Source organism: Chlorocebus sabaeus, chromosome 14 (assembly GCF_047675955.1).
Source record: "Chlorocebus sabaeus isolate Y175 chromosome 14, mChlSab1.0.hap1, whole genome shotgun sequence".
Lineage (NCBI taxonomy): Eukaryota > Metazoa > Chordata > Mammalia > Primates > Cercopithecidae > Chlorocebus > Chlorocebus sabaeus.
The window spans coordinates 9,638,860-9,710,303 of NC_132917.1; the positions used below are offsets into that span (position 1 = coordinate 9,638,860).

The 71,444-nt window shown below is 49.6% G+C and overlaps 1 long non-coding RNA gene and 1 other non-coding gene across 2 annotated transcripts; one reads left to right on the plus strand and one right to left on the minus strand.

Annotated features, from left to right (window-relative positions):
• Positions 1-2,467: 2,467 nt before the first annotated feature.
• LOC119627178 (uncharacterized) lies at positions 2,468-14,328 on the plus strand. Its single transcript, XR_005243236.2, has 3 exons — positions 2,468-4,661; positions 7,153-7,308; positions 13,699-14,328. It is a non-coding gene; the product is annotated as an uncharacterized lncRNA (long non-coding RNA).
• Positions 14,329-41,481: 27,153 nt separating this feature from the next.
• Positions 41,482-41,622, minus strand: LOC119627483 (U4 spliceosomal RNA). Its single transcript, XR_005243669.1, has one exon. It is a non-coding gene; the product is annotated as a U4 spliceosomal RNA (small nuclear RNA).
• Positions 41,623-71,444: the final 29,822 nt, after the last annotated feature.

The following is a 71,444-nucleotide window of genomic DNA, read 5'->3' on the forward strand; positions in this document are numbered from 1 at the left end:
TGCCTAAGGAAAAAACATGAAATATTGCAACCATAGAGCAATACTTCTGTCCTTGCATGCACTAATTTATTCGTTAAACCTTTATTAGTGCCCACTGGATGTCAGGCTTGGGGAAAACAGAAAATGTGATACAGCCTCCACTTTGCAAGCTTTGGCCAGGTGTGACTCAAGCCCACGGGGGAGCCTCAGCCTGGGTGGTTTCACAGCCACCTCCCATGGAGCCCATCCACAAGGGCCCTTCAGGGTCTGTCATCCAACCATGTGTTGGTCCTTCCATCACTAGGCCCTCCTGGTCCTGTTCCTTCTCCATGAGTGAGACGGGCAGCCGTTATTGCAGAGTCTGAGCTTTAAAAGGGTCATTCTGTCTATGATGGGGATAGTCTGGAAGACGGAGGGGAGGGCAGAGTTAGGAGGTGGTGATCCCAGGGAGGAAGTTGGAGGGAGTGGCATGGAGGTGGAGATGAGGTTGAATTCTAGACACCTGCTGAAGGTACAGCCAGCAGGGTTACACATCTGTCTTCGAGCTCCCCAGATCTGCAGACAAAGACTCGTTCCCGCCACAAAAGGCAGCACTGATGAGGGCGGGGGCATTGCCAGGTCCTGAGCCTCCAGTTTCCCCATCATAACAGCCCGCTGGGTGGCCGGGGTAACCCCTTTCATTTGGACTTTGATTTATTGCTGCCTGGAGATAACATCTTCTGCTTAAAAAGGAGATTAATTGGAAATGCTTATGTTTAGAGTACAAATCTTTTTTTTTTTTTTTTTTTTTCAGATAGAGTCTTGCTCTATCACCTAGGCTGGAGTGCAGTGGCACAATCTGGGCTCACTGCAACCTCCGTCTCCCGGGTTCAAGCAATTCTCCTGTCTCAGCCTCCCGAGTACCTGGGACTACAGGTGTCTGCCACCACACCTGGCTAATTTTTGTATTTTTAGTAGAGACAGGATTTTACCTTGTTGGTCAGGCTGGTCTCGAACTCCTGACCTCAGGTGATCCACCCGCCTTGGCCTCCGAAAGTGCTGGGATTACAAGCATGAACCACTGCACCTGGCCAAGGGCAAATCATTTTATTTAAAGACATTCCAGACGAAAGCCAGCACAGACAACAGTGGTGTTCTTGCCTCAGCTGAGCAGCCTCTGTTCTTGCAAACAGACCTAGTTCCGATTTCTCTGGATGTGTTTGGTTTTGCCTGTGCTGACACTTCAGGCGGGGTCCCCTGTGAATCCTGCAGGGCTGCTCCTGAGCCAGTCACCTCCATTTACACAACAGTTCCATGGAAAACCTGAGAGGAGGCTGCAAATACACACACACACAAACACACACACACACAGAGTGCAGAATGTTTTCCCTGACTGAACGTGAGCTTATTTCTGTGCGTGTGTGCACTGTTAGAAAAAGCATTTGACTTGATATAACAACATCTGCTTTTGAATTTTGTCATTACCATGACCTTTAATGTCTCTGGCAAGACATTAAACTCTCAGAGCCTCAGTTTTTGCAGTTGTCAAGTGGGGCCAGGTGGGCTGCTGTACGCATTAAACTGGAAGAGATCATGCATGTGAGGCCTGGCCCAGATGGCAGTGAGTGAATATCTGGTATGTTTCTACCTCCTTTGGGAAATTGATCAGCTATTCATCTTTCGGTTTGGGAATACATTTTGGAAAATGCTGGCCTAAATGTATAGGTCATTCCTCCATCATGTATGCATTCAGGACAGGAAGCACTGATCCATCACCCACTGGGTGATTGGTCACGACCATGGAAGGTCATGACCAACATGACCTTTCCATGTTGAGGAAACAAGAAAGGCAACTCTCTTACTTTTTGGGGCTTCAAGGTGTAGTGGGGGCAGAAGATAAATGACCAGCCTTTGCCCAGCCCCCTCAGTTAGCCTCACACTGCTCCTGTGCAAAGTCCTGAAATGCAAAGCTCATCCACCAGCTTGGCTTACACTCTGCGTGGCTCCCTAGGACCTCACAGTCAAGGCTTTACTGACCTCAGGCCCTCAGGGCTTTGGCCCCCATTGGCCCTCCAGATCCAAATCCTCCTTGCCCTTCGCCCTCCTGCAGAACCATGCCTCTAGGACACACCCTCCGTGTCCTTTCGTGTAAATCCCCTTGAACTGCCTGTGGGCTCTCTGACCACCCAGCTTGGATTCCTCCTCCCTTCCTGCGCAATCTCACCCTTTCCCACGTGTTCCTTAGACCCATCACAGGCCCTGATGTTTGTTAGGGACACGTCTCTTGCTGGGGGCCCCTTGAGGGCAGGGCCTATGTTTTGTTCATTTTGATTCCCCAGGGCTTGGCACAGGTGCTCAATCAGTTCATTTGAATTGTATCTTTGCTTTAAGAAACAGCCTTCTTATTTAATTTAATTTAATTTTACTTTATTTTGTTTTATTTATTTTTCTGAGACAGAGTCTCACTTTGTCGCCCAGGCTGGAGTGCAGTGGCACAATCTTGGCTCACTGCAACCTCCACCTCCCAGGTTCAAGTGATTCTCTTGCCTTAGCTTCCTGAGTAGCTGGGATTACAGGTGCCCGCCACCACACCCAGCTAATTTCTGTATTTTTAGTAGAGACGGGGTTTCACCATGTTGGCTAGACTGGTCTTGAACTCCTGACCTCAAGTGATTCTCCCGCCTCGGCCTCCCAGAGTGCTGGGATTATAGGAGTGAGCCACAGCACCCGGCCCAGGCTGCTGCTTTTAATGCCCCGTATTAGTCAGCAGTTTTGGAAAGAGAAACAACCTCCCACAAACCTGTGACCCTCTCACAGAGCCTGAGCCAGGAGGCAGCCCCTGGGAGGCTGGGATGCTGCTGGGACCCACGGAGCCATGGTGCCTGGTGCCTGCTGAAGCTGAGTGACCCTGTGTGGCTCCTCCTGCCCCCTCCCCTGGCCCCGAGTTTTCCATTTCCATTTCTGTTTTATACATCTTGCTGCCTGGGCCCTTTTTGGCAAGTCATTTCAGAAAGAGGGAGGGGACTTGTTTTTGAGAGTTACCGATACTCCCAGAGGGCTAAGGGAAGAGACTGAGGCAGGTTGAGTGCGATGGGACCGTTTCTAATGCATGGCTCTGCTCATGCCTGTCCACTGCCTGAGAGCCTTCAATATACGATAATGACAATGACATCACCATCGACAACAATAATAAAAACAGTCAGTGATTGAGAGCTTCATGTGTGCTTGGCATAGAAATAAACTCACAGATATGATCTCAAACGCCTACACTGTGAGTTAGAAATTACTACCCCCACTTTATAGTTGAGGAAATAGGAGGCTTAAAAATGAAGCAGCTTGGCCCAGGTTCCTCAGTGCAGGGGCCGTGAGCAAGGCCTCTCAGAACTCTGACTGTGGGAGCGTTGGTGACCAGCAGCCCTGCTGCTGCCCTTGGAAACCCATTTCCATGAGGCTATGCTTCCCCTGGGCTGCTCCTAGTCCATGGCTGGGCCTGGCAGGGACACGGAGGAAAGGTGGGAGATGCTGGCTTCCTGTGCTGGACGACTTTGGCTGGAGGATCCCTGGCTGTCTTACTGAGCTCAGAACTGAGATCCTTGCACACAAACTTCCTTCTTTCCCTCTTTCTTTCAACCCGGGCAGTGAGGGGCTCAGTGAGGGGCTTAGCACCCGGGCCAGCAGCTGCAGAGGGTGCGCCAGGTCCCCCACCACTGCCGGCCCACCTGCGCCAAGCTCGAGTTCTCGCAGGGCCTCAGCTGCCTACCTGCGGGGCAGGGCTCGGGACCTGCAGCCCACCATGCCCAAGCCGCCCCACCGGTGGGCTTCTGCGCGGACCAAGCCTCCCTGACGGGCACCGCCCCCTGCTCTGCGGCCCCTGGTCCCATCGACCACGCAAGGACTGAGGAGTGCAGGTGCAGGGCGTGGGACTTGTGGGCAGCTCTGCCTGGGGCCCTGGCACAGGATCCACTAGGTGAAGCCAGCTGGGCTCCTAAGTTGGGTGGGGACTTGGAGAACTTTTATGTCTAGCTAGAGGATTGTAAATGCACCAATCAGCACTCTATGTCTAGCTCAAGGTTTGTAAATACACCAATCAGTACTCTGTATCTAGCTAACCTAGTGGGGACTTGGAGAACTTTTCTGTCTAGCACTCTGTGTCTAGCTAAACGATTGTAAACGCACCAATCAGCACTCTGTGTCTAGCTCAGGGATTGTAAATGCACCAATCAGCACTCTGTCAAAACGGACCAATCAGATCTCTGTAAAATAGACCAGTCAGCAGGATGTGGGTGGGGTCAGATAAGGGAATAAAAGCAGGCTGCCTGAGCCAGCAGTGGCAACCCACTGGGGTGCTCTTCCACAGTGTGGAAGCTTTGTTCTTTTGCTCTTTATGATAAATCTTTGCTGTTCCTTACTCTTTGGGTCCATGACGTCTTCATGAACTGTAACACTCATGGCAAGGGTCTGCACCTTCACTCCTGAAGCCAGCAAAACCATGAACCCATGGGGAGGAACGAACAATTCCAGATGCGTGCTGCTTTTAAGAGCTGTAACACTCACTGCGACAGTCCGCAGCTTCATCCTTGAAGTCAGCGAGACCAAGAACTCACCAATTCTGGACACATTTTGGCAACCACGAAGGGCCTATCGTCTATTGCCAAGCAGTGAGACTGTCGTCAAGTGGTGAGACCATCACCTATCGCCAAGCGGTGAGTATCAACGGACCCCTTTTGCTCGCTATTCTGTCCTATTTTTCCTTAGAATTTGGGGGCTAAATACCAGGCATCTGTCGGCCAGTTAAAAGTGACTAGCACAGCCACTGGACTAAAGACACGGGTGTCAGGCTTTCTGGGAAAGGGCTCTCTAACAACCCCCAACTCTTCGGAGTTGGGAGTGTTGGTTTACCTGGAACCAGCTTCCACTTTTCCTGTACTTCTGGGCTGAACCAAGGGTCAACAGAGAGGAAAGCCATGCAGCTCAGGGGTCCCGACAACAAGTTGGTTGACCCTGCGGCCATGAGCAGAACTCTCAAAAGGCATGTCCCCCAAGTGAGACTCGCCCATCTATTCTATCTATCCTGACCCTTTTCCTCCTGGGTCCTAATGCCTGCCAGACAAACTTCCTCTCACCTCTCTTCTGTGAGACTAGTCCCGCTTCTAAAAACCACTCCCTGTCTCTGGTGCTTTAGTTTCTCCTGTAAGAATGACTTCTAGCATAAACTCCAGGACTCTGCTGCCTTCTTTAGGCACCAGGGCTCCCAATCAGAAAGACATAATTTTTGCCTAAAGACCTGTCATAGTCTGGAATTTTAGGATCGCTCCTCAGTCAAGCAGGCCTAACAAAAGCTATTCCTGAAGCTAGGATGTGAGGAGCCTCAGAAATTGTATCTTTCCTATTCATATAAGTGACGGCAAAAGTTGTCACTCTTCCAACTCTGGAAGATCCCTTCCCTCCCTCAGGGTATGGCCCTCTGCTTCATTTTTGGGGCATAACATCTCTATAGGACGGGGGTAAAGTCCCAATACTAACAGGAGAATGCTTAGGACTCTAACAGGTTTTAGAGAGTGCATCAGTAAAGGCCACTAAATCCGATTTTTCTTGGTCCTCTTTGTGGTCTAGGAGGACAGAAAAGGGTGCAGGTTTTCGAGAATGCATTGGTAAGGACCACTAAATCCAACATTCCTCAGTCCTCTTTGTGATGTAAGAGGAAAACTAGTGTTTCTGCTGCTGCATCGATGAGCGTAACTATTCTGATCAGCAGGGTCCAGGGCCTGTTGCAGGTTCTTGGGCAGGGGGAGAAACAAAAACCAAAACTGCGGGTGGTTTTGTCTTTCAGATGGGAAACACTCAGGCATCTACAGGCTCACCCTTGAAATGCCTCCTAAGCCATTGGGACCAATTTGACCCACAAACTCTGAAAAAGAGGTGGCTTATTTTTTTCTGCACTACAGCTTGGCCCCAATATTCTCTCTCTGATGGGGAAAAATGGCCACCTGAGGGAAGTACAAATTACAGTACTATCCTGCAGCTTGACCTTTTCTGTAAGAGGGAAGGCAAATGGAGTGAAATACCTTATGTCCAAGCTTTCTTTTCATTGAGGGAGAATACACAACTATGCAAAGCTTGCAATTTACATCCCACAGGAGGACCTCTCAGCTTACTCCCATATCCTAGCCCTCCCTATAGCTCCCCTTCCTATTAATGATAATCCTTCTCTAATCGCCCCTGCCCAGAAGGAAATAAGCAAGGAAATCTCCAAAGGACCACAAAAACCCCCAGGCTATCGGTTATGCCCCCTTCAAGCTGAAGGGGGAGGGGAATTTGGCCCAACCCGGGTACATGTCCACTTCTCCCTCTGATTTAAAGCAGATCAAGGCAGACCTTGGGAAGTTTTCAGATGATCCTGATAGGTACATAGATGTCCTATAGGGTCTAGGGCAAACCTTCGACCTCGCTTGGAGAGATGTCATGCTACTGTTAGATCAAACCCTGGCCTTTAATGAAAAGAATGTGGCTTTAGCTATAGCCCAAGAGTTTGGAGATACCTGGTATCTTAGTCAAGTAAATGATAGAATGACAGCTGAAGAAAGGGACAAATTCCCTACCGGTCAGCAAGCCATCCCCAGTATGGATCCCCACTGGGACATTGACTCAGGTCATGGGGACTGGAGTCGTAAACATCTATTGACCTGTGTTCTAGAAGGACTAAGGAGAATTAGAAAACCCATGAATTATTCAATGATGCCCACCATAACTCAGGGAAAGGAAGCAAATCCTTCTGCCTTCCTTGAGCGGCTACGGGAGGCCTTACGAAAATATACTCCCCTGTCACCTGAATCACTTGAGGATCCATTGATTCTAAAAGATAAGTTTATTACCCAGTCAGTCGCAGATATCAGGAGAAAGCTCCAAAAGCAAGCCCTGGGCCCTGAACAAAATTTGAAGGCATTATTAAACCTGGCAACCTTGGTGTTCTATAATAGGGACCAAGAGGAACAGGTCCAAAAGGAAAAGTGAGATAAGAGGCTGCAGCCTTAGTCATGGCCATCAGACAAACCAACCTTGGTGGTTCAGAGAGGACAGAAAATGGAGCAGGCCAATCACCTGGTAGGGCTTGTTATCAGTGTGGTTTATTAGGACACTTTAAAAAAGATTGTCCAATGAGAAACAAGCTGCCCCTTGTCCATGTCCACTATGCAGAGGCAATCACTGGAAGGTGCACTGCCCCAGAGGACGAAGGGCCAGGAAATTGACTTCCTCCTGGATACTGGCGCGGCCTTCACAGTGTTAATCTCCTGGATGACTGTCCTCAAGGTCCGTTACCATCCGAAGAATCCTGGGACAGCCTGTAACCAGGTATTTCTCCCACCTCCTCAGTTGTAATTGGGAGACTTTGCTCTTTTCACATGCCTTTCTTGTTATGCCTGAAAATTCCACACCTTTATTAGGGAGGGATATATTAGCCCAGGCTGGAGCTATTATATACATAAATATGGGGAACAAGTTACCCATTTGTTGTCCGCTACTTGAAGAGGGAATCAACCCTGAAGTCTGGGCATTGGAAGAACAATTTGGAAGGGTAAAAAATGCCCGCCCAGTCCAAATCAGGTTAAAAGATCCCACCACTTTTCCTTATCAAAGGCAGTATCCCTCAAGGCCTCAAGCTCATAAAGGATTACAGGATATTGTTAAACATTTAAAAGCTCAAGGTTTAGCAAAGAAATGCAGCAGTCCTTGCAACACCCCAAATTCTGGGAGTAGAAAAACTGAATGGTCAGTGGAGACTAGTGCAAGATCTTAGACTCATCAATGAGGAGTAATTCCTCTATAACCAGTTGTACCCAACCCCTACACCTTGCTCTCTCAAATACCAGAGGAAGCAGAATGGTTCACGGTTCTGGACCTCAAGGATGCCTTCTTCTGTATTCCCCTGCACTCTGACTCACAGTTTTTCTTTGCCTTTGAGGATTCCACAGACCAAATGTCCCAACACATGGACAGTCTTGCCCCGAGGGTTTAGGGATAGCCCTCACCTGTTTGGTCAGGCACTGGCCCAAGATCTAGGCCACTTCTCAAGTTCAGGCACTCTGGTCCTTCAATATGTGGAGGATTTACTTTTAGCTACCAGTTCAGAAGCCTCATGCCAGCAGGCTACTCTAGATCTCTTGAACTTTCTAGCTAATCAAGGGTACAATGCATCTAGGTCGAAGGCCCAGCTTTGCCTACAGCAGGTCAAATATCTAGGCCTAATCTTAGCCAGAGGGATGAGGGCCCTCAGTAAGGAACGAATATAGCCTATACTGGCTTATCCTTACCCTAAGACATTGAAACAGTTGTGGGGGTTCCTTGGAATTGCCGACTTTTGCCAACTATGGATCCCCGGACACAGCAAGATAGTCAGGCCCCTCTATACTCTAATCAAGGAAACCCAGAGGGCAAATAGTCATCTAGTAGAATGGGAACCAGAGGCAGAAACAGCCTTCAAAACCTTAAAGCAGGCCCTGGTACAAGCTCCAGCCTTAAGCCTTCCGACAGTACAAAACTTCTCTTTATAGTCACAGAGAGAGCAGTGGTAGCTCTTGGAGTCCTTACTCAGACTCGTGGGACAACCCCACAACCAGTGGCATACCTAAGTAAGGAAACTGATGTAGTAGCAAAAGGCTGACCTCACTGTTTAAGGGTAGTTGCAGCAGTGGCCGTCTTAGTGTCAGAGGCTACCAAGATAATACAAGGAAAGGATCTCACTATCTGGACTACTCATAGTGTAAATGGCATACTAGGTGGGAAAGGAAGTTTATGGCTATCAGACAACTGCCTACTTAGATACCAGGTGCTACTCCTTGAGGGACCAGTGCTTCAAATACGCACGTGTGTGGCCCTCAACCCTGCCACTTTTCTCCCAGAGGATGGGGAACCAATTGAGCATGACTGCCACCAAATTATAGTCCAGATTTATGCTGCCCAAGATGATCTCTTGAAGTCCCCTTAGCTAATCCTGACCTTAACCTATATACTGATGGAAGTTCATTTGTGGAGAATGGGATACGAAAGGCAGGTTACACCATGGTTAGTGATGTAACCATACTTGAAAGTAAGCCTCTTCCCCCAGGCACCAGTGCCCAGTTAGCAGAACTAGTAGCACTTACCCGAACTTTAGAACTGGGAAAGGGAAAAAGAATAAATGTGTATACAGACAGCAAGTATGCTTATCTAATCCTACATGCCCATGCTGCAATATGGAAAGAAAGGGAGTTCCTAACCTCGGGGAACCCCCATTAAATACCACAAGGAAATCACAGAGTTACCGCACACAGTGCAAAAACCGAAGAAGGTAGCAGTCTTACACTGCCAAAGCCATCAAAAAGGGGAAGGAGAAGGGAGAACAGCAGCATAAGCAGCTGGCAGAAGCAGCAAAAAGGAAAGAGAGAAAGAGACAGTCAGAGAGAGTGAGCGGAAGAGTCAGAGAGAAAAAGAGGGAGTCAGAGAGAAAGAGAGAGACAATGAAGAAGTCAAAAAGAGAGATAGAAATAGTAAAGAAAAAACAGTGTACCCTATTCCTCTAAAAGCCAAGGTAAATTTCTGTCTACCCAGCCAAGGTATATTCTTCTTATGTGGAATGTCGACCTATATCTACCTCCCCACTAACTGGACGGGCACCTGCACCTTAGTCTTTCTAAGTCCCAACATTAACATTTCCCCAGGAAATCAGACCTTTTCAGTACCCCTCAAAGCTCAAGTCTGTCAGCACAGAGCCATACAACTAATACCCCTACTTATAGGGTTAGGAATGGCTACTGCTACAGGAACCAGAATAGCCGGTTTATCTACTTCATTATCCTACTACCACACACTCTCAAAGGATTTCTCAGACAGTTTGCAAGAAATAACAAAATCTATCCTTACTTTACAATCCCAAATAGACTCTTTAGCAGCAGTGACTCTCCAAAACTGTCGAGGCCTAGACCTCCTCACTGCTGAGCAAGGAGGACTCTACACCTTCTTAGGGGAAGAGTGTTGTTTTTATACTAACCAGTAAGGGATAGTACGAGATGCCACCCAGCATTTATAGGAAAAGACTTCTGAAATCAGACACCTTTCAAACTCTTATACCAACCTCTGGAGTTGGGCAACATGGCTTCTCCCCTTTCTAGGTCCTGTGGCAGCCATCTTGCTGTTACTCGCCTTTGGACCCTGTATTTTTAACCTTCTTGTCAAATTTATTTCCTCTGGAATCGAGGCCATCAAGCTACGGATGGTCTTACAAATGGAACCCCAATGAGCTCAACTAACAACTTCTGCTGAGGACCCCTGGACCGACCCGCTGGCACTTTTACTGGCCTAGAGAGCTTCCCTCTGGAGGACACTACAACTGCAGGGCCCCCTCATCGCCCCTATCCAGCAGGAAGTAGCTAGAGTGTCATCAACGAAATTCCCAACAGCAATTGGGGTGTCCTGTTTAGAGGGGGGATTGAGAGGTGACAGTGTGTTGGCAGCCCTTGCAGCCCTCGCTCGCTCTTGGCACCTCCTTGCCCTCAACACCCACTCTGGCTGTGCTTGAGGAGACCTTCAGCCTGCCACTGCACTGTGGGAGCCCTTCTCTGGGCTGGCCAAGGCCGGAACCGGCTCCCTCTGCTTGCGGGGAGGTGTGGAGGGAGAGGTATGGGCAGGAACTGGGGCTGCGCGCAGCGTTTGTGGGCCAGCGCGAGTTCCAGGTGGGCATGGGCTTGGCGGGCCCTGCACTCAGAGCAGCCGGCCGGCGCCACTGGCCCTGGGCAGTGAGGAGCTTAGCACCCAGGCCAGCAGCTGCAGAGGGTGCACTGGGTCCCCCAGCACTGCTGGCTCACCTGCACCATGCTTGAGTTCTCACCAGGCCTCAGCTGCCTCCCTGGGGGGCAGGGCTTGGGACCTGCAGCCCACAAAGCCCAAGCCCCCCCACCGGTGGACTCCTGTGCAGCCCGAGCCTTCCCGATGGGTGCCTCCCCCTGCTCTACAGTGCCCGGTCCCATTGACCACCCAAGGGCTGAGGAGTGCAGGTGCACAGTGCAGGATTGGCGGGCAGCTCCACCTGCGGCCCTGGCATGGGATCCACTAGACGAAGCTAGCTGGGCTCCTGAGTCGGGTAGGGACTTGGAGAACTTTTATGTCTAGCTAGAGGATTGTAAATGCACCACTCAGCACTCTGTCTAGCTCAAGGTTTGTAAATACACCAATCAGTACTCTGTATCTAGCTAATCTAGTGGGGACTTGGAGAACTTTTCTGTCTAGCACTCTGTGTCTAGCTAAAGGATTGTAAATGCACCAGTCAGCCCTCTGTGTCTAGCTAAAGGATTGTAAATGCACCAGTCAGCACTCTGTGTCTAGCTCAGGGATTGTAAACACACCAATCAGCACACTGTGCCTAGCTCAAGGTTTGTAAATACACCAATCAATACTCTGTATCTAGCTAATCTAGTGGGGACTTGGAGAACTTTTCTGTCTAGCACTCTGTGTCTAGCTAAAGGATTGTAAATGCACCAGTCAGCCCTCTGTGTCTAGCTAAAGGATTGTAAACGCACCAATCAGCACTCTGTGTCTAGCTCAGGGACTGTAAACACACCAATCAGCACTCTGTCAAAACGGACCAATCAGCAGGATGTGGGTGGGGTCAGATAAGGGAATAAAAAGAGGCTGCCCGAGCCAGCAGTGGAAACCGGCGTGGGTGCCCTTCCACACCGTGGAAGCTTTGTTCTTTCGCTCTTCACAATAAATCTTGCTGCTGCTTACTCTTTGGGTCCATGCCACCTTCATGAGCTGTAACACTCATGGCAAAGGTCTACACAGCCAAACTCAATATCTCAACTGATTCAGAATTGAATTTTGGCTTGGTTGACAAAGCACTAGATTGTACAGGGCCTCAAAACGCACATCATTGGTAGAAGGAAGGTTAATTGCAGAAGCAGTCCCATTTGGCTCAACTTTATCAGTGACAAAATGATGAGTTGTTTTTCTGTTGAAACAGCCCCAGGTTGCAAGGCAGGTAACCTGAGCATGTCCAGATGAGCTAAGTGTGCCCGACTCATGACCCCAGAGCTGGATGGAATGGAAAACAGATGGAAACTAAGTACTAGAATCCAGGAATGGGGACCAAATGAGGAAGCCAGCGGTGCCCTGTTTTGTTGCAGCACAGACTTAAAAGCCAAGAACTTTTTTTCTTTTTTCTTTTTTTTTTTTTTTTTTTGAGATGACGAGTCTCACTTTGTTGCTGGAGTGCAGTGGGTCAAGCTTGGCTCACTTCAGCCTCCGCCTCCCAAGTTCAAGGGATTCTCCTGCCTCAGCCTCCCACATAGCTGGGATTACAGGCACTTGCCACCATGCCTGGATAATCTTTGTATTTTTAGTGGAGACTGGGTTTCACCATGTTGGCCAGGTTGGTTTCAAACTCTTGACCTCAAGTGATCTGCCTGCCTTGGCCTCCCAAAGTGCTGGGATTACAGACGTGAGCCACTGCACCTGGCCAAGAGCCAAGGACCTATCATGGCCTCTTTGCATGAACCTATCAGATCATGCTTCTTTGCACCTTCTTGTCTCTTTCACTGTTACTCTCTGCCTATAAAACCCATCCCCAGACCCCAGCTCAGGGAGACAGATTCGGGTGTTGGCTCCTGACTCCTTGTAAGCCAGCTTACAATAAAGCTTTTGCTGTTCTCAAAAGCGAGTGCCATAATATTGGCCTCTGCGTACTTCAGGCAGCAAGCCCATTGCTGGGTAACAGTAGCCCAGGATGGAGGGAAAACGAGCAGGAGGCAGGGGAGCACAGTGGCCACGAGCACGGTGAGCCGTTCTAGTGTGGTGCTTGGCACAGAGGAAGCCCTTAGGAAAGGCAGGGGTTACCCTTATGGCTATTACTATTGTGATTATGGAAGCCAGTCATGCAGGGGTGTAGCAAGATTAGGATCAGCACTGAGTGTGGAGCAATGTCTGCCGTGGTCTGAAAGTGAGGCAAGAGCCTGACCTAGGGCTGAGAAATAGTTTGAATCAGTTGTGGAGCAGCAAGTTGATTAGACAGCAGGGAAAAAATCAACCCCAAGGCAGCAGAGATGGTTTTCTAGCCCCACAGGGGAAGACTTCCGGCCTGCGAGGTAGACACCATCCTGCTCAAGCCTTGAAGGCCCAGGGAAAACGGGAATCGGCCACCATGTTGGGTGGTTTGGGCCACTGCATCAGCACCCCTGAGCCCTGGCACTGCCCGCTATGACTGCAGGAGCAGGGGGATTTCTCAGCCAGAGTGACCCATTTTGGATGCCAGTACCATGGGAGGACTCCAGTGGTCAGCTCTTTCCTTCCCTTGTCCTATGTGTGCCTTGAGGTTGGCAGCTAAGTCACACCTGACCTGCCCCCCATGCAGGAGTCACTGGGAGGACAGGATAAAAGCAGCTCCCCAGCCTGGCACCTGGGGCTCTTCACAACCTGCAGCCGCCAGTCTAGCTCCTGCTTCACCCTCAGCCGGATGCTCCTCCCACCATCACACCAAGCCCCACCCTTGAAACTGTGCTTTTGCCTGGGCCATTCCTTTGAGCCTTTCCCTCTTCTCCCTCTGGCCAGCTCCTATTCATTCTGCAGTGCTCAGTCCAACATCAGCCCTGGGAAGCTCAGCTTTCTTGATTGCTCCCTCCTCTCCTGGGACCCCGCTCATAGGTGTCTTTTACTAGACAGAAGGCTCCCAAAGAGCCAGGATTCTCATCTATTTTTTTTCTCCATCCCCATCAGGCTGCAAAATGCATGGCACAGGGAAGGGTTTGATAACTTTTTGATGGATGAACGAAGAAGATTCAAGCCACTTGTCAACAAACCCAAAGTGATTGAAAGTGGAAGCGTTTACCTACACACGCAGAAAATGACAGGAAATCATCCAGAGACACTTGTGACAGAGATGAGAACTGTCACTGTTGAGAGGTGCTGCGGAGATGGGTGTCCATGGATGACTGTTGGGAGGCTGACTGCGGGGATGTGGCGCCATTAGCTCAAGAGTGGGCAACTCCCTACCATGCTGGCGGCGCCGGCCAGGACAGGACAAGCCTACTGCAGTGGCACGGCGCCCTGATCCCTGACCCCACGTGGGTGTTTTACTTTAGCTAATGCTGCAGAGATATGCAGACAGGGAAATTGAGGCCCTAGTGCTGAGCAGACCAATCACCTTGTTATAAGCAGTGAGGGTTTCTGGCTCCACTCCTGGGCCCCAAACCACTGTGGGCTCACGAAGAATCTTCCAGAGTTGGAGTCAGAATGTCTGGGTTTGAGTGTAGCCTCCACCCCTTAATGACTTTGCATTGATAATTCCATTCCCTGAGCCTCATTTTACCCATCTATAAAATGAGGAGAAATAGTCTATTTCCTGGTTACTTCACTGAGATGTTGTATCAAAAAATAATATCTGTAATAAAATGTTTTTCTAAGTAAAAAAAGATTTCCTAAGTAAAACACAGATTTTATTTTATATTTTTAGTTAAAGTTTGCAAAATTAGATGACAGACTAGGAAATCCGGACTACAGTGTGTGATCAGGAACGTTATGACTTCAAAAGAAAACATACTTCAGAAAAACCTTACATGTGAGGCACATATGATGAGATCTAATAACTGGTGGGCATTGGTTCAGTGAGTTCTGTCTTACCTTGTGTTTATCTTTTGAAATCCAGGTAAGCTTGGCCAGGAGCTGTGGCTCATGCCAATAATCACAGCAGTTTGGGAGGCTGAGGCAGGAAGATCTCTTGAGCCCAGGAGTTCGAGACCAGCCTGAGCAGCATAGTGAGACGTCATCTCTACAAAAAAATAAAATAAAATAAAATAAAATCTAGATAATTTGATCTGGTGACTTAAGAACACACACACACACACCCCACACAACACACACTATGCACAGCACACATACACACACACACACAGCCTGGCCAGTCTTTGGCTCCTAGGATAAGTCTCAACACCAGGCTTTGTGATTCCACATGAGCTATTTCAAATTTTACCTTTACCAAACACAGTAGATAAAATCCTAGTTTCAGGCATAGCTTCTTGGACAGAGAGACGTATTATTATTGTTACCACTAAAAATAAAAGTAGGAGAATATTTGCCTCACATATAATAGCTAATGGGTTTGTATACTCAATATAAAAGAATACTTATTAAAAAATAAATCAGGAAAAATATTCCAGCAGAAAACATGGACAACAGACCCAATACAAGAAGTGTAAATATAGGCCGGACGTGGTGGCTCAGACCTGTAATCCCAGCACTTTGGGAGGCCAAGGCGGGCAGATCACCTGAAATCAGGAGTTCAAGACCAGCCTGGCCGACATGGTGAAACCCCATCTCTACTAAAAAAAATACAAAAATTAGCCGGGTGTGGTGGCGTATTCCTGTAATCCCAGCTAGTCGGGAGGCTGAGGCAGGAGAATCGCTTGAACCTGGGAATTGGAGGTTGCCGTGAGCCAAGATCACACCACTGTCCTCAATCTTGGGTGACAGACCGAGAGTCCATCTCAAAAAAAAAAAAAAAAAAGTAAGTGTAAAAATGCAATAAGCATTCCTACAGACACTTAACCTCATTAATGATTAAAAATTCATGTTAAAATAATAAGAAAATACAATGCTTTGGCTATGAAACCAAGAGTATAAATATGGTAATATAGGGTAATATAGGGCACAGTGGCTCATGCCTATGATCCCAGCACTTTGGGAGGCCAGAGTCAGTGGATCCTCTGAGCTCAGGAGTTTGAGACCAGCATGGGCAACATAGCGAGACCACCCCCCATCTCTACAAAGATTAAAAATTATCTGGGCATGGTGATGCACGCCTGTGGTCCCAGCTACTTGGGAGGCTGAGGCAGGAGGATCATTGAGCCCAGGAATTTGAGGCTGCAGTGAGCCATGATCATGTTACTGTACTCCAGCCTGGACAAGAGAGTGAGACCTTATCTCTAAAAAAGAAAATACGACAACATATATCAAAAGTCACAAAAGTGCATTTGCCACAGTTTTATTTCTAAGAAAAATCTATGAAATTAGAAAATGCTCGAAGCTTTAGCTACAAGATTGTTCACTCCTAATAGCTCTGTCTGTAATAGTGAATAATTGAATATAACTGACAGAGTTAATAATAGGGCATAAAAACCAAGGCACCTTTTGAGGGATTAAGATCTCCGTAGAGATGTTAGAGAGTGCACAAGCACACATACACATGCACGCACATGCATGCATGCACACACACACATGCACACGCACATGCTCACACATGCACACACATGTTCAAAAATACGTTAAGTGGGCAGCTGGGTGGTAAGATTATGGGTGGTAAGACTTTTATGGCTTTTTCCCCCTTATCTTTATTTTGTACTTTATCTACAGTGAGCATGTTAAGCATATGTCATGGGAAAGTCTGTAAAGGTGCTCGTGGGTGAGAGCTTCCCGGTGCTGCGGCCTCCGCGATGCCCTCTTCTTCAGTCCTCACTCGAAGCAGGGAGAGCTTGGGTGATGGGAAAGGGGCCTGCGGCTGGCCAGGGGAGCTGGGTGTGAACCAGATGTGCCTGGTTCCAAAGTCCAAGGTCTCGGCACTTGATGTGCGCCAGTGGCTGATGGGAAGTGGTATACATTTGGTACAGGGTGTTCTGTCTGGTTCTCTAGAGAACCAGAACTTCCAGGTATGTCTCTTCCAGGGCTGGAGTGCTTCTGAGTAAGGGGCCTGCATACTCTCTGGAGTGCTATTTAAACCAGTCTCATTAGGACTCATTGAACACAGTTTGGCTGTCAAGGGCTCTGCCACATCCTGGAGGCCCAAAGTGGCCCCTCCTCCGAGCTGCTCCGGGGCCTCTGGAAGCCATGGTTTGGTACATGTGAATTTGAGTGGTTGCAGCTCTGACTGGAAGAGCAGGAATCCAGGGCCTTGAGCCTGCCCTGCTTGTGTTCCTTACTGGTTGAGGGACTTTGGGAAAAGCAGGTTGCCTTGTTGAGTCTGTTTCTCCAACCTCCAGATCAGGACAGTGTTTCCTGTCCCACCTCCTCCAAGGGTTGCTTGAGGAGTGTACTAGGAGTGCAAGAAGCAGCAGTACTTGTGGGAAGAATGGAAGTAAAAGTGCATGCACACTTAACCTCTCAGGCTCGTGTGCAAGGTTCTTGTTCTCCTTGAACAAGTGCCCTTGACTACAAAGCCAGTGATGTATCTCGCCCACCCTTTCCTGATGTGCACTCTTATGGAGAGAGAATGGGGAATGGCTTACATGTGGGGGTTTTTAGGGGGCCAATGACAGGTATCCAAATACATCAGTGTGATATCCTTGGCACAGAACAGGGGAATTTAGTATGGACGAGCTGGCAGTTGAACTCCTGAATCATCATTTGTATGTGTGCAGGTGTCCACAGGGTGACCGCATGGCTATTTGGTGATGCTCTCCAGCCCAGGGAAGGAGATGAGGGAGACAGCCATGGTTGTGGGAAGATTTCCGTTTGTTACAAACACTGGCAATGTTTGATGATACCCTGTCCTGCGTGCCCCGGCACTGTGTTTAAACCTAATTTTATTTGGTCACCTACAGTGTTGCAGCATGAAGAAAGAACACAGGCTCTGCCCCTTACCAGGCGCAGGACTTTGAGTTATTTAATGCCTCAGAGACTCAGTTGCTTTCCCTGCATCTCAGTGGAACTCTGGCCTGGCTCAGAGCCTTTCTGGATTTGAGGGAAATGCATGTTGGGTTTGGGGTACACAGCCCAGAAGACACGGTTTCCTTTAGCACCTTGGGTTTCTGACAGGCTCTGAGGGCACTGAGCTCTGGAATGAGGGCTGCATGAACCAGAGGCCCCCAAGATGTGGAATGTTGGCAGAGCACAGAAGTCACAGCTGATTCGTTATGAATTCACTAAGTCTCTGTCACCAATGTTTTGGGACAAGTATCTTGTGCCAGGTGCTGGTAAGTCTTCACTCTACCCCTCACTGGCTGTGGAAGGAGGCACAGAGATCACCTCTGTAAACCTGAGTTTCCTTATCACAAAAATGGAAATGCGTGCACTTTGGAAAGCTGAGGTGGGAGGATCGCTTGAACCCAGGAGTTTGAGACCAGCCTGGGTAACATAGTGAAACCCTGTCTCTATACATAAGAAGAAAAAAGAAGAAAAAAATTTGCTGGGCATCATGGCATGTGCCTGTAGTCTCAGCTACTCAGGAGGCTGAGGTAGGAGGATCCCTTGAGCCCAGGATGTCAAGGCTGTAGTGAGCCATGGTCATGCCACTGCACTCCAGCCTGGGTGACGAAACTAGACCCTGTCTCCAAAAAAAAAAAAAATAAGTGGGAGTGGGGGATGCCTTGACCAGCTCTGGTCTTATCCACCTTGCAGGGCCTTGTGAGGGAGAGAGTGGCTGTCTCGGGCAAGAGAACCTCAGGCAAGACTAGGGCTCTCCTATTTTTGGGCTCCTGTCTTGGAGTAATTTATTCCGTGGCCTCAGTGGCTCATCTGTAAAATGGGGTAATAATCCTGTAATGACAATGGGGTTGCTAGGAGGAGTCCTGAGATAATGTTTGCAAAGTGTCTGCCCCAGCCCAGACCCTCAGTCCCATACAACCCTCTGCACCACAGTCCAAGGGACCATCCTCCTCCCACCAGCTTTGTTGAAAATTGTGGGAGGCATTCTAACCTGAAGATGTGTTTTCAGCTAAATCTACCCTTCTGAAAGAGTGTTGCTTTGGCAGGATGGTTCCATTCGGCACTCTCAGGGGACAAGGCCCTGGATGCCAGTTTCTGGGTGGACACAGAAATGGATAAACCAACCTTGTGCAGCACACAGTTTAAAGAGGAAGATGGGCTGGGCGTGATGACTCACGGCTACAATCCCAGCAATTTGGGAGGCTGAGGTGGGTGGATCCCCTGAGGTCAGGAGTTCCAGACCAGTCTGGCCAACATGGCGAAACCCTGTCTCTACTAAAAATAGAAACAAATTAGCCAGGCATGGTGGTGGGTGCCTGTAGTCCCAGCTACTCAGAAGGCTGAGGCAAAAGAATTCCTTGAACCCAGGAGGCGGAGGTTGCAGTGAGCAGAGATCACATCATTGCACTCCAGCCTGGGTGACAGAGCAAGACTCTGCCTCAATTAAAATAAAAAATAAAATAAAATAAAAATAAAAGAGGGAGATGGACAGACACATAGGACAGAATGACCGAAGGCCCACAAAAGGCACAGAGCAGAGGAAAGGGTTTGAGTGGCCGGGAAAGGGGGATTCGGGGCTTGGATGCTGGGGGCCAGGGAGGCCTTTGATGAATGGAGAAGGTGGGAAAATTATCTCCCAGAAAAATACAGGAAGGCGAAAGGGTCCACGGCCCTCCCCAGCTCCTCTGGGGAGATTGTCTGGAATACAGGGAGGGTGGCAGTAGGTGGCCCTGGGAAGCAATGTGGGGTCAGGGTCTTGAAGGGACTTGGATGCCACACTGAGGAGCTTAGGATTGATTATGATGGAGGAAAACCCCAGTGGTGGTTTTGCCAAGCAGAATCCCAAGGGACTCATTGCACCCAGCAGGGTTCTCTGAGGCCCCAGCTGCAGAGGGCAAGGTGGAGCCTGAAGGCTTCTGTATTAGTCCGTTTTCACACTGCTGATAAAGACATAAGACTGGGACGAAAAAGAGGTTTAATTGGACTTATAGTTCCACATGGCTGGGGAGGCCTCAGAATTATGGCAGGAGGTAAAAGGCACTTCTCACATGGCGGCAGCAAGAGAAAATGAAAAGAAGCAAAAGGAGAAATCCCTGATAAGGAAAGCCATCAGACCTTGGGAGACTTACTCACTTCCATGAGAATAGTATGGGGGAAACTGCCCTCATGATTCAGTTATCTCCCACCAGGTCCCTCCCACAACACATGGGAATTATGGGAGCTCCAATTCAAGATGAGTTTTGGGTGGGGACACAGTCAAACCATATTAGCTTTCCACTGCAGAGGTCAGAGGGAGGGAAAGAGGGAAGCGAGGCCTCCAACTCATCTCTGGCCCTGGACCACTCCTGGGGGTGACCTTGGGGTCAGGCAGCTCCAGCCTTCCTACTCGAGGGGTTTCTAACTTAGGAATCTGACAGTGGCCAAGGCAGAAAGGCTGAGCCCATATCTGTGTGGTTATCCAGGCAGATGCTGCTGTTGGCCCTGTGGACTTGAAAGAGGAAGAATTCTGTCAGAAAAAAATGTCCTGATATTTTTGGAGAATAGGAACCATTTCTGAATAATTAGAGACTTCCTCACCAAAATCTCCATGGGCTCCCCTGACATTTTCTCTCATACACTGTCATCCTTCAGAGAGCTAGAGAGGTTTATTATTATTATTATAGATGGAGTTTTCACTCTTGTTGCCCAGGCTGGAGTGCAAGGGCGTGATCTCAGCTCACCGTAACCTCCACCTCCCAGAGTCCAGTGATTCTCCTGCCTCAGCCTCCCGAGTAACTGGGATTACAGGCACGCACCACCACACCCGGCTAATGTTGTATTTTTAGTAGAGATGGGGTTTCTCCATGTTGGTCAGGCTGGTCTCGAACTCCTGACCTCAGGTGATCCGCCCGCCTTGGCCTCCCAAAGTGCTGGAATTACAGGTGTGAGCCACCGCACCTGGTCGAGATTTATTATTATTTTTAATCAGTGAGATATGGGAGCAGGAGCTGATCATCCCATTTCACGGGTGAGGCATGCCAAAGCTTGGAAAAGCTGGATGACCTACCCCAGTCACAGCTGCTTCATGGTAGACCCTGCATTCTTGTTCTGCCCTCTAAGCTAGTGACTTTTTCACAGCCTGCCTGTGCTCATGGTAATACTTTTAACCAAGGGCCCTTTTTTTTTTTTTTTTTTTTTTTTTTTTTTTTTTTTTTGAGATGGAATCTTGCTGTGGCCCAGTGGCCGGATCTCAGCTCACTGCAAGCTCCGCCTCCCAGGTTTATGCCATTCTCCTGCCTCAGCCTCCCGAGTAGCTGGGACTACAGGCACCCGCCACCTCACCCGGCTAGTTTTTTGTATTTTTTAATAGAGACGGGGTTTCACCGTGTTAGCCAGGATGGTCTCGATCTCCTGACCTCATGATCCGCCCGTCTCGGCCTCCCAAAGTGCTGGGATTACAGGCTTGAGCCACTGCGCCCGGCCTAACCAAGGGCTTTAAGTCCTGAGTGTAATGATGGCTTTTCCACTTACTGGTTGTGTGACCTTGATTGTGTTATTAATAGGGAGGCCAGACCAAATACAGGATGTTCAGTAAAATTTGAATTTCAGGCCAGGTGCAGTGGCTCACGCCTGTAATCCCAGCACTTTGGGAGGCTGAGGTGGGCGAATCACCTGAGGTCAGGAGTTCGAGACCAGCCTGGGAAATATGGCAAACCCCCGTCTCAACTAAAAATACAAAAATTAGCTGGGCATGGTGGCAGGAACCTGTCATCCCAACTACTCAGGAGGCTGAGGCAGTAGAATAACTTGAATCCAGGAGGTGGAGATTGCAGTGAGCTGAGATTGTGCCACTGCACTCCAGCCTGGGCGACAGAACAAGACTCTGCTTAAAACAAACAAACAAAAATTTGAATTTCAGATAAACAATAAACAGTTTTTAGTATAAGAATGTTGCATGCAATATTTGCTAACGCTGGCAACTGCAGTTATTCTTGTCTGTAAAATGGAGCTGTTGTGAAAAGTAAATGGGATCATGCATTAAAAAGAACTTGCCACAAAGCAGCCTCTGATGAATGTTAAAAAAATTAAAAATGGGCTGGGCGTGGTGGCTCACGGCTGTAATCCCAGCACTTTGGGAGGCCGAGGTGGGCGGATCATGAGGTCAGGAGATCGAAACCATCCTGGCTAACACGGTGAAATCCTGTCTGTACTAAAAATACAAAAAGTTAGCCGGGCATGGTGGTGGGCGCCTGTAGTACCAGCTACTCTGGAGGCTGAGGCAGGAGAATGGCATGAACCCAAGAGGAGGAGTTTGCAGTGAGCCGAGATCACGCCACTGCACTCCAGCCTGGGTGACAGAGTGAGACTCTATCTCAAAAAAAAAATTACAAATGAGGCTGGGCACGGTGGCTCATGCCTGTAATTCCAGCACTTTGGGAGGCCGAGGTGGGTGGATCACCTGAGGTCAGGAGTTCAAGAACGGCCTGACCAACATGGTGAAACCTCGCCTCTTCTAAAAATACAAAAAATTAGCCAGGCATGGTGGTGGGCGCCTATAATCCCAGCTACTCAGGAGGCTGAGGCAGGAGAATCGCTGGAACCCGGGAGGCGGAGGCTGCGGTGAGCCGAGATCATGCCATTACACTCCAGCCTGGGCAACAAGAGCAAAACTCCATCTCAAAAAAAAAAAAAAAAAATACATAAAAATATAAAACGAAAAACAAACCTTGGTAGAAGGCCATATAAATTATCTCAGGCCTCTTCCCTTTCCTCACCTTAAAACCCTTCACAACTAGGGGCAATAAACTTTTTCTGGAAAGCTCCAGACAGGAAATCTTTTAGGTTTTATGGCCCACGCAGTCTCTGCTGTGATGGCACAAAAGCAGTCAGAGACAGTATGTGATCAATGGATGTGGCTGTGTTCCAGTCAAACTTTATTTACAAAAGCAGGTGGGGGTAGGGTTCAGTCTGGGGCATTTGCCGCTGCCTGCTCTCCTGGGGGCAACTGGGTACTCAGCAAGTGATTTGATCTTAGGTCTTCACCTTCCTTCTGTATTTGCTCATGGTTGGCTCATGGCCAAGCACAGGTGTTTTGTTCTTGTTTGTCAGAAAGCCACACACACAGCCTTGACAACCACAGGCCTGGGGCCTGGCTTCCCTGGGAGCTTGCAGCCCCCTGGCTCACCACGCCCAAAGTATATGGACAAGGCCTGGTGTTACCCTAAAGCTGCCACAGACAGGAGGGCGGCCCACCCCAGCAGGCTGGCTTTCGAGGCAGACATGGTTCCATGCTCCATCGGCCAGGGATTGCCATAGCAACCTGGGTTACTGCGGCCGCCTCCTGCTCAGTGCTGAAGAGGTGTGCTCCCTTGCAAATGAAGTCCCTACGGGGGAAAAAAAAAAAGAACCAATGTCTCCAATCTTTAAAGGAGTCATTAGGTCTGGAAGGACCTAGTTCCTTTCAAATCCTTCCATGGCCATTTCGAAGTTACTGTCCTTGTAAGGCAGGGACGTGGAAAGATTTGAAAGAAATAAAATAAGACCAGTAATAATGATGATAAAAGAAATATCCAAATGGTCTGTGGTGTATGTTCAGGATTTGCCGGTCCATGATCTCAATGTATCTTCACCATCTGGAGCATTTCGTCTAAGTCATTAGACTGCCTGACACCTACTGCGTGTCGGGAGCCATTCTAGGCCCCAGGGATTCAATGATGAAGCAGACAGACGTTGTCTCTGCTCTCATGGACTTTACAGTTTAATGCAGGGTTTGCCAGGGAGCCAAGGAAAGAGAAAATAAAATATTACAAACTGCAAGAAGTGCAGTGAAGGGGAGGCACAGGGCATGGAGCACTAAACAAAAATTATGGAAGGTCATTGACTTGGACTAAACTCCTGTACGAGGCCCCAACAAGTCAGACTAAACATCAAAGTGGATGCACCCAGGCTAAAGTCCCGCCTCACCAAACTGAAACTAAGTTGTTATCTGACCACTCAAGAAATCAGCAGAGAGGTAACAGCCAATTTCCCAAACAGGCTGGTTTCAATCTTCCACTGACACGATAATAAAGTTGCCTCTATTTTAATCCTTACACATAAAAAGGTAGCCTGGCTGAAGTTAACAAATAAGTTAATTTGCTATTGTTCTGTCTCCCTGTCCCCGTCTTACAAGGACAGTGGCTTTGAAATAACCAATCTACTTTTTGTCCTCTGTGTCCTTTCTGTCTATAAAGGCAACCTCTGCTCAGCACATCAGAACACGTACTCTGTTTCATGGAATCCTGTGTTGCTCAATTCTAGAATCACAAATAAAGCCAGTCGAGATCTCTAACTAAGTTCATTGTAATTTTGTCTTTTGACAAGAGTAAGAGATTAATGTGTCTTTGGGGTAAACCTACCTAGGTAGTAGTATGGTGAGGGCTGGCCTCTCAAAGGAGGTAGTATTTAAACTGAGGGGCCAAAGGGTAGCAGATGAAGTCAGAAGTAAGGGCCAAACCCCAAAGCACCTTCTGGTCATGGTTTCCCCCACACTGTTCTCATGAAAGTGAGCAAGTCTCACAAGATCTGATGGTTTTCCTTATCAGGGGTTTCTGCTTTTGCGTCTTTTCGTTTTCTCTTGCCTCCACCATGTGAGAAGTGCCTTTAGCCTCCTGCCCCGATTCTGAGGCCTCCCCAGCCTAGGTGACAAGAGCAAAACTCCATCTCAAAAAAAAAGGGACAAAATATAAATGAGTGGGGCAAGGATTGGAGGAGCAACGGGAGAAAGGTATTGTTACCCAGAGATGAGTAAGAGGCTGATGCCCCTGGGCGCATGAGCCCACATGCTTCCATCCTCATTACGCAATTGAGCAACTGAGGCTAAACTTTTCAATAAAATGAAGGGCCTTGTTTTTATTATATGCAGCCAAAAAAAAAAAAAAAAAAGATTTAGAAAAATGTAACTAAATGGATGAAATACTGAATAAATGCTAAAAATAATCATAAGAGCCCCTACAAGTCATTAAGAGAAACACTGACAACCAACAGGAAATTAGGTACGGTTATTAACAAATGGTTCTCCCCAAAGGGAACACAGGTGGCTCTGAAATATATGAAAAGATGCTCACTTCACTGATGGTAAGAGGAATGGAGAATAAAAATCCAGCGGCGTATTAGGGTTCTCCCAAGAAACAGAACCTAGAGGTTATACAGTCATACATTGCACACCAGCATTTCATTCAACCACGGACTGCACACGTGATGGTGCTCCCATAAAATCATAGTGCTTCCACAAAATTAAACATCGCATTGTTACTGTACCTTTTCTATTTTTAGATGTGTTTAGATACACAAATACTTACTATTCATTGTGTTCTAACTGCTACAGTATTCAGTACAATAATATGCTGTACAAGTTTGTAGCCTGGGAGAAACAGGTTCTACCATACAGCTTGGGTGTGTAGCAGGCTATGCCCTGTAGGTGAGTGTAAGCTCTGACGTTCACCAAACAACAAAATCGCCGAAGGACCCATTTCTCAGACTGTATCCCTGTTAAATGACATGCGACTGGGTAGATGGATGGATGGATAGATAGATAGAAGAGAAGGGGTTTGTTAGGCGAATGGCCTCGCAGTTATGGAGGCCGAGAAGTCCCATGACAGGCTGTCTGCAAGCTGGAGACCCCGGGATGCTGGCAGCGTAGCTCAGTGCAAGTCCAAAGCCTCAGAACCAGGGAAGCTCTCAGTCTCGGGGTGATGGCCCGGGAACCTGGCTCGAGGAGCCGGGATGCAGAGGGTACTACTGGTGTGCGGCACTGTACCTGGCTTTCTTCATTGACTTTTTAATCCACTCCCACTTCTATCTGAAAAAATAGGTGAACTAGAAATCATCTTTCAGTAGTCCTAGTCAAATGCCCAACTAAGTTATAAAACTTTGGGAGTGAAAATTTTTTGGTATAAAAATTAAATGAGATAAAGTATGAACATTTGCTTAGCTTAGATCCTGACATGTGGCAATCATTCGATAAATGGCAGTTGTTAGTACAATACTAACCTATGATTAATGGAAATTCGTGTAACAGAAAATTCTAAACTTAAGAAACTAATAAGTCTATTTTGTTCCCCACTTAGAACCCAGGGTCTAGCAGAGGTGTGATGTATAGAAGACGCTTCATCTGTATTTGTTGAAGGAATGAACCCCACCGTAGTCTCCATTCCCATTGTTAAAACCTAACCTTGCCATTACCAGCGACAGCAACCACCACTTAACTCAAATTCCAGCTGACTTCCCAACCACCGAACCCTTGAGTTGCCCAGCAGCCCTGCATGTCCCTAATGCCCTTCAGCTCCCCTGGGTGACTCGGCCTTGCCCCCTCGCATGTCTTTACGCTCGCCCGCATCTGCACCTGACGCTCTCCTTCCTCCATGGAGGGGCTGTTCACGCTCCTTCCCAAGGCACAGATTCATACCAGCCCCTAGTCCCCCTTCCCCACTTCATCCTGCATTTCCCCCACCAAGTGGATTTTTCCCATTTGCATGTACATGTGCTATTATTATTATTATTTTTTATCTGTAGTCAGAGACCCCAGCCCAGCCCCTTCCCTGAACTCCAGGCTTATTTTTCCAACAGTGTCCTCAAGAGCCCCACCTGGGCGTCTAACAGGCATTTCAAACTCACCACGTCTGGAGCTGTACCTCTGAGCTCACCCTGACAAGGTCCTTCCTGTGCTAAGCTCAGGCGAAGAACCTGGAGTCACCTTGAGTTACCTTACCTGCTCACCTCTTGAACATCCTCCCCTTCATTTCCTGCAGGCACACTGGCAAACTTGCCCTTCCTGGAGCACACAGACGTCCAGACCTCTGCCTGGCTGCCCCTCACCATCTCCTCTCAAACCCCAGCTTCTCAGGGCAGCTTTCCCCAGGCACCTCTCAAGTGGAACCTGGGCATGCCTACGCCCCAGCTGTTCCACTCCTACATCTGCACTCAGTAGCAACATCCTTGCATGTTCACCAAGAGACACGTCTAAGAATGCGTCCAGCAGCACTGCTCATGATACATTTTGAAAACATTTCTAATTTACCTTTGAGTTACTCCAGCACTTCTTCTAAACCTCACGCAGAGCCCCACAGGGGACTAAGGGCTTGTCAGGTGAAAGGCCCGCCCTGCCTCACCGCCTTTCCACTTGGCCTTCTCCAGAGCTGGGCGGACTTTCTCATCTGCCCGGGGGAGCAGTGCGGCCAGGGGTTGAGGGCCGAGTTTCAATCCAGCTCTTTCTCTTGCTGTGTGGACTTGGCCAAGCTGTTTAACTTCTCCGTGCTTGCTTCCTCATCTGTAACGTGGGGATAATAACACCACTCGCCTCCCACGGCTGCTCATGAGGATTAGCCGAGTTCACACCTGTAACTGTTTGGAATGGCGCCTGCTGCAAGGCAGGGCTCAGTAACTGTTGCTCATTATTTCTGTAGCAAGGTCTGCTGGCTTAGTGGAGGCAAATGGGTCTGGGTCGAAGTGCAAGGCTTCCACGTGGAGTTACACAGCTGCATCCAAGTGGCTCAACCGCTCTGAGCCTCAGTTTCTTCATCTGTAAAGCAGTTAGTGGTACGTGCTTCTCAGTGTTTTCAAGAGGAGTGCCCTATGTTACTAATGCTTGACAAGTTCCTACTGCGTTTTCGGTGTCTAGATCCTCGCTCCCTTTTGCTCCCGCCACTGTCCTCATTTGGAAATCCAGCTCCCTATGCCCACGTATGGCCATCCCTGCAATCCCTTTCCAATGGATTACAGAATGCCAGACTTGGAAGAGATGTTAGACCTGGACTGTCTAGTCTGGTTGCTCAGTTTACAGATGGGGAGACCGAGGCCTGTAGTGGGCAGTGATAGTCCACAGTCACACACCTCACGGTTCTGCTCACTTTATACCTCCTTCTCTGTGACAACTCAGACATGTTCGGCCCCTCAAATGACCTGCTGTCCCCACTTGCCTGGGACCAAAGACATTCCTGGGACCAGGACTTTCCTGTTAACGCTAGGATGGGGTGTTCACTCTGGCCACCTCCAGAAGAAACGTGCTTGGAAATGTCAAATGCTGAGAAACGTAATGGGCTTTAAGAACAGTGTTTAAGAATCACTGGGTCACGGGTGTGCACATATGCCCGAGCTCATCAAATCGTACACTTTAAATGTGTGCAATTTATTTGATATCAATTATATATCAATAAAGCTGTAAATGAAAGAAAAGAAGAAAGAGATCCATCAATTAATTGGCCCTGAGAGATAGCAGTTGGTCATAAAATTGCAGTGGTGAGTATTAGTTGAACATGTGTTATGTGCCAAGCACTTTACATGCATTGCCTCCTCCTCATGGTGGCTGGAAATCTCTCTTTGTTGTGTCAAGAGGGAAACTGGGGCCCAGAGGGGTGAGTGAGTTGTCCAAAGGCCCACAGTCAGTCCTCCAGCAGTGTTTGCTTTATCTTCTATTTATCTCATACGTATATTGAGAGATATTCATTTCCTCATCAAGAAACGCAGACAAGGCCAGGCATGGTGGCTCACACCTACAATCCCAGCACTTTGGGAAGCCAAGGTAGATTGGCCCAGGAGTTCAAGACCAGCCTGGGCAACATGGAGAAACCCCATCTCTACTAAAAATACAAAAAATTAGCCAGGTGTTGTGGCGCAGCCTGTAGTCCCAGCTACTCGGGAGGCTGAGATGGGAGGATCCCTTGAGCTTGGGAGGCAGAGGTTCCAGTGAACTGAGATTGTGCCACTGCACTCCAGCCTGGGCGACAGAGCCAGACCTTGTCTCAAAAAAAAAAAAAAAAGAAAGAAAGAAAGAAAAAAAGAAACGTGGGTGAACACAAGGAAGTGTATGGCTTAAACTGCTTTATTATGCAACAGCCCATGCCAGAGACCCAGCAAGTGTCCTCCCAGACTCAAGGAAAGGAGCAACTGGAGTTCTTTGCTCAAGCCTGTCTTGGAAGCCACAGAGTACAGAGTCTACCAAATCTCCCAGGCTTGGGTTCCCAAGGGAAACAGAGATGGGGCCTCATGGAGCTCAGTTCTGGTGAATCTTTCCTAGTAGGGGGTGTCTGGGTCTCTGGATCACAGAGTTGCAAGATTCAGATTCACCTAACTTGAAATCGGAAAGAGACCCTAATCCCCCCACTCCCCATTAGCAGATGGGATAAGCTAATGCCCAGAGAGGGGGCATGACTTTCCAAGGTCACACAGCAAGACAGCGGAATCCCAGGTGGGCCTCCTGACTGTGCTCTGACCATTTAGGTTCCCCCGAGCAGCCCCGAAGGGGATGTCTGCAAGGCAGAGACTTTGGAGAACTTACAGTCTTGGGGTTCCCTAAGCTGGCTGCAGAATCACCTGGGAATCTTTGAAGAGATACCCATGTCTGGACCCCACCCCAGACCAGAGAAATCACAACCTCTGGGGGTGAGACCTGACATAGACATCCTTCTAAAGCTCCTCAAGTAATTCTAATGCGCGGCTGGCACTGAGCACCACTGCTCTAGACAAACTAAGCGTGAGCCCCAAAGATGGGAAATGCCAGGCTGTAGTGACAGCTCTGAAGACCAGAGAGGAGCTCACCCCTGGTCTTCAACCCCACCTTCAGGGATTTTTTTTTTTTTTTTTGAGACAGTGTCTCATTCTGTCGCCCAGGCTGGAGTGCAGTGGCACGGTATCGGCTCTCTGCAACCTCTGCCTCCTGTGTTCAAGTGATTCTCTTGCCTCAGCCTCCTAAGTAGCTGGGATTATAGGCCCCCCCAACCATGCCCCGCTAATTTTTGTATTTTTAGTAGAGACGGGGTTTCGCCATGTTGGGCAAGCTGGTCTCGAACTCCTGACCTCGTGATCCACCCACGTTGGCCTCCCAAAGTGCTGGGATTACAGGCATGAGCCACTGCGTCTGTCCCAGGGCTCTTTCCAATCCAATACACTGCTGCCTTCTACAAAGAGTCTGATGTTTGATCCCCATCAGAGCAGCGCCGAGTCTGGCCGGGGAGGACGTTGGGCTCAGATGTGTTTGGAGCACAGAGCCCCAGTGAGGGAGGCAGACTCCAGGTCAAGTCCTGAGCAAGTTGAGAATTCTAGTGTCACCATAGCTGAGTTCACTAATTTCCAGACTTGGAGAGACATAGCCACCCCACTATCCCCTAAGTCATTCTGTCTACCCTCCCGGCGGCAAGGCCTCTACGGTCTCTGTCATTCCAGCCGACCTGCAGTGTCTATTGCTAGTGCTAATTCACAGATGAACTGAATGAGGCCTCAGGGAGGTTAAGCAACTTGTCCATGGTCACAGGCCAATAAATAGGCCTTGGCCAATAATTTGAACCCAGTTCAGCATAAAACCAAAGAACATGTTCTTGTTCCAGTCTTTTGCCAACTCCATTTGGGTCTTTCCTGGATAGGCTCAGATTAGCCATTTGGTCATCATGCACCCTGGTGTCTTTCTAGCCCCAAGTGCTCCTTTCCTTGAGTCTGGGAGGACACTGCCTCAGTGTCTGGCAATGGACTGTTTCCTCCTGCTCCTCCTTGCCCAGAAACCACTGGCCGGATTATGGACCAGGGGCGCACACAGTGTCTGTCAGGGTCTGAGACTGAACCTGAGGCTTGAGACCCATTAAGAACCAGCTCTGGCTCCAAAAATCTGCCTCTTGATCTCTGCAAAGAGCTGGTATAGCTGGAAGAGAAACAATTAAATCAGAGCCGAGATTCTGTGAGGCTTATGTTGCAGCAAAGCCTGTCATCTGAAGCCTGGACTTTCTTTTTCACCTTCATTTAAAAGGAGGGTGTTTATGCAAATTTGTCATGAAGGTTTAGCAATCTTGGCTTGTCCTGGTACCAACCTCTGCTTCCTAATGGGATCAGGGGTAATTGTTAATGCTTACAACCAATGTTCCTCTTAAAATTGCATGCTTTGTAAGAGTGGCTCTTGAAAACATATAATTCTGATGTCGTGAAACCATTGCATCAATGCAGAGTTTTGAAAACATGGAAAAGTTCACCAGGAAACTGAGAGGGTTGTTATTCTTGCTTGTGACAGTCTTGGATGTCACTGGTTGTGATGCTGTCTGGACATCATGGAGAAGGAGACACAGGCACTTGTGGGTTGATGTCTCAATCATACAGGAAGATCGGTAATTCTGGGATGGGACACAAAGAAGAAAGAGAATCAGATTAGGAGGCCTGGCCATGCTGTGCCCAAGGCTGCTCAGCTGTCTGAGGCAAATCTTTGCAGCCTCAGTTTCCTCACCTGTGAAATGAAAGGGTTGGGCTAGATGCCCCCAAGTGACTTTGAGTCACTGAGAAACTTCACTTCTCTGGGCTTCACTTTTCCCATATGGCAGTCAAAGGTGTTGACCTGGATGACTCAGAAAGAGCCTGGCCCTAAAATTCCATCACTTCTGAAATGTTCTAGTATTGCTGAATGGTTCCCAACCTGCAAGAGGCGTTGCTGGGCATCCCCCTTCGTCGTCTTCTTCCCTTCTTCCCAGCAAAGTGAGTGGAATATTTCCTTGACTGCACGTAGCTTGATCTTTCCAGTGCTGGTAATACAGGTGGATTTAAGGAAATTTCATTTTCTCGTTTCAGAGTCAATCACAGTTTAGCCTTTTTTTAAATCCATTATAAATGTATGGATGGATGATAGGGGAGAATGAAAGGTGCAGAGCAGGCTTAGAATCACATTCTTCCTTCTTTATTTTGAGACAGAGTCTCGCTCTGTCTCCCAGGCTGGAGTGCGGTGGTGCGATCTCTGCTCACTGCAACCTCCGCCACCTGGATTCAAGCAATTATCCTGCCTCAGCCTTCCAGGTCACTGGGACTACAGGTGCACACCACCACACCCAGCTAATTTTTGTACTTTTAGTAGAGATGGGGTTTCACCATGTTGACCAGGGTGGTCTTGAACTCCTGAGCTCATGTGATCCTGCCTCCTCGGCCTCTCAAAGTGCTGGGATTATAGGTGTGAGCCATGGTGCCCAGCTGAAACCCCCATTTATTTCTAAAGGAAAACATGGGAGTCTAGATGCCAGAATGTACACAAATCCTAGATCGAATTGGGGGGAAAACCTTGAAAAAGCAGGGCCAAATTGGCAGAAAGGTGGAAAATGTCACTGGAGGCCAGAAAGTCAAGAAAACAGAAATCCAGAGAGAAAAGTGGTCACTGAGGCTGGGGTTTGTCTGGACAGACACTGAGTCACATAGGTGGGATCCCAGCGACTCGCTTGAGGTGGAAGGTCACATTGGAGACCCACCCCCAACATAAAGCCACCACCACCACTGCCAAGAAAGGTGTTTGAGATTCTTGCCTGCCTGTGCCTGGACTCTGGCTTTAGGGGAAAAAAAGAAAAATGGTCCACTGAAAATGTGTAGCATAAGCCCCAAATCTCACTCAGGTTTAGGGCCAGAATTCTAGCAACCTACTGTCACTTTTTTTTTTTTTTTTTCCTTCTAGCTGCCTTTTAAACAAAAATCCTGTTGCTGATTTAAGTAAATGTTTGGCTTGGGGTTTTTCAGGCCACACAGATAGCATGAGTTCCAACGCCTGGCAGGAGCAAACAGGAATCCTATCTGAGGGAAAAGCACTTAAAGCCAGGCCTCAGTGGATTTCCACACATAAAATTCTAAGGAACATGAGCTGTCAACTAAAAATCACAAGACACATGCCAAACAAGTAAGCAGAAAAATCAGTTCCAGAACCAGACCCGTAAGACTGCACATATTGGAAATATCAGACCTGGAATGCAAAACAGGTAGGGTTGAGGTTTTGTTTTTTTTTTTTTTTTTTTTTTTTTGAGAGAGAGAGGGTCTTGCTCTGTCACTCAGGCTGGAGTGCAGTGATATAATCTCAGCTCATTGCAACTTCTGTCTCCTGAATCAAGTGATCCTCCTACCTCAGCCTCCCGAGCAGCTGGAACTACATACAGGTGCACACCACCATGCCTGGCTAATTTTTGTATTTTTGTAGAGGCAGGTTTTTGCCATGTCTCCAAGACAGGTCTCGAACTCCTGGATTTAAGCAGTCTGCTCCCCTTGGCCTCCCAAAGTGCTGGGATTACAGGCATGAGCCACTGTCCCTGGTCCATTTTGTTCTGAATTTATTTTTATTTATTTATTTATTTTTAAATTTTTGATCTTTTATTCAGCTCATACCTATGATTGATATGTTTAAATAAATAAAAATAAATAAATAATTACCAAAAAATATTGAAAATAACCAAATAGAACTTCTAGAAATAAAAAAAAATAAGAATTGAAGTTAGAAACTCAACAGAAATCAGCAGTTAGATTCAGGTAAGGAGAAAATGTATGAACAGGAGAACAGATCTGAGCTCTACAGAATAGCATGAGAGGTATAATGTAGCCCAGAGGAGAAAAATGAAAGGAAAAAGTATGAAAAGGAAAGTAAGATTTGAGTGATGAAGCCAGCAGGTCTAATACACATTTAATAGGAGTTCCAGAAAGAATAGAGGGAAGGCAAGAGAAGCAAAGAAATAATGGGCTGAGAACTTTTCCAGGAGTAAATGAAAGACACAAATCCTTAGATCCAATAATGAAGATAAATAAAAATAAATACACTCTTGGACATATCATCACAAAGTTTCAGAATGTCAAAGACAAGATCTTCAAAGCAGGCAGATTACCTACGAAGACGTAATGATTAGATGGAGAGCTGACATGTCAGTAGCAACAGTGGAAGCCAGAAGACAACAAAGTACATCTTAAAGTGCAGAGAGAAAATAACTGCCAGCCTAGAAATTATGCCCAGTGAACCTAACTTTTGAAAAGGAAGGAAAATAATTACATTTCAGTTAATAAAGGAAATAGCTCATTACGATTCTCATTAAAAGAACTTCTAAACTAGGCATGTACTTCAAGAGAGGGAAAATGATCCCAGAAAGAAGATCTGAGATACAAGCAGAAGTGAAAAACAAGGAAAATGATAAACTTTTGGGTAAATATAAACAAATATTGACTAAAAATTGTAATTATAACACCAGGCAGGGCATGGTGGCTCATGCCTACAATCCCAGCACTTTGGGAGGCCAAGGTGGGCAGATCGCTTTAGCCCAGGAGTTTGAGACCATCCTGGGCAACATGGCAAAACCCCCTCTCTACAAAAAATACAAAAATTAGCTAGGCATGGTGTTGCACACTTGTAGCGCCAGCTACTCGAGAGGCTGAGATGGAAGGATTGCTTGAGCCTGAGGTTGCAGTGAGCAATGATTGCGCCACTGCATTCCAACCTGGGAGACAGACCCTGTCTCAAAATAATAATAATAATTGTTATTATAGTATCCAATGTGTGAAGTTTTAAAAGCTAAAAACATAGGCCTAATATACTGCCCAGCAATAGTATTGAGGCTGAATAAGAAAATTATAAGCATTCTGAGGTTATTTTGTTGTTTGGGAAGGTGATAAAAATGTTTATTAATTTAATTACATTAATTAATTTATTATTATTATTATTATTATTTTGAGATGGAGTCTTGCTCTGTCTCCCAGGCTGGAGTGCAGTGGCATGATCTTAGCTCACTGCAACCTCTGCCTCCCGGGTTCAAGCAATCCTCCTACCTCAGTCTCTGAAGTAGCTGGGATTACAGGCGTGCACCACCACACCCAATTAATTTTTGTTTTTTTGGTAGAGACGGGGTTTTGCCATGTTACTGAGGCTGGTCTTGAACTCCTGACCCCAGGTGATCCACCCGCTTCAGCCTCCCAAAGTGCTGGGATTACAGGCATGAGCCACTGTGCCTAGCTGATTAATTTTAGATTCTATTTCAGAAACTATGCATATCAAGATATCTAGATAAGTACCAAAAGGGTAATAATTGGTGTGTAAATTTCCAAACCAGAAGGGGGAAAAAATGGAATAAGAAAATCAATCAATATAATACAAAAGAAGGTAAGAAAGCGAAAAAAAAAAAAAACAACAGAAAAAGTGGGATGATTAGAAAGCACAAAATAAGATGGTAGGAATGATTCAAATATGTCAATCATTTCCCAGTAAATGTAAACAGACTAAATTATCTGGATAAAAGACAAAGATCATTGGAATGGCTGAAAAAGGTGGTTAGAAGAGATTTATTAATAACATAAGAACAGAGGAAAGTCAAAAGTAAAAGGATGTTTAAAGATGTAAGTAAAATACTAACCAAAAGAAATGATAAGAATATTTATTTAAAAATGATAAAACAGACAATATGACCTCTATCACTATTTCTATTTTGAATTTCATGGAGTCTTAGTATAATAAAAATATTAAAATAAAACTTGTAAACACTAGAAAGAAAAAAATTGCCATTATTCACATATTACATAATTGTCTTCAAAGAAAATTCAAAATATACTACAAACCTACTCACATGGTAAAAATTTAAATGAGTATTGAGTGAAAATTAACTTCCCTCTTATCCTGGTCACCAGCTGTCCTTCCCAGCAGCAACTACTGTTACTGATTTTCTATAGTACCCTTTCAAAGATATTCTATCTACCTATCTTCAGACTTAATGATTTTACTCCAAGACCCCCTGTGTGATTCTTTTACAATCACACCCCCAGCAGCATTCTCAAAGGACTTGTCTCCCATATTGTGTGTCTGGGGGAGCTGCATTCAATGTGTCAGCAAGGTTTCACTGAGCACCCACTATGTACCAGGTACTGTGCTAGGGACTAAAAGATGAAGAAAACATTATCCTTCTCTGAAGGTTCTCAGGATCTAGTGAGGAGAGACAGGGAACCAACTAAGCCTCATATGGCAGATCAAATGATAGATGTCAGATGTCATAATGGAGGTAGAGAGAGGTAAAGAAAGCCTGGGGAAGCCCAGAGGAGAGAGGAATGGACTTGGCATCAAAACAGGACTACAGAGGAGGAACTTAAAGAACAAGTAGAGTTTTCAGGTGTAAAGAAGGTGGGGAAAAGCACTCTAAGCTAAAGGAATAACGTGATGAAGTGCAGAGACACAGAAGAGCTTAGCGTGTTTGCCAAAGCGGGGAAGTGGTCTGACGGGGCTTTGTGGTTTGGGGCAGGGTGGTGCTGGAATGGAGAGGCCAAAACGAGTCAGATGGTGAAGAACCTCAAATGCTAGGCCAAGGGTTTATGACTCAGGCACAGGCACAGGGGAGAGAAGAGAGGGGTGATGTGAGCAGGTCCATGTTTCCAGAAGCTTACTCTGCCTTGTTTAGGGGCCCCACGTCCCTGTCCATTCCCTCTTCCTAGGCCTCCCCTCCACCAAGGTGGTCTTTGTTTTCTGGGTGCACTGGCAAGTAGTGTGGGATGGATTTGCTCTAATACTGAGCAGTTCCCTGCAATTTCAGAAACACCTATCATCAAGCTTGAGGGGCAAAACTGCAGGAGGAGTTTAGGGGAAGAAGCCTGACCCCTATATAGGGGATGTTGTATCATAATTTTATCCCACGTGACTGTCATATTTCAAGGCCTTGGGCAAATGGCACCTCTTCCAAGAAACTACAATGTCACTATTATCTTTTCTGGAGAAACTTTCTTTACCTTCCTTATGCTCATCTAGCACGTCCCCAACTGACTTTATTGGAACACTTGCTGGGCCAGCCCTTGTATGAATTTAGTTGGATTATATGAATCCATCAAGTAACTGCAGAGGTCCACCCATGCCAGGACCTGAACCCAGCTCTGAGGATGTAGAAATAAAAACATTGAGTCCTTGTCTTCAAGGAAGGAAGCTCACCCCAGAGATCACCTGGGGATCTTTATCTGCATAGTAAAACAACATTTGTTCCTGTGCAGCTCTGCCTCTCACCTTCCTGTAACTTGTCCCATCTAGCGCTGAAAGAGAATCAATTACCAACCACTGTCTGAGCATCGGGCCTAGTCATTTCCCCACGCCCCTCTCTGTTATGAAGAGGGCATTAAGCCTCAACCATCTGGTCCCTCTTCGAGTTCATGTTTTGTAAACACTGTTGCACATGTGTGCACATAATACCTTTGTTAAGATTTTCTCTTGTTAACCTGTTTTTTGTCATAGGGGTGTTGGCTGTGACCCTTTATGATGGGGAGAAAGGGGATCACCCCTTTCTGTCCCTACATTTTCAAGGTTTATTTACATTCTAGCCTGTGTCAGAATTCCATGCCTTTTTATGGCTGAATAATATTCCATCGCGTGAATATGCCACGTTTCGTGTATCCATTCATCTATTGAAGGACGTTCGGGTTGTTTTGCTATGGTCACTAATGCTGCTCTGAACGTGAGTGTACAAGTACCTGTGTGGGTCCCTGATGTTTTGGGTAGATACTTGGGAGTGGAATTGCTAGGTCACACAGCAGTTACTATGCTGAACTGTGTGAGGAGATGCCTCCCTCTCAGCAGTTCTTATGTTCACCTTCCTTTCTGTGTCTACTGCTGCCTTCTGCCTTCAGAAGCCCCCTCCTTCTTTCTGCACCTGGGCTAAGACAGCAGCTTCCTATTTGGTGTCTGCTTCCCACGCCCACCTCCAGAGCTCATCCCAAAGAGTGATGGTGCTGTGGACCAAACTGTCTCCCAAATGCATGCATCGAAGATCTTACCCAGCTGTGACTGTATTTGGAGACAGGGCCTTTATGGAGGTAACTAAGGTGAATGAGGTTATAAGGGTGACCTCAGTTACCTAATCCAATAGGACTGGTTTGGAAATAGATTTCTGTTGTCTAAGCTCCCAGCCTGTGGTATTGTATCATGGCAGCCCGAGCACATGAACGCAGGTGGTGAGCTGCTCTTCCCCTGAGCCACGCTGCCGAGGCTGCCCTGCCAGAAACCTTTGGTGTTGCTGCCCTGTAAGACGGAATCCTAACGCTTCATCATTCAAGGCCGGCCATTCGCAGCCTTGCCTGCACTTCTGGGACTGTCTCTCCTTGCTCTTCCACCCCCAAGCTCTTCTTCAGCTGAGTCAGTGTATTGGCTCTTTCTGGAATAGGTGTTATGCATTCGGCCTCTGTCCAAATGTCCCCCTACTCCCCCGAGTGCCCTACTCTCCCTAGTACCCCCTACTTCCTCTAGTACCCCCCACTCGCCCGATGCCCTACTCCCTTTAGTACTCCCCACTCCTTCTAGTAATCCCCACTCCCCCGGAACCCCTCACTTCCTCTAGTACCCCTGACTCCCCCAGTATCCCCCACTCCCCCTAGTGCTCTACTCACTCTAGTCCCCCTGCTCCCTCTAGTACTCCCCACTCCCCCTAGTGCCCCCAACTCCCTCTACTACCCCCACTCCTCCTAGTACCCCCAACTCCTCCTAGTACCCCCACTCCCCCTAGTGCCCCCATTCCTCCTAGTGCCCCCCACTTCCTCTAGTACCCCCACTCCCTCTAGTGCCCCCACTCCCTCTAGTACCCCTGACTCCCCCAGTACCCCCACTCCCCCTAGTGCCCCCCACTTCCTCTAGTACCCTGCACTCCTCCTAGTATCCCTACTCCTTCTAGTGCCCCTCACTCCTCCAGTACCTCCCACTCCCCCTAGTACCTCCCACTCCCTCTAGTGTCCCCCACTCCCTCTAGTACCCCTGACTCCCCCAGTAGCCCCCACTCCCTCTAGTGCCCCCCACTCCCTCTAGTACCCCTGACTCCCCCAGTACCCCCCACTCCCCCTAGTGCCCCCCACTTCCTCTAGTACCCCGCACTCCTCCTAGTACCCCTACTCCTTCTAGTACCTCTCACTCGTGACCCCAGTACCTCCCACTCCCCCAGTACCTCCCACTCCCTCTAGTGCCCCCCACTTCCTCTAGTACCTCCCAGTACCCCTCACTCCCCCATTATATCCCACTCCCCCAAACCCCCCACTTCCTCTAGTACCCCCTACTTCCCCAGTACCTCCCACTCCCCCTAGTGCCCCCACCCCATCTAGTACCCCCCACACCCCCAGTACCTCCCACTCCCTCTATACGCCCCACACCCCCTAGTGCCCCCCAGTCACTTTGGAATGCCTTCTCCTGCTTTCTGCTTATTCCCCTCCTGCAGGAGCTGCCCTTGGGGGTGTGGTGAAGGAGTGCAGTGATGTCCACTCGAGAAGCTCCTTGGGACATTTGCATTAGTGCCATCTCTGTGCACATACAGTGGCGCACACAGTCGTTCAGCCCAGAAACTTGTGAACACACAGCTACTACTGACCGAGCACCTATTCCATGCGGACTTGAAGAGGATACTTTGAGGTATAAATGAGAGAAAAAGCTCAAAATGGCTTGTAATAGTCATAGCTGACCCTTACATAATACTTACAACATGCCAGATGCGATTTGAATACTTTCTACACATTAACCCCTTCAATCCTCACAATGATCTCATAAACCAGATACAGTTATTATCACCATCCCCATTTCACAGATGAGGAAACTGAGAAGAGAGAGAAAATAAACAAGCCAAAAGTCCTTGGTGGTAGTGGTGGTGGATTGGGCCGTCAAGCTCCATAGTCTTTGCCCCTGGCCCCCACTATCCCATGTCTGTGACCTTGGGACAGCTTTCTCTCACTTAATGAGATGTCTCAAGGTGGGGACATCCCAAGGGAAATTAATTCAACCGCTCAAGGCTGTCACCAAGGGCTTGGCTTCTTTTCATCTCGACACTCTGCCGCCGTTAGCCTTTTGGCTTTTATGTTGGTTATTATCCCTTTATGTCACAATATGGCTGCAGAAGTTCTAAGTATCATGTTCTCACCCAGCCACATCCCAAGGTCAGAAAAAGAGAAAGCCCTTTCTTTCTGGCTCTTTTTTTAAGAGTAAGGGAAACTTTCCCCAAATTCACCCAGAGATTTCCCCTCGTGTCCTGTTAGTCAGAATGAAGTTACACGCCTGTTCATAAACTAATCACCGGGTCACCCTGACTGACTTAGACCAATCAAGACACTCTACTAGGCTCCGAGGGAGTCCTGCTTCTCCTGAAGCGTGTGGCTGCCTGAAAACCTGAATAAAACAGGCGTCTGGATTGCTGGTGAGGGAGAGGAACTGGAAGGGTTGCAGGCCTGTCACACACCATCGCTATTTCTGGTTGTCACATCAGCCTTGTGAGATCAGGACTTTTATCGTTTTATAAATAAGGAAACCAAGAATCAGAGACAACGAGGTGCTTGGCCAAGGTCAGCGGCTGGTGAGTGAGAGAGTCCGCATGCTCAGCCCATCCCCAGGAGTCTGGCAAGGCTGGAAATTGTTCTTTTCCCATCCTAGACTGATTGCGTTGGAAAGATTCATGCTCCTGTCAGCTGGCTCTTGCTGTCCCTTCCTGACGGCTGCGACTCTGAGAACAGTTTAATTTCAGAAACCCTCACAGGGTGGCTCCTCTCCCTGCCAGGCATCAGGAGGCCCCAGAGGAGCAGCAGAGGCAAGACTCGCTGTCCAGACTCCCTTCTGAGGGGACTGCGGTCAGGGAGCCCAGGCTGACCCTCGTGTTCTCATGCCTCGGTCCTGTTGATAAGAGGGAAGTCTGTGCTGGGTTCCTATCCACAAAGCCCTTGCGGGGAGTGGGGCCCACGCGCTGCTTCTGCAGACTCAGCTCATCCTGTTTCCGGTTTCTTTTTTTTTTCTTTCTTTTTTTTTTTTTGAGACGGAGTCTCGCTCTGTCGTGATCCGACCCCCTCAGCCTCCGGAGGTGCTGGGATTACAGGCAGGCGTGAGCTACCGCGCCCGGCCCGTTTCTGGTTTCTAATTCTCTTAGGACGTCGTTGCCTTTGATCTTCTGAGCCCCCGGAAGGGCTCAGCCCTCTCACATCTGCCTTCCTCCTAGAGGTGTGGCGCCTGCCCTTCCGCCGCGCAAGGGAGGGGAGTGACTGGCGCCCAAGTCCTGTTGCCCGTCCCCTCTCCCTTGCCTGTGCCCAGAGCCAGGGACTCTGCTATTTGTAGGCCCTGCAGGCTCTGTCTGGGGTCTTTCCCCAGGTGAGGCTGTGCATCCGGGAAGCAGAGGCAGCCTGGAGTTCCTTCTGGATGCCGGCCAGGGCTGCGCTGTTTGCCTGGAGAGGCCATCGGCACCACTGAGAAGGTCCCTGGAACTCGCTGCTCAGACACAAGTGTGGCAGCCAGTCAGGAGCTACGTTCTTCTTTGCTGGAAACAAGCAAGGATAGACTGTCATTTTCCTCTCCCTCTGTTGTGTATTTTTCACTCCTGTCTCTCCACCCACCCATCCATCCATCCATCCACTTATCCATGCACTCACCCACCCACCCATCCATCCATCCATCCATCCACTCATCCATCCACCCACCCACCCATCTATCCACCCATCCATCCACCCATCCATCCATCTATCCATCCATCCACCCACCCATCCATCCATCCACCCACCCATCCATCCACCCATCCATCCATCCATTCACCCATCCATCCATCCACCCATCCACCCACCCATCGAACCATCCACCCACCCACCCATCCATCCATCCATCCACCCACCCACCCATTGAACCATCCACCCACCCACCCATCCATCCATCCATTCACCCACCCACCCATCCACCCATCCACCCACCCACCCATCTATCCATCCACCCATCCATCCACCCATCCATCCATCCATTCACCCACCTACCCATCCACCCATCCACCCATCCACCCATCCACCCATCTATCCACCCACCCATCCATCCACCCATCCATCCATCCATTCACCCACCTACCCATCCACCCATCCACCCATCTATCCATCCACCCACCTGTCACGTAGCATAGCAAATACAACAAAGACTCACGTATGGTTCCTGCCCCTACACCCTCAACACTCACATCCTGGTGGGGGACTCCTACAACCAACGAATGCAGAAGGTTTTAGCTCCCTGATGGGCATTTGTATTTGAAGTTGGGGGTGGGGACCTGCACAAATGTGCACAACTTAATAGAGGTCTCTGGCATTGTGCCAAAGTGAAGCTGAGAAGGAGTTAAATTTTTGTTTTTTTTGGTTGTTCAGCCTCTGTAGAGCGTCTCAAAAATTCTCGATGCCAACTATATTTCAAGTTGTCATGGCAAGCTATTGGGAAAAGTTTTCAATTAGCAATAATCATGCCTCAGGCAAACCTCATTGGCTATGGTACCGCCACTGCAAAAAGCTGAGGAGTTATTTTTAAGCAAGGGCGCTGCCTTCCCAGCATGTCTTAAATTTCTCCAGGGTGAGTCAGATCACCCCTCTTCTTGGGGACCTCTTACACTGGCTTCTGGTCACCAGGTCTAGGGGAGGTTAGTGACCTTAGCCCTGGAAGGGGAGCCTCAAAGTCACTGGTGAGCCTCAAAAGAGGCTGGCAGGGCTGCCTGCCCAGACGCATCTGCTACAGTTACAATGGGGAGTGTCCTTGGGTAATGAACTGCTATGTAGAGCTCATGATTAAGCACTAATTAATTATTAATGCACTGTGTCATAATTTTGCCTGGCCATTTCTAAAAAGAATTGTATCCCGCAGTTCCATTTCTGATCCCACATTTTCTGATTTGTGGCCATGGTGGCCCCTTTTCAAGCTCACCTGTCTCTACAGTGGCCGGATGGAGCATTGATGGTACCTGTGCCACGAGGTCATTGTCCACTGGTAGTAGGTGGCATGGATGATGACTCGTGGGTGTAACATGTGTAAACAACAACAGATACACCAGCTGGGGTCAGCCACACCTGGAATTCTGGCTGTAATGTTGCTGTGGTTTGGATATTTGTCTCCTGAAACCTCATGTTGAAATTTGATCCCGAATGTTGGAGGTGGGGGCTTATAGGAGGTGTTTGCATCATGGGGACAAATCCCTCATGAAGGTCTTGGTACTGTCCTTGTCCTTGTTATAATGAGTAGGTTCTCACTCTATTAGTTCCCTCAAAAGCTGGTTGTTTAAAGAGCCTGGCATATCCCCCTCCTCTCTCTGGCTTTCCCTCTCCACATGTGATCCTTACACATACCGGCTTCCCTTTGCCTTCTGCTATGAGTGGAAGCAGCCTGAAGTCCTCACCAGAGGCAGATGCTGGCACCGTGCTTGTTGTACAGTCTGCAGAACCATGAGCCAAAGAAACCTCTTTTGTTTGTAAGTTACCCAGTCTCAGGTATATCCTTTATGGCAATGCAAATGGACTAAGGCGAATGTACTCACCTTGGTGTTACCTCAATCATGTTACTTAACCCTTTGAGCCCTTCTCATCCATACAGGAAGGAGAGGAGTAGCACCTGCCTCACATGTTTTACCAGAAAGAGAACCTCAGGCTCCAGTGATGGATTGGGACATGTCTTGTCCTGAGGTTTCCTTTGCTGTACTTCACTTGGGGCCATCTCAGGAACCTCCGAGACACCACTTGGAGGAGGCACTCAGCTCTGCCTCTGGCCTGCACCTGTCCTTGGTTTATGGGTGGCGTCAGTTGTTGGGACTATTTTAGTTACAGGTTCCAGAAATCCATCTTCAAGCTGCAAAGGAGAATTCTTGTAAGGATTTGGGGGTATCTCCCAGAATCTGAGGGTGAGAACTGAGCTGGCTTTCAGGAGCGATGGGAACTCGTGGTTCGGCTCCACCTGTGTCTCGTCCTGGCTCCTCTTTGTGAATATGCATTTTTCTTTTCCTGGAGATGAGATTTTCCTCCTTCTCTGTCTATGTGGCATGACATGTAGTCACAAATGCTCCCAAAATTTAGCTTCTCGTAATCCCAACGCTTTCGGAGGCTGAGGCGGGTGGATCACCTGACTTCAGGAGTTCAAGACCAGCCTGGCCAACATGGTGAAACCCTGTCTCTACTAAAAACACAAAAAATTAGCCGGGCATGGTGGCAGGCGCCTGTAGTCCCAGCTGCTTGGGAGGCTGAGGCAGGGGAATCACCTGAACGTGGGAGGTGGAGCTTGCAGTGAGCCGAGATCTCACCCCTGCACTCCAGTCTGGGTGACTAGAGCAAAGCTCTGTCTCAAAAAAAAAAAAGAAAAGAAAAGAAAAGAAAAGAAATGCAGCTTCTCTACTCAAGTTATTAGTTAAGACTGAGCTGATATGTCTTGGTCCTAAGTTCCAGATGTCCAGCTGGGGCCAGAGGTCTGTGACTGGCACGTCACCTGCAGCCACAGGTGGGGTCTGAGAGACCGGCGTTCGCTGGCAACACGCGAACAGTGAGAAAGCCGGGCCAGCAGTCCTCAATGAGGTGGGGTGGTGTTGGGACGAGCAGGGTCCCAGGAAAAGGGGTTGTGGAAACTGCTCTACCGCCACCTGCCTGGGGCTGCTTACTGAGAGGACACAGTTTCCTGGAGTGTCGTCATTCCCCCATGATGGCTTCCAAGAGGCTGAGTGAGCATATGCACTTAGGGCACCAGCAAGGCCAGCAACAACACTGAAAACATTTTTTTTTTCTTGGTAAAAATTGTTTGGGTTTTTTTTAGTTGGAGTTCTGTCACCCAGACTGGAGTGTATTTGCTAGATCCCGGCTCACTGCATCCTCTGCCTCCTGGGTTCAAGGGATTGTCCTGTCTCAGCCTCCCAAGTAGCTGGGACTACAGGTTCACACCACCACGCCCAGCTATTTTTTCTATTTTCAGCAGAGACAGGGTTTTGCCATGTTGCCCCAGCTAGTCTCGAACTCCTGGCCTCAAATGATCCTCCTGCCTCGGCCTCCCAAATGCTGAGATTACAGGCATGAACCACCGCACCCAGCCAAAAATTGTTTTTAAAAATCAAAGTCATCATAAGAAAAAATTAGAAGCCTTCTGGACTTTTCTTACGCTTCTTATAAAGTTGATGATTGTTTTTATCTTGAATGATATTATTGGTTGCATTGGATTGCAGAGTGTCCCCCCAAAATTCATGTTCTTCCCAGAAGCTCAGAGTGTGACCTTATTTGGAAATAGGGTCATTGCAGATGTGATTAGTTAAGATGGAGTCATACTGGAGTAGAGCAGGCCCTAACTCCAAAAAAGATTGATGTCATATGAAGAGGAGAAGAGACAGAGACACCACACACAGGGAGAGAGCCACACAGGGAGGCAGAGACTGGAGGGAGGCACCTGCAAGCCAGGGAATGCCAGTGGCTGCTGATGACACCAGAAGTTACAAAAGTCAGGAAGGGTCCTCCCCTGGAGCCTTCAGCAGGATCACAGCCCTGTGGACATTTGTATGTCAGATTTCTAGCCTCCAGTGTGTGAGGGGACACATTTGTGTTGTTCTAAGCCACTCAGTTTGTGGTTCTTCCTCACAGCAGCCACAGGGAATCTCCGTTGGGTTGGGGAGGTTTATGCTTTTCAATACTTGCAGCATAAAACGCCCCAAAGTTCTTAGTTTATTCCTGGATAGAGGTGAACAGCACAGGCTGGAGAGTTATCTGTGTCTGAATAAAAACCTTATCTTTGCTATTTACTAGTTATATTGCCTTAGGCATGTAATGTAACCTCTTTGTGCCTCAGTTTCCACATCGGTAAAATGAGGTAAATAATCCTACCCAGGTAATGGAGGTGTAAATCAGCTACTGCATGCAAAGGCTTGACAAGGTGCCTGGCATGTGACAAGGCCTCAGCGTAAAACACGTGCTCTCATCACATCCCTCAGCAAGTCGGATGATGGCGGGGGTGGCCAGTCCAGGGGCTGTGGGCTCCCTTTCTAGGTGGGTAGGCTGAGAGGGGTCATCTGCAGGGACCTGGCTTTGTTGGGGGCCGCCTGGGAACCGTGAACTTCCTGCAGGAAGAGCTCTTTTCCTGGGGCAGGCTGCCGTAGGAGGGGTCCTCTGGCACCGGGACAGGAACTGAAGCTGGTCTGGATCTGTTCAGGGACTCAGCAGAGCTGCAGCCCCGAGCCACCCGGCTGCTGGTCTAGTGGGGGACGTGTTTACCACCAGGCCCTTCGCCCCGTGATTCTCTGCCCGACGGAGGATTGGTCCCATCCAAGCCTTGCCCTGTACTTATGACCATTTTAAACACATCTGCAGATGCTGTCATATTCAATAAAATATATCCTTGGAAAGGCAATGTGAAATTTATAGTGGCTTTTCATTCTTGCACATTTTTTCAATTACGGATACTAAAAGCCTAATCATGATCGTGTAAGGCTTTGTAATAAAATGGTTTCATAAAATGTTGAGAAAGTGTCTGAAAAACGTTGGAAGCCTGTCCCACTGGAGGGTGACCCCTCCGCAATCCCGACAGGAGGTTGTGCAAGCTGGAGTCCACACCTGCCACAGGAACTCCTGCCTCCAGGGGAGCCTGTCTACCGGTAGCTCTGATTTCCGGAAAGCTGACAGCTACGCTGCCTGTGACCCTGCCTGTGACCCTGCCTTTAAGCCGGCAACTACACTGCCTGTGACCCTGCCTTCCTGTCACTGCACCCCACGGTCCTGTTATCCCTCCTGGAGCACCTGAGAACAAGGGTCCCCCTTTTCCCCACCACAGTCCTCCCCATCCCCCGCTTCTGCTGACTGCCATCTTCAAGGTCACCCCCCGGGCCACCTCACCAGGGCCTTTAGCCCAGCTCAGCCCCTTCTGCAGGCAGCACCATTGGCGCTGGTGGCTGCCCCGACTCTCGGTCCCCTGTGAGTGTCCTGTCTTTATTTTGCAGCAGAAGGGGAAAGGATCCAAGGAGAAAGCCAATAGGTGTCCTCACGAATCCAGAAACGTCTCTCCCTTCCCACCACCTTAGAGAAGTGGTGCCTCCCCCTGCTACTGCCATCCCCTTTCCTCCCCACACCCACTGTGGGAAGCAGCACAGTGCCATGGAAAGGCCTAGAACTGGGAATCAGGGCATATTGGGTGTGCATTCCTTTTGTACCACTCACTAGCTTTGCAACCCAGGCGACTTCCTTGACCTCTGCCTTCAGTTTCTTCATCCAAAAATGAGTGGCAATTCCACCTCCCAGGGCTTTTATAAGGATTAGGTGCATGGTACTTAGTAGGTGCTTTGTAAATATTAGATAAGCCTCGACCTCCTGGGCTCAAGCAATCCTCCCACCTCAGCCTCCAGAGTAGCTGGGACTATAGGTGCACACCATCACACCCACCTAATTTTAAAATTTTTTATAGTGACACGGTCTCGTTCAAGTGATCCTGCCACCTTGGCCTTCCAAAATGTTGAGACTACAGGCATGAGCCAAAATTCTTGAACAAGGGCCACAGGATCATATTACAACTTCATAATATTTACCTGGAGAGAATTAAGTTGATAAGTGGATATAACAGGTGTGAAATTTATCTTTTCCCTGGCCAGAGCACCTGAAGAAGAAAAGAGTGATCCCAATCACCATTACTGAAGCAAATCCTATCCTCTGGTTCTATCTTCACCTGGAGGCCTCTAGCATCCTTCGAAGATGCTTCTCTGCAATTCCTTCCAGAAGTCTCTGCAGATGCTTGCCTGTGCTTGGCCATGCTGGAGTGACCACGTGGATCATGTCCTGGCTCTTCTTCTAGGTGCTCGGGACCACTGGGGGTGGGGGTGGGGAAGTGAGAAATTGGAGGTTGATGCATTGCCTACGGATCCATAATAAGTACCCCAAAACCTAGCAGCTTACAACAGCTTTATGATCTTACACAGTTTCCGAGGGTCGGAAGCCCAGCTTAGCTGGGTGCCTCTGGCTCGGGGCCTCCTGGGAGGCTGTAGCCAAGTTGTTGGCTAGATCTGCATCACTGAAATCCCGGAAGGCTGGAGGATCCATTTCTAAGATGGGGAACTCCCATGGCTGGTGGCTGGTGTTCTCAGTTCCAGGACGGCTGTTGTCTAGGGCCCCCAAGGAACCCCCAGCCACCTCCAGACTCCATAGAGGTGTCTCCAGGGCAGTTGACTCCACAGAGTAAGTGATTTGGGAGTGAGCAAGTGACAGTGCCACCAAAGCAGAAGCTGCAGTGTCCTTTATAACCTAACCTCAGAAGTGACATACCCTCACTGTGGCTGTGTTTACTGAGTTGAGTCCACACACCAGAGGCAGGCTATGAGGGACAGGAAATGGGATCACTGGGCGCCCCCCTGGAGCCTGGCTCCCACGGCTGCTAAGCATAGAATCCAGGCAGAGAGACCTGGGCACTCTTAAGTGACATTTCCCTCAGTCTGGGCAGCCCGAGGAGTTGTCGTCTACTCTGAGCCGGGGTGGGGGAGCCATCTGCTCCCAAGCTTTTCCCGGGGCAGTGCCAGATAATCCAGGCAACCTCCCTTTTCTATAACGTTTTTCCTAGGAGCCATTACATTCCTCCTCTTTGATCTAGAAATCGCCTTATGTTGCCCTTACCATGAGCTTTCCAAACCAACAACCTCAAATTAATAATCAGCACAGCTCTCGTACTAATTACCATTTTATTCCTAGTCCTAGTCCTAGGTCCTTGGTGCGGAACTCCCACCTGGGGAGGCTCAGCCAGTGACCCAAAGGACCCGTCCTCATGTTAATCTGCCCCCCCACCCCGGTCTCAGGGGTTCCAGAAGGCAGAGTGTTCCTCCTGCGACCCACAAGGCAAACCTCCTGTCATGGCATCAGGACCAGGCTACATAGCTTGGGAGTCCCACTGCCAAATGAAATGTGTGGACCCTTGTTCAAAAATTATTAGGAATTTTGGCAGGGCTCAGTGGCTCATGCCTGTAATCTCAGTGCTTTGGGAGGCTAAGGTGGGAGGATCACTTGAGTCCAGGAGTTTGAGACCAGCCTGGGCAATGTAGTGAGTGAGACTCCATTTCTACAAAAAATTTAAAAATTAGCTGGGTGTGTTGGCATGCACTTGTAGTCCCAGCTACCTGGGAGGCTGAGAAGGGAGGGTTGCTTGAGCTGGGAAGGTAGAGGCTGCAGTGAGCCATGATTGCACCTCTGCACTCCAGCCTGGGCAATAGCAAGATCCCATCTCAAAAAAAAAAAGAAAAGAAAAATGTTTTAACATGATGACAACATCAAACCAATTGCAGGAGCCTTGTAAGTGCGGGGCTCTGTGCACCTCTGCAGGTCACATGGCCATGAATAGCAGGCAGCAGGTCTGTTGGAGTACAAGGTGTCACAGTGGGTTTGCGTCTGTGTCCCAGGGCCTGGCACTGGGATGTACTCCCTTGGCCAAGGCTGCTTATGTCCCTAGCCCTGGTGAAGATGTGGCTGATGGTCACAGCATCTTCACAGACCCCTCCCCTACCCCCATAGAGTCAATTCACTTCACTTCAAGGGTCATGGGAGTCTGAAATGTTTATGAAGCTGCCTGTTAATTCTTACTTAGTTTTAAACGTGGCCCCTTTTTCTACAACTCAGACAGAAGTCACATCAGGCCTGAGAATAAACCCTGCCTACTTACTTTCAATTCTCTCAGACTCCTCAGCGTTTCAGAAATATATTTTATGTATGTATGTATGTATGTACGGAGACAGGGTCTCACTTTGTTGTCAGCTGGAGTGCAGTGTGATCACAACTCACTGCAACCTTGAATTCCTGGGCTTAAGTGATCCTCCCGCCTCAGGTTCCCAAAGTGCCGGGATTAAGGGCATGAGTCACTATCTTTCAACATATAGTAGCTGGTTTATTTCATAATTGCTATGTTTTGAATGTGTCCCCCAGAAGTTAGGGCTTTAGAAACCTAATCCCTTTGCCCTCTTGAATGGATTAATGGATTCATGGGGGCTTTACCTTTACGAATGGGTCAATGTCACTATCACAGGAGTAGTTTCATTATCACAGGAGTGATTTTGTTATAACATGGAGCTCTCTCTGGCTCTCTCGCTCTTGCTGTCTCACCATGTCCCATGCTGGGATGCATCGTCATGCAGCACAAAGGCCCTCGCCAGAGGCTGGTGCCATGCTCTTGGACTTCTCAGCCTCCAGAACTGTGAGCTAAATAACCTTTCTTTAAAAAAATAAATTACCCAGTCTGTGATATTCTGTTATAGCAATGGAAAACAGATTAAGACAGTAATTCTATGTATTATTTTATTTGATTTGTTATTGGCAGTCACCAAACTACCAAAGGGGTTCATGGCACAAAAAGGATAAGACTGTCAGGAGCAGATGACCTGGCAAATGCAGATGTGGAAAAGGAATAGGCTTGGAGCAAATGCAAGGTTTAATCGCTCTTTCAGGGTTTTATGCTCCTTGCCTCTATTAATTTAGTAAATGGCTTTGTCACGGGTGTGTTATTGTTTGCTTTTCTTTGATGGCATCCCTCATGTCTGCGCTGAGCAGGTGACTAAGCACTTGGGACTTGATGGGCTGAAGATGGGACATCCCCAGGCTCTCTGTTCTTGAAGAAACAGCTGCAGCAGGTTCCTTGAATATGTGTCAGGATCTAATTTTCCTAGGAGGAAAAAAAACCCTGTGAAACTATATATGCAAATGTGAAAGAACAGAGAGGAGGTTATCTCCCTTGGGTGTTCCCTTCTCCTCCTAGTCATTTGTTGAGCATTTACATGCATCGCCCCCATTTAATTCTCATAGAGCCTGGGAAGTAGTTTTCTATTTCTACTTAACAGAAGAGGAAACGTTACAGGAGATATTTCAAGACTTACTCCAGGTAAAGCTGTTTGCAAGTGACAGAGCTAGAACTTGGTGGTCTCAAAGCCTGTGTCACACTGTTCTCACTGCCTCTGTGTCCAGCCTATGCAGGGCAGGGAGAAGAGCACCAGGGTGGCCTTAGGCAACTCATGGGTGTCTGGGGAATCAAACAAGGCAGCATATACCTGATGAAAGGAGCCTCAGAAATTTAAAGCAAGTGATTGCTTTCATCTAGGGTGGTCCGAGAAGTCTTTCTTGAGCTGGATCATAACAGATTCAGACATGGAGAGGTGGAGAGAAAGCTGTGGGGCTGATCGTGGGGGGCAGGGGCAGCAAGGGGATGGGTAAGGACAGATCAAAGGAGGTGCAGGGGATCAGTAAGAGAGGAGGCTGGTGGCCTGGGATGGATGAATGCAAGCCTGATTCCCAAGCTGAGCAGTTTATACTTATTTCAGCAGGATATTGGGGAGCCACCAAAGGTTCTTGGGAGGGCAAGTCATACAATAAAGCTTCACTTTAAGAAATGAATTGGGAGTTGGAAGATGGTTTAGGGGGTGGCAGGTCTGGAGACTGTGAAACTGGTTAGGAAGTTATTGCAACTGCTTGGGTGAGAAATGCTGAGGACCTGAAATAAGGTGATGGAGGGGAGACAGGAAGGTCAGCAGGAGCTGGATGCCTGATCGCATGGCAGGGCACGGGTGGCTGGGAGGACCCAGTGGGGCATGTGGACAAGAGAGAAATCAAGGGAGGCTGAGAGGACCAGCCTTATGGCTCTTAGCATTGGAGTGACTGTGGGGAGTTTTAGCTCATTCATCCTGCAGTTTCCCATAGGTCCTGCAAGGGAAGTCCAATTGGCCTGTGATAGAGACCTGTCTGGAGCCCAGGCTCTCCAAGCTGTCTCCTGGTTTCCAGGAGAGATCAGCCCTTGCCCCAGGCCTGCTACATTGGCTTTCGCTTTTCCCACAGTTTAGCCCCAGAAGTGGTGGGAGCAGAAGCTTTGACCACAAACTGGAGCCATGAAGCCAGTTGTGGTGGCATGAAATAAACGGCTTCAGACCTGTGGAAGTATTGCACCTGTTCATAGATGATCAAAGGAGCGGCAGGTGCATTTTCTTCCTCCTTTGCAAATGGCCAGTTGCCCTGAGTTTTCCATGAAAGAAGGGCCATGGAGAGTAATGGTGCAGCTCTCAGACTCTGGAGCCCAACTATTACAGGTGGGCCCAAATCCCAGCTCTGTGTCCATCAGTTGCTTCATCTGTAAAATGGGAATAATATTGTTATGCCCCTCCACGGACTACGGAGGATAAGTGAGTTAAAACACATAATGCTAATCGTGCCTGGTATGTAGTTGGTGCTTAATAAATAAATGTTGAATGAATTAGTTTTTTAGAATGAAACATCCCAAGGAGAAGAATCAGAGGTGATTTTTTTTTTCCCTTTTGCATGTGAAATGGAAAAATCTAGATAAGAAAGGGCCTAGCTTTGTTCTGGCCACTTCACAATAGTCCACTTGAGTTGGGGGAGAGGAGAGTTACTTGAGGGAGTACGCTAAAAACTCATGAAAAATGATTTCCTTTCTCTGCTTATTGAAATTCTGCCTTCAAGGCCCAGTTTAAGCGTCACCTCCTCAGAGGAGCCCTCCTTGGTTTCCACCCTTCCTCACCCCTGTCAGACTCATGGCTTCCTTCTCTATTCTCCCCAGTGTTCAGCATGTAGGTTGATGGTAGCACTCACTAATTCTGCTTTGTTTTACCTGTACTCAAGTTCATGGCTGTCTCCTCTCTGTGGTGGAGCTTTGCGTTGGATGGGTCTGGGAAGTCCCACCTACAGCTGACAAGCTGGGCTGGGCTCCAGGCCATCACAGGTCCTCCATCAGCAGCTCTGTCCACCCTGGCCTTGTTCCTTCAGACAAATGTGGCCAATGCGTTGAATTAACAGAACTTTTAGGATCAAATCACAAAGCAACTCCCGATTTAGTCGGTGGAATCACCTCTTCCCTGGCCACTGCTGCAAACTCAGGCAGTCCTATAACTTTTCTGGTTGCTCTTAGTTAATAAAAACTGTCTCACTGCAGGAAGGTGAAATGTCCCGTCCAGAATTTGAGTTAAAATGAAGGCTTCTTGCCTCTGCCGTCCTGAGCTTGCTGCAGGTAGGGAGCCTGCAGCTGGAAAGGGGCTTAGCTTTTCCCTCCTTCCTCACCCAGCTCACTGCCCACATGCTACTCAGACTTCCCGGCATTTGACCCAGTGGGCGGCTCCTACAGGTGTCTCCCCTGGCTCCTGTGAGGCCCACTGGCCTTGGTTCCGCTCTTTCTGAGGCTGTGACATTGAAGTTGTCTCTTTGGCTCTTCTCTGTCCATACTCTGTCGCTGGAAAGCTGCACCCCAGCAACATTCCCATCTCTCCCTTCAACCCAGACCCTCCCTGAGCTCCAGACTCTGGTTGCCAGTGTTGGTTTCCAGTGCTGGTTTCCAGTGTTCAACCTGACAACAGCTGCTGGCGCCAAGGCTTCCTGAACTTAGTAACTGCCCCCACTTAATTGCTGAGATGAGAAACCCCTGGCGGTGCTTGTTTTCTCTCTTTCCCTCCAAATCCACGCGCAATCTAGCCGTAAGCTCTGCAGGCTCTGCAGCAGCAGTTCTCAGCCCAGAGTGACTGTGGCCCCCGGGGGACATTTGGCAATGTCTGAAGATATGTTTTATTGTCTTAATTGGGGGTGGGTGGTGCTATGGGTGTCTAGTGGACTGAGGCCAGGGATGCTTCTAAACACCCTATAGTGCACAGGCCAGATCCCACAGTGAAGTGTCTTCCAGTCCAAAATGTCAGTAGCAGCACCCCAAGAAACCCGCTCTGCAGCCAGAATGCATCCTGCACCCTACGCTCCTCCCGCCTCCACTGCCGTGGCCCGGCCAGAGCAACATCTCGTCTGGCCTGACTGACTGCAATGGCCTCTTCCACTCTTGTCCTCCCGCAGACTGGTTTCCACCGCACAGCCAGCAATGCCTTTCTTTCTTTCTTTCTGTCTTTTTTTGAGACGGAGTCTTGCTCTGTCACCCAGGCTGGAGTGCAGTGGTGTGATCTCAGCTCACTGTAACCTCTGCCTCCTGGGTTCAAGCGATTCTCGTGCCTCAGCCTCTTGAGTAGCTGGGATTACAGGCACATGCCACCACACCCAGCTAATTTTTTGGGTATTTTTAGTAGAGACGGGGTTTCACCATGTTGCTGAGGCTGGTCTTGAACTCCTAACCGCCTCAGCCTCCCAAAGTGCTGGGATTACAGGCATGAGCCACGGCACCCGGCCAGCAGTGCCTTTCTAAAACAGGAAGATCCTGCCCTTCCCCAGCCTAAAACCTTCCGGTGGTTTTCCGTGGCTCTTAGAACCAAACTCATCTCTGGTCAGCAAGGCTCCGGACAGTCCCTGCTGCCCACCATCCTCCAGGCTCAGTCTCAGGCATGGCTGCCCTGGCCTGTCTCTTGTCCCTTGCTGGGGGACTTTGCTCTGGCCATCCCATGGGCTTAGCATGTTCCTCCCAGACCTCAGTGCCCCTCCTCATCTATCAGGTCTCTGCTCCCACCAGCCAATCTCAGGAAGCTGGGGGGGCGGTGGGCGGGCTGTGGCCCAGGGCGGGGGGCGGTGGGCGGGCTGTGGCCCAGGGCGGGTTTGGGGCTGTGCTTTGTGACTCAGCGCAGGTTCACTCCTCTGCCCTGGGGTGTGGTGGGGGTGACGCTGCTTTGAGTCAAAGCAGCTACAAAACTCCGAGCGCAAGTCAGCTGTTTTCTACATCTGGAAGCGGGCGGGGCTCCTTCTCAGGTTTATCGAAGGCAGGCAGCCGCTGACCCCTCCCTTTGCTGTTGGAGGTGAGGAGACGGAAGGGGACACAGGCCATGGGAACTCGCCCCTGCTGAGTTACTCTACCTTTGGCAGCCTGAAGTTCGGGCTCCTGGCCCAGCATTGCAGGTCCCCCGCTGTCGGGATGGACCCCAGGCTCAGAACCCTCATCTGGTCAGGGCTCTCCCCCTGCCTGGAACCAACCCACAGACCTTCCAGGACTCAGGCCAGGGCAAAAGTAAGGGGCACAAGTGGAGAGAACACCTGTGGAGGTGCCTGCTTGGTGCAAGTTCAGGCAGAGGCGCTTGACGTGACACTTCCCCTTTAACTGACTCATCACTCCCAGCGTCCAGGCTGCGTCATGGCCATTATGCAGAGAAGTCAACCAAATCGCAGAGAGTTCATTGACGGGACAGAGCCTTGCAGGGGAACAGATTCAATTGCAGAACTCAGGCCCAAATGACTCCGCACCACGTGTGCAAGTGCAGACACACACACACACACACACACACACACAGCCTGCCTGTGCTGCTGAGGGTGCAATAAGGACCAAGACCAAGAGAAAGAGTAGCCAAGGGAAGAGGGACAGGCTTTTGTTGGGACAGTCCTGGTGGCAAAGGGCATTTTGGCTGAGAAACCCCTAAAGTTAGATTTGACCCCATGACTGGGGTGGGGGGCACAAGCTTATCTCAGAGCTGTCAACTCCCCTGCTCTGGGGTCTGGTTGATCCGTGCAGGGACACAGCCCTGTGTGCTGAGAGGAAAGCTGGCCCTGTGTCGGGGGTGGGACAGGCACCCAAGGGCCCCGTGGCCCTCCCTTTTCTTCCCCAGGTGGCTGCCCCGCCCCAGAGGCGCTCCTGCCACCCGCCTCTCCGAGGGGGACGCCTCCAGCCACTTGTCCCAGCCTCGGGAGTCTCCACAGCAGAGAGAGATGTGGGAGGGTGAGTTCTGAGGAGATTCGGAGTTCTGAGGAGATTGGGATCCTCTCCAGGGATGAGGGAGCCGGGCTGGAGGGGCTCGTGGGGAGCGGGGGGCCTCTGCCCCTGCTGATTGAAGAGGAGCGCGCTGTGGGCATCTAGTGAACCGAGGCTGATAGAAAAGAAGGGGCCCCTGGCCAGGCTCCGTGCTGAGGACCGGGCGCCTTTGTTGCTTTTGAAGAGAGAGAGTCTTGGGGGAGCAAGCCCGCGGCTGCCTCTTCCTCCCTCAGATGATTCCTTTGCCCTAACTGGACACCTGGTGGGGCTCAGAGTTGATGGGGTCACAGGGGATCTGCCAGCTCAGGAAAGAAGAAGGTGAGCAACAGGGACAACTTCGGTTCTCCCATTCAGGGATGGGGTGGCCTCGGGCAGGTTACCCCATGGCTCTGCTCCTAAGCCTCTTCCCTGGGAAACTGGGCCAACACCTCCTACTTCACAGGCAGGCCGTGAGAACCAAACCTCGGGGTCATTAGCCACCAGGAAATGCAAACGAAAGCCACAGTGAGATGCCACCACACGCCCACGGCTACAGTGACAATCAGTAATGGCGGTGGGGGGGCGGGGGGCAGGGGGCAGACGCCCCCCCACCTCCCCACTCCTCTCTGGCGGGAACGGAAAACAGCCTAGCCCCCTTGGAAAACAGTTTGACTGTTTCTTAGAAAGTTCCACGTCACCTCCTTATACTAGATGGAAGAAGAGTGTGTGCTGCATGATTCCATTCAGATAAGTTTCTAGAAAATGCACACCCGTCACAGTGATAGAGGCAGATCAGGGTCTGCCTGGAGAGGGAGGGTGTGCAGGGGCAGGAGGGACGGGCGACAGAGGGGCACATGGCTTCCGGAGGCGGTTTCACAGGTGTAGACATGTCAAACTCATCAAATTGTACTGCTTCATTAAATATCAGTTATACCTGGGTAAAGCTGTAGAAAAATATCTTTTTGGAGGCAATAAAGGGCGGATTTACACTGCAAAAAAAAGGCAAGGCAAGTAAGGCGCCTGGCACAGGGCTGTTTAGTCAATGCCAGCCGCTGGACATGTGAGCCCAGACTAGTTTCTCACAACTTCCATTCATTCTTCCCTTCCCGAACACGGAAACGGAGCAAGGGGAGGGACGGGAGCTCCGAGCCCTGCCTGCAGGAGCGCCCAGAGACACGCATCACAGAACTGGGTCGCGGTGCTGGGGATCCAGGACAGGAGGGCCTCGCAGATGCCCGGAAGGTTGGGAGGAAGCGGCTGGAGAGCAGGCGGAGAAGAGGGTGAAGGAAGATTTCACAGAGGATATGGCATCTGGGGTTGTGAGGGACTCTCCTCGAGGCCACTGCTTAGGGCTGTCTGGGCTGGTGAGTGGGGCCTAAGGGATCCTCTCCTCCACGTGGTGGGGTATGGAACACGGGACATGGGACAGGAGAGCTCAGCCCAGGGGTGTTCCCAGAGCCCCTGGGAGCAGAGCAGCCACAAGCAGATGAAGGGCCCGGAAGCAAGAGGGGCTGAAGGGCCAAGACTTTGGTGGGGTATCAGTTTCCCAGGGCTCTGTAACGACCGGGTCAGGAAAGGCACCAGGTGGCACTGCTTTGGGAGAAAGAGCCTCCCGTGCCCCTAATCCCTAACCCTTACCCGGGGGCAGGGAAGCCACTGGGATTCCGGGAGGAGGCCTTCGCAGGCTTCTTTTGGGAAGTGGCTCCCCTTTGAGAATGAGGGTGGAACACAGGGAAGTGGAGGCAGCACAGCGTGGAGCCCTGGCTCCAGGGTCTGATGAAGTAGCTTCGTATTTGCCTCTGCCACATCCTAGCAAGGTGACTTTGGGCGCAGTACTTTGCCTTTCTGGCCCTCTGGGTGATTGGTTGTTACTTTTATTTTGTTCTGAACTCTCGGTAACATCTAGCATGTATATGAGCCTGACTAATGGTTCACTTCGTTCATTCATTCAGACACTCATTGATCAAATCTGACCAGCTCACACTCTCCTGGGTTAGCCATTAAATCCCAGCACCTGTAGTCAGGTGGACGTCGTTCCCCACAGCTGGGCCCTGCTGGGGACTCATCTTCCTGTGCTCTTGCCACACACCTACCTGCAGTTTCCAGAATGTGCCAGGCTCCCTGGTGCTGCTGAGCCTCTGCAAGTGTGGCTCCCCTGCCTGAAACGCCCCCACCCTCCTGTTGGTCTGGCCGCCTCCCAGTCAGCCTTGTCCAGTTACATTTTCCTGCCTCACTTCCCCACTGAGTGAATGTGGCCCCTCAGCTCTCCCAGCCCCTTACCCTTGGGCCTCTAGTTTGGCAGCTGTCACACAAGCTACAGTCACAACTGGTCTGCCACCCATTGCAGACGGGGCTCCTGGAAGGGTGATGCTACGGCTCCCCCCACCTCTAGCACGGTGTCCAGCACAGAATGGGAGCTGAGGAAATGTTTGTAGCAAGAGGTAAAACTGCTTCACAGTATGTGTTCTGAGTTGAACTGTTTCCCCCAAAAAGATATGTTGAAGTCTTATGACTTGAATTGTGTTTCTCCAAAATCCATATGTTGAAGCCCTAACCCCTGTACCTCAGAATGTGACTGCATTTGGAGCAAGGGCCTTTAAAAAGTAGCGTAATTAAGTTAAAATGAGGTCATGTGGGTGGGCTGTAATCCCATCTGTCTGGAGTCCTTACGAGAAGGGAAGATATGGACATAGCCACACCTGGAGGAAAGGCCAGGTGAAGACACGGGGAGGAGACGTTCCTCGGCAAGCCAAGGAGAGAAACCTCGGAAGAAACCAGCCCTGCAAACCCCTTGGTCATGGACTTCCAGCCTCCAGAACTGGGAGAAATCCATTTCTATTGTTTAAGCCCCTGGGTCTGCAGTACTTTGTTATGGCAGTCCCGGCAAACAAATACAAAGTCCTAAGCCCCGGTGCCTCCAAAGGACCCTTATTTGGAATTAAGGTGATTGCAGATGTGATAAGTTAAGATGATGTCATACTGGAATAGGGTGGGCCCTGATCCAATATGAATGTATCCTGATAAAAAGGGGAAATGTGGACACAGACACGCACACAGGGAGACCGCCATGTGGATACGAAGGCAGAGATTGAGGTGACACATGTAGAAGCCCAAGAATGCCAACGGTGGCCGGAAAACCACCCGGAGCTGGGGAGGCCTGGAATAGAGTCTCCGTCACAGCCCCAGCAGGACCCACCCCTGCTCGCACCTTGATCAGAGACTTTTGGCCTGCAGAACTGCAAGGCAGTGAATTTCTATTGCTTCAAGCCACCTAGTTTGTGGTACTTTGTTAGGGCAGCTCTGGCAAACCAACAGAGTATGGGAGATTAAAATATCACCCCACTACGAGTTCATCCAAACAAGGGGTTCTGCTGGCAGCAGCACAAAGCTACCATGAAAACACCTAATTATGAGAAATGAGCTCCCAGACCCTCCTGCCCGTCACTCCCTGATCTTATCAACTTCTGCCCCCTCCACTCACACAGACAACTGTTTACATGTCTGTGTTGCCCCCAAGCCAGCCACCCCCAGAACCATGCTCTGCCCATTGCTGGGCTCAGTAAATACTCTCACTTACGGCTAGGTCACCCATCCAGAATCGTCCTCTGCTCCCTGAAATCCCATCTCCAGGCAATCCAGACCCAGGCGGCACTGAGCCCTCCCACGTGGGTACAAGAGCACATTTAGACCAAATTTCAGTCGGTCCAGGGAGGCCCTGGATGCCAAACTTTTGCACCTTCTGGTGCTTCCCGACATGCCACCTGTGGCTGACTTGCGTTCTCTACCTTGGCTGCTGCCTGTCCAGCTGCACACCTGTCCACACCCCAGCTCCAAATAAGGAGAGGAACTAAACCCAGCACTGCCCCGTGGCAAGCTGTGGAGAAGGAATGGGAGTGGGTGGAGATGTACCTCCCTGCTCCATGGACGTGTGGTTAGGAAACGCCTTTCCTGGCCAGGAGCAGAAGCTGGACTGGGGCGAGCCGAAATCTCGGCCAAGACTCCTTGACCGTCAGGGAGCGCCTGAGACACTGCACAGCCAACAAACTGCGGGGCCAGGGACACTTGCAGAACGAGGATTGGCCTACTTTAGCCCCCTGCCCAAGGCTTCAATCCCCTCTGCAGTCTCCCTGCTGAGGGGACACCGCTGTTTGAACACCTCAGCTGACGTGGGACAGCTGGCATCTTTCCTGCCTGGACCTGAGAATGGCTGGCCGAGGCTGAGGCTTGGGGCGACTCATTCCCTTCCAAACTTGCTCATATCCGTGCAGTGGGCCACAGTTCCTGTCTGGGAGCCCCCCACTCCTACAGGTCTTCCTCAGCAGCCTTCCCCATGGCTCCATGTAAAATTTCACCCCCACTCATTTTTCCTGCCATGTTTCTCTTCTTGTCACTTTCCACCCTCTAAGTCCTGTTTGTGTATTTAACTGATTGCTTTTGGTCACCGTCTGTCTCCTCCCGTAGAGAGGCCGCCTGGGAGGGAGGGTTTATTTGAGGGCTTGGGGTTGCTATGGCAGGCACAAAGTCTGCAGCTGTGGCCTGCCCAAATAGAAGAGAGGCTGGAGCGCTAAGTGGGAGGCATTTCTGCAGTGGGTCCACAGCCATGCAGGGCTGGCTGGAGGGGACTAGGCAGGGGTCCTACAGGGAGGCAATGGGTCTCAGTAGCTGCTCCGGGTCTCCCGCAGAAGAGGTTGCAATTTCAGATCCGTGAGCTTCTCCTCATTCCAAACACTGGCTTCCTCCACTTCTTTTTCCTCTCCTGGGAATAATTGGAAAAATGATTCCTAAGTTGTCAGGAGAAAATAAAGAAACCATAGCGACCGATTTGCAGCCTCTCCTAAATCAGCCAAATGAGAAATGGATTTGGAACCACCTCTGGAGGGGGCGGCTAACATCTCCAGGAAGGCGATAACCATAGATTGTGTTTCAGCAGGCGGGGAGGGGCAGGGCTGGGGTGGAGCTGCCGAAAGCCTCCCTCAGCCACCCCCTGCGCTTCTAGTCCCTTCCCTGGCTCAGGGCTGGCCAGAAAGACAGCGACATTTCATGCAGGGCTCCGCAGACGGCAGGCGTTCCACACCCATTCCCTCCCTTCTCTGGAAATAGCCCTGGGAAGTAGGCAGTGTTACTGACTCCGGGTCACAGACCAGGAAACACAGACCTGCCTGTGGCCGCAGAGCTAGTTCATGGAGGAGGCTGGAGCCGCTGCTCATGCTGACATTGGCCTGGTCCTCACAACTGTGCCTTTTCTGTTGTGTCCCCAGAATTTTAACATTCTCCAGCCAGACACAGGCCAAGACCAACAACGCTTCACTTGGCGAAGACCATTTCGTGTTCCTCCAGCAGCCTCTGTGACCTCGGGCGGGCCATTCTGTCAAGTAATCCTGAATTTACCTCCCAGTGACATTGTGTCTCTGGGTCATCATCAGACTTCTCAGGGCAGACCCACGGGACTGTGGAGAAAAGGGCTTGAAGGAAGGAGGAGATTTGTGCCAGAGCCCCTGGTGCTGTCAAAGTCAAATAAAATATACAGACAAATCTCTAAGTTTAAAATGTTTTATTTGGGAAGCAAGAATTTCAGTTTAGGACATACACACAGACTGGGCGGTCTTCAGTATGTCCAAAGAGCAAAGAGAAGGTTGGAGGTTTCATAAAAATGAGAAATGTTAACGGATTGTTAGGAAAGCAAGTTCATTAGCGCTGGAAACGTTTTGGGGATCCAGCAAGCTCTGATTGGTGGGTGGGTGAAACTGGTCTTAGATTTCCACAGGTTGTTTCAGTAGCTATTAGATCAAACTGGTTTCAGGTTGCAACACTTGTTCCAGCAGCCAGGGTTGGAGACAGTTATATTCTTGGAGCAATGTTACGTGCTTTTTCCCCTGGTCTCCTAACTCTGTTTGCCTATGACAACAGTGACCTTTGTATGATCAACTTTCACAGTGGCGACAGGAGGAGCCAGATCTGAGGCCACACCCATGCCTTCTGGTCGGCTTTCTCTCTCTTGCTCCTAGCAGGGAAATGCAGGGTGAGTGACAGAAGTGGACTCAGCTACAGGCAACATCGAGTGATCTAGGTTCCAGGTTCAGCACTTTGACCATTGTCTTATCAACATAAAGAATTGGTGCTTTGAAATTTTGTCAAGTGCAGGTTTGAGCAGCCTGACGCAGAAGTTCCCAGGTCAGGGACTCCAGGGCAGGGAGTTGGAGGGGTGAGCTGGCTGCAAAGTCTCTAGTCAATGTAGGTTCTGGAAAAGAAAGAAAGAAGGAAGGGAGTCTCCTCACTTTACCTCTCTCGTCTCTGAAACAGTGTCCACCGTTGTGAGTCCTCAGCTGCCTGTAGCTCTCTACAGAACAGACCCTACCCTGCTGTCCTTACAAAAGGCCAACTTAGTATCCAGCATCTCAGATGTTGCCACAAGGGGCAACACTAGAAGTTGGGTGACTCCCTAGCCAGAACTCCAAGGCTACCACACACAGCTATTTAGACAAAAGAAGTGTGCTTGTTTATTTGCTTTAGAATGCAATTTCATGAGTGACATTTAGCATTTGTTGAGCCCCTATGTTTACAAAGTGCTTCCACCCACATGGTCTCACCGGACCACCTGTGAGGGAGCACAATGTGATCTCCACCTTAAGGACTGAGGATGGGACTCAGCTAGGAGCCCAGGACTGTCCAACTCCTATTCTAGAGGGTTCTTTACATCCATAGAGGTTTCGAAACCAAGGAGCGTGCCTTAAGGAGCATTTAAATTGCATTTGATGTTTAATGACTCTTATTTACTTATCACAAATACGATTTTTTTTTTTTTCCCCGGAGACAGAGTCTTGCTCTTTTCACCCAGGCTGGAGTACAGTGGCGTGATCTTGGCTCACTGCAAGCTCCACCTCCCAGGTTCATACCATTCTCCTGCCTCAGCCTCCCGAGTAGCTGGGAATACAGGCGCCCACCACCACGCCCAGCTAATTTTTTTTCTTTGTATTTTTTAGTAGAGACGGGGTTTCACCATGTTAGCCAGGATGGTCTTGATCTCCTGACCTTGTGATCCACCCGCCTCAGCCTCCCACAAATACAATTTTTAGTGATACGAGAGCCAAGTCGCAAAGACGAGATTAAACATGTCCTCTCTTCTGTTGCACTGGCTTCTCTACATCATGGTAATGGGTTGTCAGGTTCAACTGCAGTATTGCTGTTAGAGGCAAAGGTAGGCAGGAAGCTCATTCTTGCAATCTCTGGAACTTTAGTAAAAACTCAAGGATATCTATTTTTTCCTTTCCCCAGAATTTTCTCAGCGTTCTCACTAACCAGATAATGTTAGCTTTATTTTGCATCCATTCATTTACTGAAGCCTACATGTGTTTCAGTAACTATGCTAAAAGATTCTGTTTGTCCCTATTTGAGGGCATTCTCAGTTCAGTGGGAGTTGGTGGCAGTGGCAGAAATGTACAGTTACAAGGTGATGCAATGACAGTGGCAGGCAGAGGGAGGTCTGGGAGCACAGAGGGGAGGCACCTAATCCAAACTGGTAATATCAGGGAGGGCTTCTTGGAGGAGGTGACATCTGAGTTTCTCAAAGGAGAGGGTAGCCAAGGGAAGGAAAAGAAGTTGCAGGAAGTAGAGAGGGGCTGTTGAAGGAACTGGGGCACGGGAGCATTGGGTACTCAAACAAGGAGCGGTCTGGGGAGATGGACCTTAGGGAACACAGTGGGAGTGGGAAAAGCTCAGCCCAGCCCTCTGCTATGGGTTTTGTATGCTGAGTCACTGGGAGACTTAAAACAAAGAAGACCTTTCTTAAAGAGCAGTTTTAGGTTCACAGCAAAATTGAGCAGAAGGTACAGAGAGTTCCCATAGAGCCCCTGCCCCCAGCAGAGTTGTACATTTGTTACAATAATGGGCCTGCATCAACATATCATTATCATCCCACTGGAAGATTCTGAGCGGGGAAAACATTTTCACGTTATCTTTTACAAAGTCTTCTTCCTGGCACTGAGTCACAGTCGTTTTTAAAGAATTAATGGTGTAGGTTGTTACTTAGCATTTCCCCAGAGCAAATGTTTCTACGATCCCCAAACGCCAGAGGCTATGATGGCTTCTTGTCCCACGCTGTAGATCTGTAAACCTAGAACAATGCCTGGTCTAGCAGATGCTTAGAAAGTAGAGGAGGGTAGAGGCGGGAGGAAAGCAGTGGTAGAGGGAGGGAGGGAGGAAAGGGAGGGAGGGAGGAAGATAGCAACAAGGTCTGTTGCGTATTTCCGAAACATCATTCTGGCAGCAAATAGAGGAAAGACGGCAGAGGGTGTGGCTTGTGGTCAGGGACAGTTAGGAGGCTACTGTCATGTTCCAGGTGCAAAGGGCAAGTGGTCTGAGTAGGTAGCCGTGGTGGAGAGGAGGGGACATTGAAAAGGTGGGCTCCACCCCATCAGGTGCCTGAGGATGTGAGTGCAGTAGAAAACCACCAGGAAGGTTTCGAGACCCAGGCCCAGCTCTCAGTCTTCTCTGAACCATGGAAGTAGAGGGAGAGTTTGTAAGGACTCCAAAGGGAAAGAGAACATGGGAGGGAAGGCAGGTTGGGGAGGGTCAGGTAGGATACTTAAGTTGGATTGAGTTTGAAATATACAAACTAAGAAAAATATCAGATGGTTCTTGTTTATTGTCTAAAGAGTAGAGGGGAGAAGAACAGAAAATAGACGTTTACGTCGGTTGGGTGTTAGATAAAAGGCCCCGAGTCCTCTGCTTCTGAGTGAGAATGACGATGCGCCATAGGATGACAGGGCCCTTTGGAGGTTCTGTTTGCAAGGTAATCTGTTTGCAGATAAGCTCAGGCACGGGGAAGGTGCATGGTGTGAGTATGGCTTGCTGAACTCACAGCGAGCCATTTCAGGGATGCTGGGACGGAAGCCGCCCTCCCTCTCCTGCCTCTGCTTCCAAGTTCTTTCTGTGCAGCCCTGTCAACGCGCCGCCTTTGCTTCATAGCACGTTTCCTAATGGGCTCTGGCGTCACTGAGGCAGCCTTCATATTCCATTTGTTCCTTGGATAATAAGCTTAGCCTCGAAGCCAAAAACAGAAAGCTCTGATGATTGTTAAATACACATGCACGGGGCTGACTGCTCCCCAAAACCTCCAGTCAGACGTTGCACCAGTTCAGCAAGGCCATTTGCATCCGGGCAAATGGCCCTCAATGACTAGTAGAAATCCAACTCTATCTTGGCAAGGAAGGCCTTCAGTATGCAGCATTAATTTGGTTTGCACAGTGGAATGGAACACGTCTTTAGTTCCTTTTAGGGAACCTGACTTACGCTTTCTCCAAAGGGTGCTTCCTGGGGGCTCCCAGGCATTGGAAATGCCGGCTGTAACTCATCTCAGGGGCTCCCTAGTCCCAAGTACAATCTGCCTTATTTTTTTTTCCAGTTTTATAGCTCAGAGAGGATTGCGATGACGAGGTCACCTGAATCCTAATCACGTTTCGAGTCATCATTAGGACTTGATGCATTTGTTCTGGCACGGACAGCACCGCTGCAACTCACAGCCACAATGATTCTGTCTGGCTTCCCGCTCCACACCAGAAGTCTGGAAATGCAGGCTGTTCTTTTCCATTTGGAGTCCTGGGATCTGGGTTATTATTGCCAAAGGCAAAGGAATGAGTTTCTAGAATTATCACTTGGAGGAGCAATGTACCAGGGAGTAAACCTAGGAAGTTTCCAGAAAACTGGAACGTGATGATCTCCACAGTATACTCTGAATGTGAAAACCCAACTAATAGAACATTCGGAGGTCAGTGCAGGACTCCTCAGCCTGTCTCCGCCAGGCCTTTTAGTCAATCTAGGAGGGCAAGAAAAATCACTTAGATTTTAGGATCTTACTGCGCTCTTGGGGCAAAAATAAGCCTGTGGCCTTCAGGGGTCTCCAAGACACCTGCTCAGTAAGGAAGTTTAGTCTCAACCTCCAGAATGAACTAGGCTCAATTCAAACAAAATTGGTGAGGACCCACTAGTGCCAGGTGGGAGGTGACTAAGGTGGGCATAGGGGAAGGGATACCCTCAGTCCTGTGGTCACAGACTTGCTAGCTGGGCCCTCACCCCAGAGAGCAGCCGCCCAGGGGCTGCAGCAACAGAAAGCCTTCCCCACTGTTAAAGCCTAAGGCCTTGTCCAGGGAAGACTAAGGCCTGGAGGAAATCACCTGGGGAAGAACTGGGACTAAAGGGCGATGCTTTCTGCCAGGATCAGGCATACGGTTGTGCGTGTTGTCCACTGTGCAAGGACATGCAGCTGAAAGGTGAGCAAGGGCTAGAGTCCAGCATGCCTGCCGCCCACCACACTGTGTGCCCCTGGTGTTGCGTCTGTCCAGAAGGGGCATCCTTCTCTAAGTCACACAGACAGACCCTGTGGGCTCACTAGGGCCCTGGACATGAGGAGGATGAAACAGCTTCGGGAGGGGGTCAGTGAAATTTGGCCGAGCAGCACAGGGCTGCAGACAGGATGGAAAATACTCCCTTTACCACACTGGCTGCCTTGCCTTTGGTGCTTTGGAAGGGAATTGAGGAATTAACAACCAAACTCACTCTATTCCATTCCTAGCACCTTGTACACATCCATGGCCATGTTAACTCGAGCTACACCTCCTCCTGGACTTGTGTGCAGTTATTCCCAGTGAATCCCTGCAGGTGCTGTAAGAGACAGATCTCTGCATGGGCAGCTCATCCTGCCAGCTGGAGTCAAGGTTATCTCATCCAGGCTGGCTGAAATCGTAAGCAGTCCTCTTTCCGAATTCTGCCTGCTGTGCTAACCAAATGTAGTTCATGTTACTTGTCTTTTAAAAATATTTCTAGCCTTTTTTCCCCTGTATATTCATGATTTAATTTTGTATGCCACTTTTGTCAGTTGCTACACGCTAAGTATTTTCCATAGTGCCACGTCATTTCCACACTGCCATGTGTCAGTATGGCCATATTATCGCCAGTTAAGCAGGGCTCTGTAGTCTGACTAATCATTATCAAATGGTTTACTTAGCAGACACATGTGCCCCTGGCAGGAAACATTGAGTGGTGGGTAGAAGATCTCTCCTCAACTCTGTTCTGTTCAACATTTTTGCTGATAGCCAGGATGAAGGTGTAGCATGCAGACCACTCAACAAATTGGCAAAAGACACAGAACTGGAAAGGGTAATACATTGTTTGGACAAGGTAGTCAAGATTCAAGATTGCCCAGCAATGCTTCCCTGGAAACTTTTTCTTACCTACCCCTATCTGCATAGGGTTTTGTCAGAAAACATTCTAAATGGTCCATTTTCAAGGCATGATAAATCTAAGCACTGGCAGCCAGCCTGTGAATGTAACAAACAGCACGGCTCACGCTCCTAGAAGGTCACGATACACGAACAGAATGTAGAAGAGGGGTCAGCCCATAAAAGGGAAGAAAGTTCCATTATCGGGAAATTGAAACTTAAGAGGGGAAGAGGACAGGGTATAACCTTATAAGGGGGATAATGACACTTAGGCAACGTCCAGGAAGATTGTCACCCCACAGCACTTAGCCATGAGGAACTGGGGGAGGGACTTGCATGCTGGGAGATAAATTACCTGCTGTAGCTGCCCCAGGTGTGCCTACCAGTCACCCAATCTGGCAAGACCTCTATTAAAAGTCTCACTTTCGCTATTCTTTGTGCCTGAGTCCATTCTTTGGGTCTGGACAGGTGAGCGTGTTTCTCACAGTTTTGCTCAGCAGCCGCAACCACAGCAGGTGACTCATCGGTGCAAGGTGGGCGAGAGACCCAAACTGGGCCAGAGAAACTTCCTGATGATTTTGGAATTGGGGCTTACAGATTCTGGGCGTCTCCAGGTGGTTTGAGCATAGCACATCAGCTAGGGAGACACTGTGGCTGTGTTTTGTCTTGTGACCCCGAAGCAGAGGAGGCTGGTTGGGAGAGAGACTCAGTGAGAAGGTGCAGAGAGAAGCAAGAGAAAAGAGAGGCAACTAGAACCCTGCTTCATTCGTTCCTGAAGCCCAGTCACATTTCTGCCCCCTTATTCAGAGAGTCCATATCATGAGAATACAATCCCCTCGGCCTGGGTTGGCATCTATGTTCATTGCAGCTGAGAAGGTCCCAGGGAAGCCAGCCGGCAGATCTGCAGTCTTGGTCTCCAGTTGACAAAGTTCAACAGAGTCAATAGGCTGCAGAAGAATCAAGCCCCAAATTGGGGGGAAGACCACATTTGGAGGGTGACAGTTTTGGTGTGACCTTGGCAAACAGTAGGATGCCTAAGGAAGTCCCCTGGACAGTGAAATCGGGCTCTACACTCAATGGCTGAAAGAATCAGAGCCATTCTGGCAGAGGAAGGGAAGAAGATTGGGCAGAAAAACACATTGGTCATATAGGGCGTGGAGAACCAAGGTCCGAACTAGGACAAACAAAGGAAAGATGCCTGCATGCACATTTTGGCAAGTTTTTTCTAGCAGGTATCTGCTAGTGGGCGGGGTTTCCTGGGAAGAGGCAGCCAATAGGCAGGAGTTTTAGCAGAGGCTGGACGACCGCACGGTGGGTAGGTGAACTTCCTGAACAGAGGTGGTTGAACGCATCCTTCCAGCCCATGGTTCTGGGGTTGGCGTGAAGTGGGCATTTTCCCTATCCTCTGTAGACTGAGGAGTGACCCTCTAACAGATGTTTCAGAAATCCCAGGAGTAGAACGTGTGGCTTGAACTCCTCCTCCCAAGCAGTCCCTCATTTAGGAAATCATTCGAGGGACTGGGGAGGTCCTGGGCGGTGAAGGACCTCACCCCAATGGAAGCAGCAAAAGAAGCATTCTCTGAGTGAAGGACAGTGCCCACGGTGGCCCGCCAAGAGTACGTGGCCCTCCCTGACTGTCCCTACCTCTGTTGGGAACCTAGAGGGGGCAGGAGGACATATGAGTAAGTGCATCCCCTAAAGAAGGACACGGGGCTGTTGCCTTGCAGAGGGTCGCATGCTGGGCTTGTCTGGTGAACTGGAATCTCTCAATCCAAAGTCCACAGGCAGACGGGGAAGTAATTTCCTAGAAGTCTGAACACGCCACAGCCTCTCCTCAAAGAGCGAATATGGGCTGGCAGCTGGGGCGCACGGGGGCCTTGTGTGCACGTGTAAGGGTGTGTACTGTCATGTGTGTGCACATCCTCACACACATACACACCCTCACACATGTACATCTGCACACACACACCTGCCTCTACACACCCACATGTGCACACGCTCACACACCAGTGCACATCAGAGGAAGCTTTCTTCTCTTCTGAGGAAGTCCAGGAAGCTCCTGGCAGGAGAGTTGAGCTGGACCGACCTGAGGCCTGCAGGCCAAGGAGGCTGAGGACTGGGAAATGGTGCAGGGCCCAGCATAGCTGCAGAAATCTGACCCAGGTTGAGCATGTCAGCACAGTGACCATGAAGCAGCAGCCCAGCAGGCGGGGGCTCCCTCCCCAGCGCAGAAGGTTCGCTATAGGGTGCAGAGCGGCCGGCCAGCCTCGGGCCCACTCCAGTTAGAGCTGAGCCGGCAGCGTCTGTCCTCCACCAGCCCTGCCCCAGTGGCCCAGGCTTGCCGCTTCCTCCCACTCCTGGAGCAGGGCCCTGACTCATTCATACCTTTCAGGCCTGTCCCCCATCTCCCACTCGGTTCCCAGCACTGCCCACAGACATTCTTTTAAAGGAGACTTTGCTTGCCTCACTCCGCTCCTTAAAACTCAACAATGACCCATTCCTCAGCAAAAAAGCAGGCATTTTTCAGCCTAGCATTGCCTAGCATTTTAGAATAATAACACACTTCTCAAGCCCTGATCTGAGGGCTTTTACATACACAGTTGACCCTTGAACAATACGGGTCCACTTATGCACAGATTTTTCTCCATCAAAGTTATACCATATGCCCGCCCTCCTGCTTCCCCTCCCACTTCCTCTACCTCTTCTGCCTCTGCCACCCCTGAGACAGCAAGACCAACCCCTCTTCTTCCTCCCCAGCCTACTCAATATGAAGACAACAAAGATGAATGTACTTCCCCTTAATGAAGGGTGAGCATGTTTTCTCTTCCTGATATTCTTAATAACATTTTCTCCTCTCCAGCTTACTGTACTGTTAGAATATGGTTTATATATAATATATATACTGTATAAAATATCTATTAATCAACTGTTTATGTTATCAGTAAGGCTTGTAGTCAACAGTTGGCTATTAGTAGTTAACTTTGGGGGGAGCCTAAGGTTATATATGTATTTTCTTTTTTTTTTTTGAGACAGGGTCTCCCTCTGTCACCTAGGCTGTAGTGTAGTGGCATAATCATGGCCCCCTGTAGCCTCGACCTCCCGGGCTCAAGCAATTCTCTCACCTCAACCTCCTGAGAAGCTGGAACTACAGGCGCAGGCCACCATACCAGAGTGGTTTTATTCTAATGTTTGTAGAGACAGGGTCTTCCTATGTTGCCCAGGCTGGTCTTCAACTCCTGGGCTCAAGTGATCCTCTCACCTTAGCCATCCAAAGTGCTGGGATTACAGGTGCGAGCCCCCGCACCGGCCTTTACATGGATATTCAACTCCATGGTGGGGGGGCAGTGTCCCCTAATCCCCCTGTTGTTCAAAGGTCAACCGTATTTGCCTCTTCGTCCTCACAATCACCCCCTTGAAGGAGGCATTATTATGACGATTATCCCCATATTATAAGTGAGGGAACTCAGGCAGGAGGAGGAGCTCATCACTTGCCCTCTAGCACAGACAATAGGGGACAGATCCAAGTTCAAACTCAGACAGTCTGACATCTCAGCCTTGCAGTTCAAAGTGTGGTCCCCGGACCAGTGCATCAGCATCACCCGAGAGCTTGTTAGAAATGCAGAGGCTCAGGCCCCCAACCCTGCTGAGTCAGGAAGGTCCCCGAGATCTGAGAAGCTCTGCTTGGGCTTCAGAACCAGGTCCCCTCTCACCCACCTGACTCAGCCCTGTCAGCCCCATGCCTTTGCTTGTGCCATCAGCCTGGAGCTCTCTGCCCTGGTGTGGGGACCCTCCAGGGCCCCCACCACATCCACAAGTAGCTCGCGTGCTCCCTCCTCTTCTGACCTCCCTGGTCCATGGCTCCTCCATCCCCTAGGGAAGGATTGGTCCCTCCCACCTTGAGCTCTTGATGTAAGGTCGTGCCTCAGTTATTGTTCTGACATTGCAGAGGGTATTTGTGAGTGAGTTGGACTTGGACGAATTCCCCTTTTTGTGTGTACGCATGCATGAATGCACACATCTCGTGTTCCTCGTGGAACCAGACAGCCGGCCTCTGAACCCCAGTCCCTGTACCTGTCAGCCGGGGCTCCCCTCCTCTTTCCCTCCTCCTTGAATCCAGCTCTGAGGACCTTGGTCCTCCATGCCTGGCCTGATCCCTAATGAAGCCCTTGATCTCAGAACTCAGTGCATCATTCCCCACCAGCCAGGAGGAGCCGGACAGCTTTGCCTGCCTTTTGCCTTTCCCTTCTGATACTTTCCTCCTTGATCTTGAGCCCTGACGGTAGCAAAGGGCAAGGAGGGGCCTCCCAGCAGAGCAGCTGGTGCCCTTCGCCACGGGTCACACCTCCTTGCCCCAACACCTGGCCTTGGTGGCTAAGGGCGATTGGGAGGGGTTGGCTGGGCAGTGGCAGCCAGCACAGAGGGCCCGATCTGGCCCGAGAGCCAGGTGGGCAGAGTGCTGGAGGGAGCAGGCAGGAGAAGAGCAAAGGCTCGGGAGCTGAATCCTGTCTCCACAGCATCTGCTGCGGCCTCACTCCGCAGCACTTCGGCTCCCTCCTTCTCAGCTGGGGAGAATGAGACAGCCCACGAGGCTGAGGCCATTATGAGGATGAGAGGAAGCGCCTCGTGTCAAGAGAACTGAGTATTTAGCCAATCGCCATTTGATGGACTTCTGGACAGTCAGAACTGGAGCTCATAAGGAATCACTACCAGGCAGGGAAGCTGTGTCCTGTGCAAGGGGGCACGGCCAGCTGTTAACAGAATGAGACGACGCTTCCCCCATCCTGGCGTCCTGCCCATGGCCCTCTGTGGCTCCCCTTCGTTGATTAGGAAAATGGAATCAGGGTGGCGCCTCGGGAGAAAATGCTGTGGATCCCAGGGTCAAAGCTCGTTGTGCCCTTGGTGAGCTGTTTGCCCTGAGAAGAACCCAGCAAAGATGGCTCCTGAGTTGTCTCCTTTGACCACTACTGGGCCTGGACGTCCCTAGAGAGTGGGCTGAAGCCAGGTCATGTTCCCGTCGTTGGAGAAGTGGAAAAAAAGGGGCTGCCATCCCGCCTTTCTAACAAACACAGGGAGGTGCCCCTGCGCCTCTGCCACTCTGCCAGGGATACAGACAGACACTCAGGCAGCACCACAGGCCCCAAGAGGCACAGGCACACCGACAAAAGCAAACCCATACCAGGGACACAGACACCACACACATTTAGTCATTGCTGGCGGTCCCCAGGTCCCAGAGACCCTCACAGAAGCTCAAGGACTCGAATGAGGTGTTGGTATGTTCAACACCCAGGCCCCCCACACACACCTGTGTACGCTGCCACTCTGACCTGTGGGTGGGGGCAGGCACATGAGTGGGCACTGAGCCTTGGCCTGAGCAGGTGCGTGGGTGTACCCCCACACTCAAATGGGCAGCTGGAAAGCAGGGTCAGGCCTCAGGTGCAGAGCACAGCGGCCATGAGTGGGGGTGGTGGGCGTTGCCATGGAGATGAGAGCTGGAGAGGCAGCACTGCAGGCGA